The sequence below is a fragment of the Gavia stellata genome, chromosome 4 (genome assembly GCF_030936135.1).
Source record: "Gavia stellata isolate bGavSte3 chromosome 4, bGavSte3.hap2, whole genome shotgun sequence".
Taxonomy (NCBI): domain Eukaryota; kingdom Metazoa; phylum Chordata; class Aves; order Gaviiformes; family Gaviidae; genus Gavia; species Gavia stellata.
Window position 1 is genome coordinate 84,733,143 of NC_082597.1, and position 54,386 is coordinate 84,787,528.

General features: G+C 48.5%; 3 protein-coding genes across 3 annotated transcripts; 2 read left to right on the forward strand and 1 right to left on the reverse strand.

The window, feature by feature from the left end:
- The first annotated feature begins 4,227 nt into the window (after window positions 1-4,227).
- On the forward strand, window positions 4,228-12,761 carry LOC132316956 (C-type lectin domain family 4 member D-like). The gene is made up of 6 exons (XM_059817077.1): window positions 4,228-4,352; window positions 7,789-7,905; window positions 10,739-10,831; window positions 11,365-11,516; window positions 11,739-11,857; window positions 12,581-12,761. The coding sequence occupies exons 1-6, from the start codon at window positions 4,286-4,288 to the stop codon at window positions 12,720-12,722; spliced, it is 690 nt and encodes a 229-aa protein (XP_059673060.1). The 5' UTR covers window positions 4,228-4,285; the 3' UTR covers window positions 12,723-12,761.
- Window positions 12,762-20,085: 7,324 nt separating this feature from the next.
- LOC104261607 (C-type lectin domain family 4 member E-like) lies at window positions 20,086-26,458 on the forward strand. The gene is made up of 6 exons (XM_059817275.1): window positions 20,086-20,122; window positions 21,071-21,166; window positions 22,222-22,314; window positions 25,503-25,654; window positions 25,871-26,001; window positions 26,299-26,458. The coding sequence occupies exons 1-6, from the start codon at window positions 20,086-20,088 to the stop codon at window positions 26,456-26,458; spliced, it is 669 nt and encodes a 222-aa protein (XP_059673258.1).
- Window positions 26,459-47,953: 21,495 nt separating this feature from the next.
- Window positions 47,954-52,910, reverse strand: LOC104253590 (C-type lectin domain family 4 member D-like). The gene is made up of 5 exons (XM_059816733.1): window positions 52,871-52,910; window positions 49,924-50,016; window positions 49,169-49,320; window positions 48,819-48,937; window positions 47,954-48,095 (listed from the first exon to the last, which is right to left on the reverse strand). The coding sequence occupies exons 1-5, from the start codon at window positions 52,908-52,910 to the stop codon at window positions 47,954-47,956; spliced, it is 546 nt and encodes a 181-aa protein (XP_059672716.1).
- Between the last annotated feature and the right edge of the window lie 1,476 nt (window positions 52,911-54,386).

The following is a 54,386-nucleotide window of genomic DNA, read 5'->3' on the forward strand; positions in this document are numbered from 1 at the left end:
GCCATCCTGCGATTTGGTGATTAAGAGGCAGTTTAAGGCAAGAGGCCACCCACTGCTATTAGCAACTGTTTAATCTCGGAGTTTCTTGGGAACCCCTGGGACTATCTTGCCCAGACGTGCTAATTCCATACCTTTTGCACAATCATTTTTATTGTGCCCCAGTTTTTTGGTTTAGTCCCCCACAAAACAGGGTTCTTTTGTGATAATTTCTCCTGTTTCTTCCACTGTCACAAAGAATTAATTTAGCTTTGTTTCAATGTCCTTGTTCTCTCTGACTGCTTCTTTTATACCCGGCTTCTTTTATATACTGCTCTTCAGTTGTCCTCAAAGCTTGTGAAAAGGTTTCTGCTTTCAGTATCTATAGGAAAGGATTTATTACTAGTTCTGATGGCTTCTGCTAGTTGTTTTTCAGCCTCTTTCTTACCTTCGCTTTGTTGTGGTTTTACATTTAATTGAGGTCATGATCATTTCAATTCTCATTTGAATGCAAGGTCGGCTTGTTGAAGAATACATACTGATAATCCCTTTGGCTCCACATTTTAGCCACATCAGCTTCCTTTTGCGAAAGCTTCTACGAGGTGCCAGGTATCGGCTTTGGGCTGCCAGTGAGATGTCCCTGTGTAACCTCCATGTCACCTGTGATGACTGAATTCCTCAGCTGCCTCTCTCCATTCTGACTGGCCTGTAACAAGTGTCTCACTTTCCTGCAGCTTCCACCACAGCTATGCTCAACTTCAAAAGGGGATTTTTTTATTTTTTTTTTAATATGTGGGGTCTCAACTTTAGGATTCAAGTCCTTCTTTTTGCTTATGAATTAATTTTTAACTCAACTGGTTCAGCTTGATTTTCAAAAGAAGGCACGTGCAATGGTGCCGTCTCTTCTGCTGTTACATGGACCTGCTTGCTAAATTGGGTGAAACTGGCTGTGAGGTGAAAGGCTTGCAGACACTACGTTACTCAAACTTCATTGGCAGGTAGGGGAGAAAGAGCGTTAGTGCTTCTGCTGCCTTCTGTTTGGGTCACCTAGCCAAATGGTGCCTGCACAGCTTGCAGAGCAACCATCTAAAGGCAGCAACTGGAGCATGAGTAAGGAGGGAAAGCAGGACTGGTGTGGTGAGCAAACATATGAGTCCTAGGAGGGAGCCGGGGCTTCGAGGTACGTGGGAGTTAGGAGCGTGGGAGGTACCTGGCAGTGCTGAGTGGGGTTGAGATGAAAGATGTCTGTGGGGAAACACAGGTATTGTGGGAGGACTACAACTACCTGAAAGGGGGTTGTGGTGAGGTGGGTGTTGGTCTCTTCTCCCAAGTGACAAGCGACAGGACAAGAGGAAATGGCCTCAAGTTGCACCAGGGGAGGTTCAGACTGGATATTAGGAAAAATTTCTTTGCTGAGAGAGTGGTGAAGCATTGGAAGAGGCTGCCCGGGGAGGTGGTGGAGTCACCATCCCTGGAGTTGTTCAAGGAACGTGTGGACGTGGCACTGTGGGACATGGTTTAGTGGGCATGGTGGTGTTGGGTTGGTGGTTGGACTTGATGATCTTACAGGTTTTTTCCAACCTTAATGGTTCTGTGATTCTGTGTGACTAGGGTGTACTATGTGGAGGGGGAAGGGAGGAACTGAGGAACGACAGTGGGAACTCAAGGAAACAAAGAGTTTCGGAGTTTTTTTTTAAGCAAGGTTTTCTTTTTTTCTATTTTGAGCCCCGCAACTATCTGCTGGGCTCGATTCTCCCTATCTCCCACCCATCAGTGCATAGGAAATTCAAAGCACAAGGAATACCACCTCACTGTTGTTGCACAAGTGCCCAGCATTGTCTCCTATGGAAGTATGGTCAGGGTTGAATGTTGACAGCAAGCAACAACTCTGATGGCTGAGAAGGAAGAATTGAGCTGTCTCCTGATGTTTGAGTGCAATCTAGTGTATTCTAATAAAATCAGCAGCTAGATCCTGAATTTGCATTTGAAATGCCTCAGCTGTGTTTGGAGATGTGGTTCAACGGCAAAAAGCTCATGAAGCTACACTGTGACTTCCTTCTCTGTCTGCTGATTGTATTTCCCATTTCTTCATGGTGGAAAGTTTGAAACCCTGCCAGGAAGTAAGCCTTTCTTCCATGAGACTGTGAATCTGTTGTGGCTTGCTTGACGGGGGGCCGGGGGAAGCACGCAGAGGATTACTCTGACTGAAAACTCAGCATGAAATCTAAGGGCATAACTAGGTTTCAGCAAACACTTAGGGAGGCTTAATTCCAGTGAAAGGGCCAAACCTGAAGACAAAGGAAAACGCTGGAAGGATGTTGGAAAGAAAAGCAGGCAGCATGCATCTTCTCAAGGGACCAGGTTTCTGTCCTGCAGCTGCTTCTCTTCTTGTAAAAAAGTCGCCTTCTTTGCACACAATACAAAAAGGAGAAGTGAAGCCATCTCAGTGCACACGAGACATGAGGAGGCTCCTTGGTAAAGCAATCCAGCTACATATGCCCCATTCTGTTTAGGGGCAGTTCTCCATAACCTGTGTTCAAATGTCCACTACATCCCGCCCTTGCCCTTTACCTTCTGCCACATTGTTCTCTGTTGTCTGATGCATGTTCTTCCTTGCACTGTCCTATCTTGCCTCCAACTCTGCTCTGTGTACCCCCCGTACTAGCTCCCTGGATGTCCTGCTAGCGTGTCGTTCTGGTCTGCCTTGAGGACATCCCAGCCAGCCAAACTAACCAAGCAAATCTTCCTTTCTTCCTTCTGGTTGTTTTGGAGACCTTATTGCGGCCTTTCAATATATAAAGGGGGCTTATAAGAAAGATGGAGACTTTTTGCCAGCACCTGTAGTGACAGGACAAGGGGCAAAGGTTTTGAACTGAAAGAAGCTAGATCTGGATTAGAGATAAGGAAGAAATTCTTCACCATGAGGGAGATGAGACACTGGAACAGGTTGCCCAGAGAAGTTGTGGATGCCCCATCACTGGAAGTGTTCAAGGCCAGATTGGATGGGGCTTTGAGCAACCTGATCTAGTGAAAGATGTCCCTGGCCATGGCAGGGGGGTTGGACTAGATGATCTTTGAAGGTGCCTTCCAACCCAAACCATTCTGTGATTCCTGAGTCCTATCTGCTGACTGAACCTGTCTCACCCTTTTTCTCCAGGTTATCCTGGCTCATTGGCATTTCTTCTCAGAATTCTTTCTGATTCAGCATGTATCTCAGCAGCTGTTTCCCTTAATTGTTTCTTTTCAACATCTGCCCCAGCTTGAAATCAGACTGAACAGTAGTCTGACATTTTCCCCAAGGTAATATCAGAGGTCTTTACCAGAAAGCAGAAAAGGGAGACAAATGACAGTGTTGGAGCAAAAAATATAAATCAGACCTTTGCAGCCTCAGAAATGGAGCCTGACTCCCTGAAGCAAACACTGCTCTGAACATCCACAGGCTGTAAATCAGGTTGTGATAGAGACGTCTCTATGTGTGCTCTTCCCAATAACCTCTCAAACCATCAGTGTAATTTTTTTTTTTTTTTATTCCACTTTGCTTGCTCTCCTCCCCGACCCTGGCCTCATCCTTCTCTGTTTCTTATTGGTTATATCAAACTCCTGATTATTTCTATTCCTCTGTTGAAGGCTGCAACTCCCTAGTCTCACTTCTACAGGAACAGTTCCTTGTATAAGATTTGTTCTAGTGCTAGCTGCCAACTGGAGCTGACTTCTCAGGATGAGACATAGCATGCAGTATTTGATGTAGCAAATGCAGCTTAACCACAGGAGACAAGTGAGGGCAGAATGCATTTTGTATTGGGCTGTGCTACAGGTTAAACTGGGCTAAGACCTATGATAAGCTGCAAACCTAAGAGCAATGGCAGAATTGCTCACAGACAAAGAAAGGCATGAAGATAAAGGAAGGAGAGAGAGTAAAAAAAGAAGGGTGGAAAAATTAAAAACCAAGAGATCTTAAAAAGGAAACCTATCAGCTGAGAATCTGCTATGGGGAAGGAGGAGTGCAATTTCCTTTTCAGTTGTTAGGTTCTCATTTTTCTTCTCTCTCTCAGAAGTTTCCATAGTGCTGAGGCTGATTTCCTGGGCTAAGAAACTGAAGATCTGTTGAGAGCATTTCTGAGCTCCCAGGAATTCTCAGGTTATCGCCAGTGCTTCCAGTGTTCAGCACAGGCTTTTTTGACAGACGGAAGGTGAATGAGGAGATGGGAAAGGCTCAGTAACTTCTTGGTGTCTCCTTCTGGAACCAGGGACCAAAAAAGCCCACCTTAGCAAAACTAAGGATAGGGATCAGTGATCACGCTGTGATTAAATGGCATCAGAAATCACCTACGCTGAAGTGAAGTTCCCGAATGCATCACCAGCTGCAGCGGCTGAAGGTAAGGAATGGGTGGGTTATTCAGGGGAAGGGGACCTGGAGGGAGAGGGGCTGAGGAACAGGGAGTGGAGACTTTTCCTTCTGTGACTCTGGTTCCTACCTGGTCTTGACAAATTGGTGAGAAAAAGGAGTTGTCTACCACTACATTGGCAGGAGACTGGAGGAGTTTTGAAGTAAGAGGGTCAAGGAATGTTTACAAGAGGAGAGGTGGGAATCTTTAGGTGGTTGGAGTTGCAACATGAGCAAAGATGACTACTGGGAGCACAAATGGCAGGTTTCAAGTGAACATTCAGTAAAGAACGTATTTAGGCTCCCTTAGTCCCCTGGTTGCAACACCAGCAGTGGTGAACGGTAGAAGGTCCAGGATGAATGCTTAGCCCTGGTATGATGCAGGCAGTAGCTGCCTCTCTATATGTGATCTGGTCTTGGATGAGAGAGTCAGTTTTGGACAAATACTGAGTACCAACAATAGAGACTACGGTTTATTACAAACAACCTGATCTGTCACAAAGGTGGAGGGGCTCCCAGGGCAGCAAATGGCAGCAAATAAGCCCAAGCCCTGGCTGCTACTGCTCTTGCCTCCGAGAGAGTGAGGCTACAGATTCCTGCTTACGGAGAGAGCCGGAGTATAGAACCAACATCCCTCCTTACAGTAGAGCAGTCAATTGCCCTCTGTAGCTTCATGAGAGGTGGCACTGGCTGCAGAAACTTATAGCCCCATTGTCCTTGGTTGATTGAGAAATGGTCCTTGGAGAAGAGAGACCCAAAAGTTAAAAGGAATAATGGGCTTGAACAAAACACCCTAAAATACACAGAGGGAGAATTATCTAAGAGCTGGAGGAAGATCCAATTCTGTGATTGATGTCTACCACTCCTGAAAAATAATTAGCACACCAAACAAACCAATTTTTATTGCTATTAAAAATCACAGTTGGAAAATGGTGCCTTTACTAGGCTTTGTGCAAATTTAAGACATGTTCTGACCAGTGTGTATTCTGTAGTTATTATGCCACAAGTAGGAACACATAGAGATGTTTCATGTATGGCTCATTCCTTCCACCCTTAGATACAGGACCCTACACAACAGAAGGTTCCAGAGGGGTGAAAGTATGTGCGCGTAAATAAATTAATAAATAAATAAATTATTATTGCTGCTAAGGATATTAACTTGCCTATTTACTGCTTTACCTCAGTTTTACAATCCCAAACAGTGCAGGCATCAGCTCCAGGTTATTCCTTGCCTGCTCTGAGCCATGAGTCATGGAAATAAAGAATGTACATACTCCTGACTGACTTGAAAACTCACTGTTTTCAATGCACCAAGATTAGCTGGTTCTGGTTACAGCTAACACTTCCATCATGGTGAGGCAGGGGTGGTGGAAGTTCCCTGTTGTGTTCCCAGTGACCTATTCCAAAGACACCTGATCCAGCCGTGTTTGCTTGAGCTGCTGATGGCAGGCTTATACTGTAGGCTTGGCTGTGTGCTCAGGGTCTGTCTTTGAGTGCGCCTGTCCAAGTGATCACACATTTAGCTTATACTTTGAGTTCAGAGAAATGTCCAGTAGTACCATTGCACACAGTGCTAATGGCTCTCACAGCCTCATGGTATGCTCATAGGACGAGCGTTATGATTGAAAATTATTAAAAGATTGAGGGAGTCTTGCTGCTCTGTTGTCCTTCTGAGTGGTTACTCTGGTCACGCAGACTCCATGTTCGTAATGGCCAAGCTCACCTGGGTTTTCCCATTCTGTAGCCTCTTCTAGTTGGGCTCTAGAGATAACAAAATTGTCAGTCATTGGAAGATAGAGAGGAGAAGGCAGCAGCTAATCAAACAACATATAATCTGTGGCAGAGACTACAGGGGTGGGTTTCACACCACAGTGCAGTTAGGGTTCCGGCATTTCCAACCAGGATCTCCCAGGTAGAAACATAGGCATCTGTGCTGCACAGCACTTGTTGCAAGTACCTAGGAGATGTTGGATTTACATGCTGCATAACCAGCATATGCTCATCAGGTCTGTTGTGTTGTGATCATGTTGGACATGTTGCAAGCATGCAGACTGACTGTAGGAAGCATTTTGTGGGGAGATTAGCCCACTGAGTATGCACAAAATCTACTGCACTTCAGTTGCGTTGGTGAGGTGCATGCGTACTGGCAGCGCTCTCTGTGTCACCTGGGTCAATCTGTGGACATGCAGCACATCAAAAAATCATTTGGACTGGTCAGATCTGTTGTCTGAAATAGGTGTCCGGACTCCAGATCATGATCCAGGTCCTTGTTTTCACTACAGACAAAAGCTCTGGCTAGAAAACCAGGATTTGGCCAGGGAAATGTCTAGGAATGTTTTCTCTTCTCACAATGAAAGATGATGCTTTTTGCCCTGATGTAACAGCCTCCCCCAAGCTTTTGGGAAGTAGTCAGAGGGCTTCCCCAAACTGCAAGTCTCTGGAAGTCTCGCTCACTAGGCATGGCTGGCAGGCACACGTGGCTGGCTGGCAGACTTGGGAGTTCCAGGCTGAACAATGAATGAGGTCTCTCTAAAGCTTATAGTTAATATCAGTCTCTCTCAAAACTTCTTTTCTCCTGTCCTGCAGTGAGTGCTGCTGTCTCTTTACCCTCCTGTTTGCCCTGGCTATGTACCTGCCACAACCTCGAACAGTCTCCTAACAAGCGTTTGCTTCTCCTTCCCTGCGACCCGTTCTCCTGCCTGCTCCCAAACCTCCTCAGTACTGGCAGTATCCCTCTAGACAAAATTCAGGCCCTGGCAAGTCTGAATCTGAGTGGGACACTTTACTCAGGCTGCTGGACACAGCCCTCTGTTCTCCTCAGGCATCCAGCCTAGTTTTACTACAGCAAATCTCTGAACCCTGGCTTGGAAAGCAGAGATGGAAGGGAAAAAAAATAAATTCTCTTCCAGTGATTCTGTGCCATCATCGCTTTGCACATTTTTTGTTTCCTGCCCTCATTCAGGTTACACCAACCTTCTTCTACACAGAAAGTCCAAAAAGCTAAGAAGAACTGAAGCAGGCATAAAAAGTTTTCTGGGGAGAAGTCAACATGAAATCTTCATGTGAATGTCTCAATTATCAGATTATACAATTCTCTGGGCTCAATCTAGAAAGACATGGTTTCAGTCCAGATCTTGAGGCCTTGTGAAGGCCTTACCCCCAAACACCAGCCATTAGCATTCCTAGCTCACCAACGGGGCTGGGGCTGTGAACAGAGTCACTGAACCCGACCTTGTCCAGAAAACACAGAGGTCCCCTGCTCTGTCCCAGCCTGCCCCTCTTCCAAGTTGTGTAGCTTCCACATCAGAAATGAAACTGCATTTTTTTTTTTGAGCAGCTCTCCCTTGAGTTGAACGCCCTTGGTGTGCGGGCTGACTGAAGCACTGTTGACTGTGGTGTTGTGTTTGGTGTGTTCCTTCGCTTTTTAGTACCTCCCAAGACGAAGAAGCAGGAGCACCATCCCCAGAAATATCCGCCTTGGCTCCCGTGGCTGATCTCACTGCTGCTCCTCTTGGTGTGCATTGCCCTCATTATTGCTTTCCTTGGTGAGTATCTGCAGGCTGCTTACAGAAGAGAGGTCTGGGGGAAATGCTGGGAGAAAAGCAGAGAAATCAGAGCTCAGAGGGGAACATCTTCCAACCAGGACGGAGCTTTTACTCAGGAACTGTTTTGTCATGAGAAAGGATGCAAGTGCCAACATTTGGGCTCAGAAAACCTGAATGTTGAATATTTGAAAGGTATGTTTAGGAGCAAGATCTTTCCTGGTTACTTAAACATTCGGGATTTAAGGGTACGGTTGCGACACGACACAAACTTCTCTCTTGCAGGCCAGCCAAACCAGAGGTTTTGGCCAACTGGTATGTGGGTGCTAGGACTACCACAGCATTATGCCAGATGGCTCTGTTGTACACATCCTCTTTTTTACAGTGACGGAAAGAGTTAGGTGGGAAGGGACTTCTGGAGGTCTCTAGTCTAATGCTCTACTTGAAGCCTGGCCATCTTCAGAATTTCAGGGTTGCTTGGGCTTTCTGTAAGGTCTCAGGCTTTTCTGCTCTGAGTTTGTACATGTCTGCATACCTCCCCCAAATCTTCCATTGTTTACCCTGAGGCCTTTTCAGGGTTCCCAGATTGTATATCCCCACCTTGCACGGCCTCTTTGGAACTGTGGAACAATTTTCTACCTGCATATCACATGAAAAGAATTTAATTATATTCAGCAGAGGGGAATAAGCCTGGAGATGGCAGCACAAGTGTCAATACAGGCAGCTGGACCTGCACTTGAGCTCTCTAAGGTGCTTTTTCTGTGTCCTAATGGAAAAAACAGCTTTTCACAGTTGGTCCTGGCATCTCCAGGATTAACTGCACAGTGCAAACTCTCTCACAGTGAGAGTTTTAGCGTTAACAGCATTCTACTAGAATAATTTATTAAAAGTGATTCTTGCACATGCCGTTTGTGGAGATTGTGATCACTGTTTCATTCTCATTTTCTGCTAAGGATCATTCATGACATGTTTGCACAACTTGTCAATAAAGACGATGGATTCTGGAAGAAAGCATGTTGTCAGGCTAAATTGCTGCCCTTCCTTTTGCTGTCATTAGTTCCCAAGTCCCAGAATTTTGTATTGCTTTGTTCCCAAATGTATAACTTCACAATACTCTGTTAAATGGTTGGGGAGGATTAGGGTAGGCTATTAGAGTCTAATACTCTAATGTCTGGCCAGGTTCTTTTAGATATTCCACACATGGAAGGTTTAATCTTTAATGGCAAATTTACTTATCCAACTTAATTGATGTTACATAGGATTTTGATTTAGAAGCGTGATACAGCAATGCATTTAACTAAAACCACAAGTACAAATTGCACTTAGCAGAGGGTAGCAATTGCAATGCACAGTTGAATCACAATACAAATGTGATTCTCATTACCAGTCTCTGCAATATGCTCAACATCAGGACACTGGGTCTCCCCAGTGACCAAGAAGGAATATGTGGGTTAAAGCCAGCTCAGGCCCATTGCTTTCTTCAGGCATGTTTTTGTTAGTCATTCAGTTTTTTACACTATTTTGGGCTGAGCCACGTATACACTCGCCCCATGCTGGTCTGGCTAACTTAGGAAGACATTGCCCACTTTTTCATCTTCAGAGGGATGAACAGTTACACAGCTGGTCCATTCACTCAGCTGATACCACTGGTTGATTCACTCAACTGAACTAGAACAAAGGCCCTTTGTGTTGAGATAAGGTCACCTTTCTTTGCAACAGGTGTGGTCAGCCACGCAGCGCCCTTGCCCAGCTCCTCTGAGCCTTCTTCCATTATAGGAATTCACCCATCAGGCACAGAGGCCACTACGATCACTCTGCCCTCCTCACTAGTAACAGTATTTCTAAATGAAATGGTTGATAAAAAGAGGCATCTCTATCACTTAGCACACCCTGATCAGCTTCCAATCAATATCCCTGAGGGTTTGAGTTAGCGACAACTCTACAGTCTTTGAGGTTGTGGACGTGGCCTGCTGACAGCTGTCACCAACACTGCGTTATTCCCCGTGAACTGGCTGGTAAGTCCTAGGAGCTCACCTTCCACCCCGGATTCAGCAGCTCTAGCTGTATGTGATTACTTTCACCTGGACTGTCTTTGCTGCTGCTGAAATAGGCCCATCTGATGCGTTACTCATCCAAACTACTGTTGATGTCTGTCTTGGGAAGAGAGAAACTGTGCGACTGAAGTGCTTCTTTTAATTCACTGATTGTAAAGAGATTTGGAGAGGCAGCTTGGCTGTAGCTATCTACATGGTAAATGCCTGTGGTTGGGTGGAATCGATCCCACGCTGTCCGGCATGTCCTCAGTGCAGTGTCCTCCCAGTGGTCCTTCTGCTCTCTGATGTGGAAGATTGTCTCTTTCTGCCTGGGAAGGCAGCCACGCCACTTCTTCGGGCTAGTTTTCTCAGAGCCGTGGACCAGGGATCCACTAGCCCCACACCTTCAGCTCCACAGCCCCCGAGGGGGCCCGACGTCAGCTGCCCGGTGCTGGGACGGACTCTGTCGACGGACCGCAGGCTGCCTATGGCCACCAGGCACTGCTCGGGTGGGTCGCAGGCTTCGCCAGCTTTGTTGGCCAGTCCCCCTGGCTAGGTCTTGTCGGTCAGTGGGCAGAGGAGTCCTTGCGGGCAGCTGTGGGGTGCTGGGAGCAGCAATGCCTGTTCCCTTTGCCCAGAGGCCGGCAGCTACCGCTTGTGAAATGGGAAGAGGCAGCCCGAGGAGAGGCGATGCTGAGGCAGTGCTTGGTGGGGAAATGGGGAAACAGGAGTGAAGCCCAGAGATGGTGTGTGAGGAGCCGGGAGGAAGGGGTAATCCTGCCGCCTTCCCTCTCCCTTTCCAGTCGTGCCCCTCTCCCCCAGCGATGAGGAGCCCACAGCCCTGCAGCAGAAATTCACGGAGTGGCAGTGCGACTCGGCGGTGCCGCAAGGCAAAGGTCAGTAGTGCTGTGGGGTGCAGGAGGTCTTTGGGAGAGGGACAATGAATGCTGGGGTCTGCTCTGACAGCAAGCCTCCGCGGGAGCCGAGTCTGGAGGGGGCACTCCAGAGGAGAGAGGTGGGGGAAAAGGATTTCCTGCTGACAGCTTAGGCGGAGGAGAGGGCCGTGTTAATGGTGTCCTGGAGGGCAGGGTGGCTGTTAAAACTGCAAAATAAAAGGGACAGCATGAGGCGGCACAGGGAAGGTTAACAGTGGAGCAATAATAAGAGTGCAGCTGCAGTCAGGGAAAGACACAACACTCCCTGTTCCCTGGGCCTAGAGGGACCTGAGATGATGTTACAAGGATTGCCAGGGATTTGTGTGCTTTGGGTCATGCCCCAAAGCAATTGGAAGAAATACCTGTACCAGCCTTGATTTTTCAAGCCCTTTCTGTCAGGAAAAGTGCTCTAAGGAGAACATGGAGAAGAGGGATCCTGCAGTCACCATCTCTCTTCTTATTAGTGTTCATCTCTGCGATATCTCCCCGCACAGGGCGAGGCTGGACGTGCTGCCCAAAGGGCTGGAAACGCTTTCAAAAAAGTTGCTACTACCTGTCGGATGATAGGATGCGCTGGGCTGAGAGTGAGCAGAACTGCACTGGGATGGGCTCCCACCTGGTGGTGATCAACACCGAAGCAGAGCAGGTAGGTGCAGGGCTGAGAGAGGGACACAGCAGCCCGAGAGGCAGTGCCAGGCCCTGGAGGGGGCTCAGCCCCTCCTTGTCCCTGCAGGGGAGGGGGGGTGTCCTTTCTGCATCCCTTCCGCACCCGCTCCCCTCTGCCAGCAGCCCCACCCCACAGGGACGCCTGCCCCCTCCCTCTGCTCCCTCCTGCACTCATGGACATTGCACTCTCCCTGCTTTCCAGGCTTTCCTCACTAAAGAGCTACTAGATGCATTAGGAAGAAATTACTACATCGGTCTGAGAGCACGGCAGGTGGGCCAGTGGCAGTGGGTGGACCAGACTCCATTTAATGCGACGGCAGCGTGAGTATCTCCGATGGAGAGTATTTGGTGCAGCTCCTGGTAGTCCAAGAGAGTAGGTGAGGGTGTCTGTTGGTGCATGAGAGCGAGGTGAGACAACTCCCCGTGAGAGGACAATGATGGAGCAGGCGAGGGCTGTGTCGGACACCAGGTTCACGCGGCCCCATCCGTGCCGGTTAAGTGGTTGTTAGTTAAGTACCTGTGTCGTGGCCAACAATGCTGTAGGCACAGAAAAAGCTGTGTCTGGCCAGCAGGAAGAACCCTGCAGAGATGACCAGCCTTGCCTGACCTCCGTACTGCCCCCACCACGCACATGCGCATGTATACGCACGGGCATGGCCAGCGCTGTGATGCTGTGGGAGAGATGGGGCACAGGGCGCAGTGACCAGGGCTGTCCTCGCTGCGCCTTCTTCTGGAGGACAAACTTGCCCTGGGGGCAGACACGTGCCTCTGCTGGGTGGGACGAGCACGGGGTGAGCGGGGTGAGCAGCTCCCCCCACCAGCACCGAGCAGGGCCCTGTTGTGGTGGCTGTGGGAAGAAGGCAGGTTTCCACATGAGACTGGTGCCAGTGGGATAGCAGAGCGGGAGGAAGGGTACTGCTTCTGTCCATGAATCAGCATCTGGAATTTTTCTGTCTCCCCTCCAAGCCTTGCGTCCTGCTGTGGCCTGTTCCAGCAGTGCTCTACGGGGTACGCTGGGGAGTAACATGTCTGTCTCTACCTCAGGTTCTGGCGGAAAGGGGAACCAAGTAATGTGGTTGCTGAGCCGTGCGTTGCAATCCATACCAGTTCAGAAATAGACAACTGGAATGATAGCCGATGCGAGAGCCATTATCGAATTTGTGAAGCTGCAGCAGTAACTGTGTGATGGAGCGACCCTCATCTTGAGAAAAACCGAGGGATGAGCAGTGAGCTGGGAACAGCCTAGGGGTGTGTTGGGAGGGATGGGGGCCCTGGATCCTGCATCTTCAGTCTGCTGGGTAGGACCATGTGAGAGGAAGTGATATTACCCTGCGTCCAGCATCCCCAGTGCACGTATCAGCTCAGGGAACACATGAAGGCTCAGGGTCATCAAATCAAGTCCTGGGCTCTTGTGTCCTCTTCCCTCTGAGTGGGTCCAATAGCTGCTGGTTTGGGTTCTCCAGAAAGAAGATGCAGGAATTGAAGACAAATGCTCAGAGCTGCAATTTCCTTTGTCTCCTTGAGCAGAGGTGTCTGTTTTTTCTTGGGGCACACAGAGAATGTCCTCTTCTTGCATTGGTTTTGCTGAACAAATACTGATTTCCTGTACAAGACAAAATACAAGATTAGACCAATGAAAAAGGCTCTGTGCTCTGCATGTGTGTGTCTGTCTTTCTCTCTGTCTCTTTCCCTCTCTAAGCTGCACGTGTTTTGTATAAGCGGGATCAAAACATGTTGCTGTGCCAGGATAGAGCCTTATGCAACTACTGCAGCAGAAGTTGCATCCACCCAGGGAGAGTAAACCCCTCAGAGACAAGCTGGCTACACAGTCCCGTTGCACCCAGCCAACACTCCGGAGGGGACTGGGCACAGGAAACCAGCTCTAGGGATGTTATGAGTATTTGTTTCCATTGCTGAAAGTCTTGCCCGGGAGAGTAACAGGAGCTTGTGCCAGGAGTCTGACCTGCACATGGTTGACTAAGTATGAGGAGAATCCCCTCTGTGTGTCCCAAAGAGAGGGGAGAATTTCTACTAGAGACAAGGTGACCAGGAGATTTGCCTTCCTACACTAATCAATGGGTGAACATGAATGGCAGTGGCTGGTGGCAGGAGCTGCTGAATCCTGTAGCCCAGCAGAGGCAAGGCTACTGCAGGTCCATGTCCCCAGCTCCAGATGGTAGTGAGACTGAGCGTGTATGTACATAAACAGATACAGATACATAAAGAAGAAAAAGTATAGGTACACATAAGCAGCCACACAGGTCAACACAGACAGAAAGTACTGACGTAAAGACAAATGCGTGTTGTCATCCACCGGAAGGCAGAAGGACACAAGAGCTGGCACAATATTCCATATAAATGAGAGACATTGTCTCCAAATTTCTGAAGCTGTAGCATCAACTGTCTGAAGGAGGAAACCTCATCCTGAGTAAAATTGAGAGACCAGAAGTGAGCTGACAAGAACACAGAGGATTTTTTGGAATGGGTGTGAATGCTGGAGCCTGCATCTTCATTCTGCAGGGTGGGGATATGTGAGCCGAAGTGATATGTTCAGGCAGTTGGTGAGCACCAACCTTCTCTTCTCCAGGCTGAACTGTTATAACTCTCTCAGCCTCTCCTCATAGGAAAAATGCTCCAAAAAATGTTCCATTTCCCTTTTCAAGACATAGGAAACTTCCCCCAATTACTGCAGCCTGTCAAAGACACTGGCTTTGCAATGAGATTGGCCTGTTCCTGTAGCTTAGTTGGACACATGGTTAGTGGTATGGTCAGCAGTGTGAGTAAAAACCTGCAGAGAACAATCCAGCATTATCCTCATAACTTTGGTGACTCTCCAGACAACAGGCCATATTCCCTCTCTGTCCTCATTCACTCTGTGGCCTGCTATCATTACTCAATGCAAGGCTGGATGTGCTGCACGATGGGCTGGAGATGCTTTCAAAAGTGCTGCTACTACAAGTTGGCTGAACAGATGTCCTGGAATGAAAGCAAGGACACCAGAACAGGGTTGGTGCCCCACATGGTAGTGACTGATACAGAAGAAATCAGGTAAGCGGCACTCTTCCCATGGGAGTCTTCCAAGGAGATCCTCAAATAGTCCAGTGTCTGCTCTCCTGAAGTCTCTGGTTGTGATCCTGGGTTTTGTCCGGCTCCCTCCTCACAAGATCCTGAACTCCAACATCTCATAGTCAACACAGCCAACCCTGCCCCCAGCTTTTACATCCCAAAACAGTTCTTTCTCATTTGTAAGTGTGGGATCCAGCAGAGCACATTGTCGCAAATGAGTGGTTTAGGCCCCTTAAAGAATCACCGTCAAGGATATTGACAAAAGCTATTTTGATAGAAGTTTATAAAAATGCGACTTAAGAGAATTTGATGGCAAGGTTCACTCTATTACTTACTAAAACATACAGAGGAAAATCAAATTAGGATTGAATCAGAATGGTTTATACAGAGAGACCAGAGAAAGAAAAGGGTAAAGAGGACCCTCCCGTTGAGTCACGCGGTTCAGAGAAGACCAGCTGGGTCTGCTCCTAGTCCCAGACTTGGAGAACGGTTTATGTCTAGTGGAAGAAATATAAAGAGTAGGGAAAATCCTCCCGTTGACTCATGAGGTTCAGAATGGACCCCCTTGCATTCTAAACTTCTCAGAGAGAGGTTTAGGTGCGGCTGAATCCAGACTTAGTCTCAGACTTGGTCAAAGGTTTATGTCTAAAGGAAAGGAAGGGTACAAGGGACAAAGATACCCTCCTGTTGAGTCGCGAGGTTCAGAATAGACCCCCTTGCTTTCTAAACTCCTTCTCAGAGAGGAGTCTAGGTGAGGCTAGGTCTAATCCTAGTCTCAGACTTGGTCAGTGGTTTATATCTAAGGAATTATATGTATTTTAGCAGCAATCTAAAGTTTATTCACAGTTTAAGGTCAGTCACAAAATCTTAGCAGCACTTAATCATGGATTAGTTTAACATTTGTAAAGTGAGTTGATAGAATTGACTATAATCATAACAGTGGTTTGATTACAGATGTGGAATGATAGTATTATACTTGTTATTGAGTACATAAACTGATTCACACATGCACACGTAAATTGATTCACACATACACACAGGCACAAAGATATATATATAAAAATATATATAGAGAGAGATATATAGAGAAAAATGTATAAGGTATACCTGTTAAAAAATCCCCTCAAGTTCCGTGAAATATTCACTTCAAATGTTTCAGCATTTCTCAATGGGCGACGGTTCAGCCTCCAGGAGGAGAGGGTTTCAGCCCAGGTCCCATCGCCAGCTTTTGGCGGCGGTCCTCCAAATTTCACAAACTGGAGAGTGTGTGAGACTCTGAGAGGTGTCCCACTCAGAGGGAGATGCTGGTCACAGCCCGCTGTGGTCCAGGAGAGCTCAAAGGGTCTCACTTGGGACTGCTGTTTATAGGTTCGTAAGATGATTGGCTTTAGTTGCCAGAAAGTTACCAGAAAGTTACTGGAATTCCAGTAACACTGGTGCCGTTCCACTCGGGCTACGGTCCGGGTAAGGGATGTTCCAAGGCTGTCGGGGGATGACTGATTATTCCCGCTCTCGTTATCCACCTTGAGCTGGGTAACAGGAATGCCTGATACAGTCAGTGCTACTCCCCACCTTAGCCATGCAAGTGTTCCTGGTATGGTCAAGGGATGCTTAACCGCCCAATTCATTGCGCAAAGGCCGAGGCCCAGCTGGAATTCCTGACAGCGGCCCAGGAAAAAAAGCCGGGGGGAGGAAGGAATGCACCACCACACACATCTCCTCATCAGGTCCTCCATAACCTGTGTCAGAAAGTTATCATCAGGGCACTCCAGAAACCTCCTGGGCTGCTTGTACTTTGCTGCTCAAAACAAAGCATGGAAACTGCTGCACAAACTACTAAGCCCGCCGGCTGCCGCCGTTAGCTGCACTTTCATACATACTGCTGGGGCTCAGGACCGTGGAGCTGGTCTTCAGTCCTTGAAAGTGCAACGCAAACAGGCACACTGGGAAGAACTTCCTGTGGGATTAAGTCTCTCTTCCCATATTGTCATGGCTGGTAGCACTTCCTCTGTGTTTTCTGCCTTTCACTTTGTCAGTATTCCCTTCTAGACGTCTTGCCTTTATTTGACTGTCGCAGATAAGGCTTTCCCTTCAAATCATTCTGAATACAAGAAAACTGGAAAGCAGGACTCCCCAGGGGATTCAAGGTGATGGTGAAACTGCCATCAACCCCTGAGAATGAGTTAACTAGATCCAACAAGTTCATTTCTGAACGTGAGCACACTTGCTGTTCTTTGTTGGTGCTTGAACCCTCTCATGCAGTCTCCAACCTGCTTCAGGTGGCTCGTTGCTTCTAAAACCAGGCACCATCAGTGCTCCTGACATGTGGTTCACTGTGTTTCCACCTCTTAAATAGGCACTGCAACAATTTCTTGTGCGGTATAATTTTGCAGAAAAGCTGATGAAGTTTTATCTTCCAGCTTCTGGCTTTCAGCTTCTCAGATCCTGAGTACCTCTGAGGAAAGTTGCATTCTTTGTCGTCTTCTGCAACCTTGAGTCCTGCAAGACACCTGTAACTGCAATATTTTCCTTAGTTCATATCCCATTGATCTTGTCTGTATCCATGCCATCCCTGTTGGCTCTTGTCTATACTGCAAGGGTCTGTGAAAGTTGGTTCAAGGTTCTCCAGTACCTCTTCTAGGAGAGCACTTCTTATAACCATGTCTTCAGTGGTTCAGGGGCAGGAGTCCCTGGCAATTCTGCACTGCCTGGTGCCACCCTGTTGTCCCAGCACACTGATCTGACACATATATTTGTGAAGCGAAATAACCAAGGGTCACTCGTGATGCTCTTCATGACTGGAGCAGGTAGAAAACAGCTGACAATCTTTACCTACAGAACTGTGGACATACAGGAAGACTGAGCTCATTGATACATGCTCTCCCCAAGCATGCTGCTGGTGTTTATGGAAAGAGAACTAAGTTCCTGCCATTTTGGAAATATAAGGTATTTGCAATGGTTCCAGAGCCTTCCACTGAGGTGGTAACCTCTCCCATCACTGGTTCCAGCTGCCTGGCACCAGGACTACTAGGGAGTTTCTGTGCAGGCCAGTGAGGAGTTTGGCTACCGTCACCACTTTGAGACTCTTTATCCCGGAGTTGGACAGAGATGTTAGTCACCTGAATGTTGTGAGGTCAGCTTGGTTTGTGATGCTGAAAAGAAAGTCGTTTGCTGTCTCTTTGCTTTAGACCCTGTGCACATACCAAAGTGCTTTCACCTGAGAGTGCTTGCACAGACCTTCCTCTTGGTCAAATAGCCTGGAGAGCAACAACTGATAAAACAGGAATGTGAACGTAAACAGCTGTGTGAGTTGAATACCTGAAACTATCTGAGAGGGCATTCGCCCCAAACCCACTATTATTAAAGAAGAACATGACTATATCAACTGGCTTAACAGTAACCAGAGAATCAGCGAAAGGCTTTTGAGACAGAGAAGAATCAGTCTGAAAAAAAAGTTTAGAATAAGCAAGAACATTTTTAACAGAGAGAAGAGAGAGAAGTGGGAAGGAAGTGGCAGTCAAAATCTGGTTTGACATTTGCCCTGCAACTTCTCAACCTCTGTCTGTAACAGAGCATCCTCCCTGTTGGATGCCGTGGGTAGCCTGCCTTCCTGGCAGTAAGGGGTGCAACATGTCCAGACCCACAACTTCAGTGTGCATATGTGACCTGGTGCTTTCTCACTGGCCTGTGGGTTAGCAGACTGTAGAAAGCGGCGTGGATACACGAGCCCTACCTCTCCAGCAGGACATGCATGAGAATAGGGGAACCCCTGCTCCCAGAAAAGGGGATGTGTTTTTGCAGCCTGCACTTCCTGTGGCATGGGTGGGAGACGGGAGGTTGCACAAGTAGTCATGTGAATGTGTGTGTACGTGGAGGTTAGAGCTTATGGGGATTAGTTACATCAAGACGCTTAGAAATTTGTAGGTGTTTATTAATATTTTGTGTCTGGTATTGTGCTTTATCTGTTGGATTGCTGACACTGATCCTGAATATACAGGTCATGGTTTGTCAGTTAATTGCATGTCATGAATAAATCGTTAAACCACTTAGATCCATCCTGATTAGATTTAAACCACATGAACTGAGCACATTTTCCTTCGGAAAGTTTTGCACCCTCTGCATCCTCCATACTGATCAGCCGAAGTCAGCTCCCTGCCCGAATGTACAAAAGCAAGTATATTTTAGAGCAATAACAAATACAATGCATTCTCATTTTTGGGCATCTGTGGTGCAATTCAATTCTGTTCTCCAGCATGACGGCTGAGAACTTTTTAAAATGTCACTTGAGATCTCTCACTGCGCTGTGAATCTAGTAGCTGGTGCCTTCTAGTAGCTCATACCTTCTACGACAATACCAGCAAGTGCATGTATGGACCATCTTTCCAATGCAACAGAGCTGTTGGATGGTTCGACCCTGCCTGCAGCATGTTGTGCATGAAAAAACATACTCAGAGGATATTTTCTACATACAATTGTAATCAGTTTTGTGCCCTGCTCTTTTGAGACTTCAACTGATATGTTTGTGCTATTGCATTAGCTATCCTATTCCTTCCTCAAAGCATCCATGCATATCTCTTCACAGGCAGAAACTAGCTAATGCAACATGGAAGAGCAAAGGCTGCGTACCCACCTCAGTCCATTCAGAGTACAATGAGATCCAATACGGATTCTTTATCCTTAGGGGTATCCTTATGGACACTTCATCCTGCTGGGTTTTGAATCAAGTTGCCTTGAGCAGTGCTAGAACCACCACGTATGGCTGTGCCTTTTGCAGTCATGACCAAGTAAAACTTCATGATCTGTAATGCACAGGGATTCTGGCACCGTCTAGTGATCCCCTCTGACCTCCAGCTCCATAATGACAGGCCATATGCAATCCCTCCACTCAAAGCTCCATCCTCTTTTCATGAGCAATTAGTTAAAAACAGTGTTGGCAAGGTCTTTGTTGTGCTCTGGGTCACCGGGCTCAAGCTTCACATAGGGACTTGCTCAGACTGAGTCACAGATATGCTTTTCTGGTATGTTTTGACTCCCTTTTTCTGGACATTGTGAGTGGGTTTAGCTCTTTGCTAGCAAATACCAACAGTGTAGGCATTTTCACACACATACTCACCAGGGAAGAACAAACACCAAAGAGGTAAGGCCACTAATATGTCCTGTGAAACTGCTTGAATATGTGGAAAAGGAGGTTGGTTGAGCTGGACTGATACTACTCTTAATCTGTTTTCATTTGCCTCTGTGTTGCAATGAGCATCTGGTGAAATGTCCTGGCAGAGAAATTATGAAAATTCCCCCATCTGCAAGTGCTGTGGGGAACACCCAAGATACGTCTTTTTCTGCACACTGAATTAGAGACTGTGAAGACACCTCACGGGTGTGGGAGATGCCCTAGTGCAGTCTTCTGTGCAGGAGGAAGGCTGTATTTGTGGCCAGGTTGGTAACGTGGACTCTTGGTGGAGAAGAGTGATGCTGTGGTAGAGATAATGAATCGCCAAGAAAGAGTCAGTCCTGGAACTGCAGGTAATCACAAAGCTTTCCTTTCTGTCCTTCTCTAGAAGGAGGAGGAGGTGGGGGAAAATACAGAGCTGGGATAGGTAATGGGCATAGTACAGTGGCTGGCCTCATATCAGGAGAAGGGGCCTAGGACAAGAGCAAACCAACAGATGAGGGAATTGGGGAGTGCCTGGGCTGGGAGAATAACCTTTTTGCCAGAGCCAGGGAGAATGAAAGCCTAGGCAGACTATGGTCTGCCATCCACTTCAGTGGTTTTTCTGTAAACGATGGGACTGAAGAGTGCTATCCTACTATCATTATCCAGGTAAAACTATCTGCATCAAGCTAAGCACAAGTCACTGCTCCCATCTCTGGTGTCTCTAAGGAGAACCAAGCAAGGGCTCTCCCAAGAGCTTCAAAGTGCTCATTCTCCCTGTGGAAAAAATCACCTCTTCTGTGTGTCCTCCTCTGCAAACACTGAGCTGGACAGTCACTCCTCTGAGTGACTATACGCTATTGCATAAAAGGGCTTGGGGGATAGAGCCAAAATAAAGGTGGCTGAGAGAAAGAAGCTCTAATGAGAGGTGAAGAGGAGGGAGGTACGGGAAGAGCATTCAGTGAATGACAGGGGTAACGGAGGGCAACAAGGAAGATGTGTTGAGGAGAAAGGAGGTTTGACAGGACAAAGAAAAGAGGAGTGCAGTTTGGGAAGAGTACAGGCAGGGCTTGTGACAAAAAGTGAAATAAAAGAGCAGCTTCAGGGCAGTCCCTGTGTTGCCCTACTCTGTCGGTCTGACCCACTGCTAATGACAGGCAGCAGGTCCTGGTTACAGCAGAACCTGGTTACAGCACCTGTGGGGCTCCCCAGTCCTTGGAACAAGGGTACCAGCAGGTCGTTGGGGTACGGAGCCACCCAGGTTATCCTGCCCCCATTTCTGGGCTGGGGGATTCCTACTCTTGCCTTGTGTTTTTCAGCCCCAGCAGAAGAGAGAAGCTGCTCCTGGCTGAACACTTGGATCTTCCTTGTTTCTGTCCTTGCCATCAAAACTGCCTTTGTAACCGTCTGCCTTGGTGGGTTCCAGGATCTCTTAATCCCCCTGGGATGAAGGGAGCAGTTGACTGCCTTTTGCCAGATGGAAAAATAATATCCTAGTCTCTCTGCCAGCAGGCAAATGACCTTCACCAAAACAGCCTGTTCTGATGCCCCTCTCCCGCCTCTGCCCTCTTAGTCAGGGAGTAGGTCCCTTCCACAGTTAAGGTTCATTCCCTGGCAGGGCCTTCCTTCCCACTGCTCCACTCACTATCCCACCTGCCTGAATAAAGCCAGTCCTGGATGAAACCAGCCAATTGCTCCCCTCCCACCAAGAGCTGAGAAGTCTCTTTAGTGTCAGAGGACATCTGAGTAGGTTCCCGAAGGCTGGCTGTTGGATGTTGGTTCTCCTAACCTGGTCTCAGAGCTCTCCGTGACAATGTTGCAGCCAAGGACACAGTGTGATCTCCTTGGAAATACTGGTACCAGGCTGCCCATATTTTAGCAGGGTGGGGGTGAATCTATCAAAATGCTCCAGTCGCATCCCACCCACACTGCCTGGACTGACCAAAAGGGAAATCCTTTCCTTGTACTGTCCGGGAGTATCATATTGCTCTGTGATGCCTCTTCTGTGCTTCTTCTTAACTCCATTGGGTAAGGCCTCAACAGTTCTACCCTTTCTTGATAAGGGTAAAAGTGGTCCTCTAAAGCTGCAATGCCCGGGACGATTAAGAGGGAATGTATATTAATATTCCACCTTTATTAAGCTTATCCCATGACTTCTTTGGCCCTTTCTTGACCCCATCCTCAAAGGACGTCTAAACTGGTTTTGTTGGCTGGGAAAATGAGTCTCTCAGGCAGCAGAGGTGAGAGGAGCTCATCCTATTAATGCCTGTTCAAAGGAGGGAGTGACCAGTAGCGGGGGAAACAGCCTGCTGTTTCTCATCTCCTTGTTCAATACAGATGTCAGAGCTTGTTAAGGTAACAGAGTCTCTGTGGGGGCTCTAAGCCAGAAGGTGGAGGATAGGACAGGTTGCTGATGAATGAGGAGGAAAGGATGACAGTAGCACTTTCCTTCTCTTTCCTCTCTTCCCAGTTGTTTTCCTTCACGGAAGCCATAGCCAGCACAAGACTCTGCTCCAGAACGCTACAGAGTGGCACTGCATCCCCAACGTATCTGCAAACAAAAGTGAGTGACGCTAAAAGCCTCATACGCAACACTAAGAACCTCACCAAAATTTGCTCTGGTGTCAGTCAGCCTTTGAGGTTGGGAATGTGTCAGCCAGAGCTGGATTGTTTTAAGGAAGGAAGCTGGAGAATTGTGGAAAGAAGATGCTGTATTGCACAATTTTACTTAGGATGCTATGAAAACATGTTCTGGGCCAGTGGAAGAGGGTGGGTTGGTCCAGACCTACCTTTGACCGCCCTTCCTGCTCTTCCCCTCTCATTGGCCCTCACACAACCCCTCAACTGCTAGTCCAGTTCACTAATCTAGCTGAAAGTGACTCATCCTTTTCACAGAATCACAGAATCACTAAGGTTGGAAAAGACCTGTAAGATCAAGTCCAACCATTAACCCAACCCCACCATGCCCACTAAACCATGTCCCGCAGTGCCACGTCCACACGTTCCTTGAACACCTCCAGGGATGGTGACTCCACCACCTCCCTGGGCAGCCTGGTCCAATGCTTCACCGCTCTCTCCATAAAGACATTTTTCCTAATGTCCAGTCTGAACCTCCCCTGGTGCAACTTGAGGCCGTTTCCTCTTGTCCTGTCACTCATCACTTGGGAGCAAAGACCAACACCCACCTCACCACAGCCCCTTTTTAGGTAGTTGTAGAGAGCGATGAGGTCTCCCCTCAGCCTCCTCTTCTCCAGACTGAACAACCCCAGCTCCCTCAGCTGCTCCTCAGAAGACTTGTGCTCCAGACCAGCTCCGTCGCCCTTCTCTGGACACGCTCCAGCACCTCAATGTCCTTCTTGTAGTGAGGGGCCCAAAACTGAACACAGCATTCGAGGTGCGGCCTCACCACTGCCGAGTACAGGGGCACGATCACCTCCCTACTCCTGCTGCCCACACTGTTTCTGATACAGCCCCTTTTCTAAGGGCTGGTTCAGCCCAGCTCCTCTCCCTGTGCTGGCTCACTGCCTGTTCAGACAAGCATCATGGTCATTGTGAAGGACAGAGGTAGTAGTGGTAGGAGGATGTTGTTATGCAGTTTAGAGTAGCTGGAGAGCTGGGCTGCAATCACACGTGAAGTGATGGCAATGACAAGTGCCAGAATTCCTGCGGTACAAATTCCCAAACTCAGTTCAGAGATCTGTTCTCACTTGTGCACTGCATTCAGAAACAGTTTGCAGTTTGCACAGGGGCTAACCCCTACACGTTGAGTACATCTGAGCTAGCTCTTCAGACTCCCGTTACAGTCCATGATAAAAAGGTGTTTGCAGGTATAAAATAAGTATGGTCCACCTATTCCTATGGTGGACGTCTATGGAAGGCCAGACAAGCTGTGTTCTACACATGCTCAATTTGCTGTTCCCTGCAAAAAACCCTGCCTATCTCCATGAGGCACAAGCATGTCCATCGAACAGCAGACAGACTCTCCCAACCCACACACTTCAGAATTCAGAAGAAATTGTCCAGCATTGCTTAGTCATGTGGGAAAACTTAAGCCTTCATTGTGGAATTAGGAACGGATAGAAATGTTTTGCAGAGTACATGATGGCTACAGGCCATCCTCCAGCAGTTCAGTGAAAGATCAGGGTGGGCAGCACAGAGACAGAGAGCTCCAAGTCCCTTAGACTGCTTGAACTTGATTTTGCGTATTTTCTGATGCTCTATAGTGCCACAGTCTCTCTTTCTACAAAGGTACATAATGGAGCACCTTGAGTGGATCTAATACATAAGAGCATAGGTAGGTTAACAAAAGTTTTGCTAGCTGTTCCACTCACTGGACTCTACTCCCTCCATTTGGTGCCAAGAATGGGATACGTGAGATTCTGTGCTGTGAAGACAAGTCTTGAAGGGCACGGGGTTATCTGGCTCAACTTTGTAGTAAGAGTTTTGGGCCCCTCACTACATGAAGGACATTGAGGTGCTGGAGCGTGTCCAGAGAAGGGCAACGGAGCTGGTGAGGGGTCTGGAGCACAAGTCCTGTGAGGAGCAGCTGAGGGAGCTGGGGTTGTTCAGTCTGGAGAAGAAGAGGCTGAGGGGAGACCTCATCGTTCTCTACAACTACCTGAAAGGGGGCTGTGGTGAGGTGGGTGTTGGTCTCTTCTCCCAAGTGATGAGTGACAGGACAAGAGGAAATGGCCTCAAGTTGCACCAGGGGAGGTTCAGGCTGGATATTAGGAAAAATGTCTTTACAGAGAGAGTGGTGAAGCACTGGAACAGGCTGCCCAGGGAGGTGGTGGAGTCACCATCCCTGGAGGTGTTCAAGGAACGTGTGGACGTGGCACTGTGGGACATGGTTTAATGGGCATGGTGGTGTTGGTTGATGGTTGGACTTGATGATCTTACAGGTCTTTTCCAACCTTAGTGATTCTGTGATTCTGAGATTCTGTGAAGAATATGATGTGCTTGCTTGCTGTGAGTGGGCTGGCTCATTGGCTTGACCAGGGCATTGTCACTGCATGCGACCCCCTGAAGAGCTGCTGACTGGGAAACCCAAGGCGAGAGTTCATCTGAGGTCTGAGATTCAGAGCAAGTGTCTAAGGTAGCACACACAAGGGTGGATTTGTTGACTTTACTCAATGAACTTTTCAGCCTGATATTCTATACAGATGTATATTCAGAGTATAATATACACAGCTCATAGATATAGATAAATAGCCTCAAGGCGTGTAGCCTCATGCTTTGAGATAATATATCTGTGGTTTTTTAGTCCTTCATGTGACTTTCTGGCTATAAGGCAGATCTCTAGGAAAACCTGGCTGGTGTAAGGAGCTGCCTGTGGTGGTAACAAGGCTGTCAGAGAAGTGTACTGTACATGTCTGTCAGTCTGCATGAGTTGAGAGAGCTGGACAACACTTCTCTGATGGCAGTGTTCCCAGAGGAGCACTGGCCAACTACTTCCCATCTCGCTTCCTCAGGAATGGTAAAGCAGCAACTCTGTTTCTCACCAAACAGGGGTTGCATGGACATGGCAGAACAGATAGAGAAAGGGAAAGCCACTTCAGGCAGGGGCCTTGTGACAGGAGCCTGTCAGGCTGTTGACAGCTTTACTTGTGGAGCATGGAAGAGAGCATTTACCTCCATCCAGATTAAAAGTGTGGTTCAAACCCCTCCCCTAATACTGGAACCCTACACTGAGCTCACTAAGATGAAGGACAGCACATCTTGTTCAAAAGCAGGATATTTTTTCCCCCACAGAGGAGGGCTGGACGTGCTGCCCAAAGGGCTGGAAACGCTTTCAAAAAAGCTGCTACTACCTGTCGGATGATAGGATGCCCTGGGATAAGAGTGAGCAGAACTGCACTGGGATGGGCTCCCACCTGGTGGTGATCAACACCGAAGCAGAGCAGGTACGTGCAGGGCTGAGAGAGGGACACAGCAGCCCGAGAGGCAGTGCCAGGCCCTGGAGGGGGCTCAGCCCCTCCTTGTCCCTGCAGGGGAGGGGGGGTGTCCTTTCTGCATCCCTTCCGCACCCGCTCCCCTCCGCCACCAGCCCCACCCCACAGGGACTCCTGCCCCCTCCCTCTGCTCCCTCCTGCACCTCATGGGGATTGTGCTTTTTCCAGGAGTTCCTCTTCAACTTGGCGAAAGGAGTATTTACTAACGCTTATGAAACAAAATACTACATAGGCTTAACTGCTTACAAAAATGGGCAATGGCAGTGGGTGGATCAGACTCCATACAGGAAGGCAGACACGTGAGTATCCGGGGGGGAGTGAGGAAGGTCCTGTGGTTCACACCCCTCAGTCCAAACGACCGATACACTGTGAAAGGCAGGTATGTGCCAGAGAGGGGTCTCTGTCCCTAACTGCACTATAAGTCAGAAAACTTGACTAGTTTTCTAGTCAAAAACATGACTAGTTTTTGCCTTGCCAGAGCTTCTGATCTCTGTTACAGTAATCTTCCCCTTTCTCTTCTACAAGCGTTTGAGGTGACTTCGCTCCCACCATCATGCATGCCAGTGCATTCCCAGTAGAGGAACTTTCTTTTACAGGTTCTGGAAACCCGGGGAACCCAATTTAGTCTTTGCAGAAAAATGTGCTGCAATTCACATCAAGGGAAACGCAGACTCCAGCACTTACAGTAACTGGAATAACATCCTTTGCTTCACAAGTTGCTATAGAATTTGTGAACTGGCAGTCAAATTTGTCTGAGGAAGGAAACCCCACTTTGAATGAAGGACCTGAAGGAATATCCTTGAGAAAGGGCAGCTCATGAAAGAGCTGATGAAAAGCTGGTCTGAATCCACACAAATGCTTTATCTTGCAATGTAGGCTGAGTAAGTCTGCCACAGAATCCCAGCTGTAAAGGACCTCGGTTCCCCGCCTGTACCTCTGCATCTCTTTTCAAGCCGAAGACCAGTCCTGGGTGAAATCGCTCAGGCTGATGTCAAGGACCTACTGTGCCCCTTTTCACTCTCCTCCTTCATAGGTGGGTGCCCTGATCCTCCAGTACTTTCCTTGACTCCTTGTCCAGTTGATATCTCAATGATGTGGAAAAGGCTCTCTCTCTGTTTCATGAAAGCATACTGGTCCTACAAATCACTCGAGCAGAATTTGAAAGAAGACCATTCAGTGAAGTGTGCTTGGCCCACCCTGAAGGGAACAATTATTCATGGCTTATCTTTAATGTTTCCTTCTTCCTTCAGCATATTCTGTGTTGATAAGTTAAAAAAAAGTTATCATTAAATGTTAATTCTGCTCTTTGCATGAGGCTGTCTTCTGAGTGACAAGTCCCAGCCCCTCGCCAACCCAGCCTCTCTGCATGGCGGATTTAACTTTTCAGTGTGTTTGGTACCCGCAGGTGAGAATATTACTGTGAGCATGCTGGACTGGCCAGGAACAGGAACAAGCTAGTGTTCACCTGCAGAGCATCTCCAGACATGAGAAAGTCTATGAACCCTTTTGGAGAATCATGTGTGAGGCAAACAACAGAGCAGGCTGTGTAGTAGTCAATGCCAACAATTATTTGCCCAGGATGTAGCAGAAGGGAGATGGATTTTGGAGATCCTGCTGAGACATGTGGCAGGGTTAAGCATGGCAATGAAGGGGAGAGAAAGCAATCGAATATCACATGAAGGAGAAAAGCCAGGGTCTCCCCAGGAGGGACTTCTAATGTGAGAAAAGGGTAGAAGACCCCTGTCAGAGGCATCACTGCAAATCAGACACACAGAAGTCTTGAACAAGTGCTCTGCTTCCCCCAAATTCCCCAAACCTCTGTCTGTATATTCCTCCCCTTTCATCAATGATATCCATATCCCTGAAGAGCTGGAAGCTTCCAGTTTGGGACTAAAAATACACCCTGAAAATTCAATTCTGGGTGATTTTTTAAATCTGAGCACAATTTTGTGTCATTTCCACATAAAGCAATGCATTTGCCAGGTTTCTGTTTCAGCCATTGGACCAAAAGCTTGGCTATTGCAAGGTCTTGGTCTCCTATTTTCTAGAGTCGCCAGAATCTTTTCACAATAGAGAAAACTTTGTTGTGCTGTCCAACAAGACAGCAAAAAAAGCATTGCAATGGACTTCTCTTTTGAGTTTCCCCCAACTCAGTTCTGGAAACCACAGCAGCAGTGTTTTGAGGAAGAAAACGGGGCAGATAATATGCACAGAGAGTGAGCAATGTTTTACAGGAGGTTTTAAGAGGCAGCTGCGGTTCTGGCTGGAGGTGATATGGGACAGAGCAAAACTTGCACCAGAAGACTGGTTTGCAGGAAAATGTAAATTGCTAGAAACAGTCTCCATGCCCCAAATTTGGAATGCAAAGTTTTTCTTGAGATGTCCTGACAAAAGAGGGATCTCAGGAGATGATACTGGGTTTGCCTGCAGAAGTGCCGAAGGGAAGTTCCTGATCACATCTCCCTGCAAACACACACACACATATACATGCATGCGCAAGTACAAACCCATTCTTTTATATTAGCTGTACAATGCAGCAAATGAAGGTAGACGGAAAAATTGGTGCCTGTCCCTGCTTTGTGCAGCCACTGTTGAAGGGTAAGTGGTACAACTCTGAGCAAGAGTTTCAGCCGTGTCTCTGAGTAAAGCCAAGGCCCTTGACTAGTCCACCCTAACAGCAGCACTCCGGGTTTAGGTAGGGATGGACTCTGTACACAGTAGGTGTTTGCACAGATGCAAAATGCAATTTATTGCAAAAGCCTTCCTCTTAACATATTCCTCTTTACATATTCCTCTTTGATACAGATTTATCTGAAAGAGGTAAAACTTTCTCCAGCATATGAGAAACAGGCATTATGCCTCAAGTCTGTCTTGGATCAGGAGGCAGCAGATGTTATAGCAAGAGGCAGAGGTAAAGACATACAGTCAGGTATAGCACTTTTAGAAAGGTTCAGAAGGACAATCCCTGCATATTGAACTAGGAAGTTGGGTGGAAAGGGCAAAAAGTTTAACAGATTAGCATACTTCATGATGGCATCTGTAGTCCTTGTTATCAGGTGGGCATCCTGGCCACATCCCAGGATGTCAGAACAAGACCTGGATGCCCACCACTCCTTGGCACATTAACTTTGGGAAAGGAACTCAGGTCTGAGGATAGGGAAGGCGCCACTGTGACACTCAACCAAAAACTTTATTCTGCAGTGATTTGCTTTGATGGTACATGGGATTTAACTATTTTGTCTTTTCTCCAGTCTACTCCTATAGCTCTTAGAGGCCTGGGTAGGTCCCCACAGAATCAGTTACTGGCTATACCCTTAGCAGAAGTCAGACTGCAGTTCCTGCCCCAAAGAGCTCGCGGTCTAAATGCAACAGAAAAAGTAAAGATGATGAAAAATAACAGACAATGGAACTGAAACTGCTATTTCTGAGCTGTAAGTTAGAGAGCGGCATAAGGGAACCACTCTCCTGCGAAAGGGCCTGCGTTAGGTAGGCTGAGCTTCCTACTGAACTGGAGTTGCAGCACCAGGAATCATGATTCGTACCATGCTGCAGCATGCTACTGAAAGTAACCATCACTCTGATAACTCACCCTCCTGAGCCACTGACACCTTCTGAGCAAGGCAGAGATCAGGGAGCAGGATCTCCACACAGTGGTGGGCAGCCGTGCCCAGCAGCAGGTCTGTCTCTTTTGACCCCCTTTGTGTTAGTCTGGTTTTGTTGTGTGAAAGAGTTCTGACTGTGCATCCGTGAGCAGAGCATCCCTGCTGTGTCCCTTTCTTGGTAGCTTGAATTGAGTAGTGAGTTGATTTGGAACCTTCTGTTGGCTGTAAAATCCTCCTTGTACAGTAGATGTGTGAGGTCATGTGTGGCAGGCTGGCCATGTTTGCTGTGCAACTTCTTAATGCCGAACTGTTGTCCAGTTAAAGTCAGGATTGGATAAGCTAATATGGATATTATCACGACAGCAGCCTGGCCACACTGGCCGGGAGTTGCTGGGGATTTCTGCTGCATGGGATGTTTGCGTACATTCCTTACCTTGAAAGGTTCATCATCTGGTACGAAGTAGAAGGACTAGACTAGTAAAAGCTTTAAGTCCCAGTGTTTGCATTGCAACCAAAGAAGTCAGTGGAGGAGAGAGCCAAGGGTCAGTATACTGCTGATGCACTTGCAACTTCTTGCAGGAGCATTGTTATAACTCTGGTTGTGACACTGGTTTAGGAATTTCCCATTTCCACCCTGGCATCTCATTCCCACCTCTGTTCTGTGGTTAGCTGCCCCATCCCTGATGCTGATACAAGTGTCTACTGTGCTGTGTTGGGTTGTGCTGGATAAACAAACAAACAAAAAATAATCTGCGTCCAAGACCACTGCTCTTTTTTCTTTCTTTTTCTTTTTTTTTTTAATGGAGAAGAAAAATAAACCACATTCTTCACGCAAATCACTTTCATGAAACACTAAAATCAGTATCACCACCACACAATGAACTGGTGGGAGAGGGAGCAACCAGTTGGTGAGAATAATGGGAAGAAGTTTCCTCTCTTAAGCACTCTCTGCTCGAGCAGGAAATTATCCTGTAGCATTGCTGCTGATCTGCTGAAAGGAGCACAGACAGGGCTAAAAAGGCCTGGCCACGGTTTTGCAGAATAAAAGAAACTAGGAGAAAGGCACTCATGAGGTGCTGAGGCCAACATAAACAGGTCAATCAGCAGGGGAAGAGTTAATGCTTTCATAGCTGCAAATGGTGTTTGTTTCCAGTTTCTGCCAGTGTTATCTCAGGATCTGACCTTCCTCTTTAGATTGCAAGCTTGAGACATATTTGGTCCCAGAGACTATATTCAAGAGACTGTCAATTAATCAACACACTACTAAGAATTTAATAAATCAATTAAATGACCAAGAAATTAATTAACACCTCTGTTATCAATTTACAGCTCTATGATTTCTCACAGCTACTTGCAATTATGCAGTTTATCCCTGATACACACAACTAATACTGAGTTGCAGTTCTACTGCCCCTTTCTCTATCATTCCACATCACTTAGTTTTAGGATGGAATCCTATCCCACCTTGCTCCACCCTCCCACATCTAGTCTTTGAGACATAGACCTGGTGGAAAGGTCAGTGGGTTGTCAAAGGGGGATCCCTCCAATGTTCTGCTGGATTTGGATCCTTGGGGCAGGTTCGGTACAAGCTGAGGGGTCCATATTCCTGCCATTGGAACACCAGCCCTCCTTTGTTCTTTGACTGATTTTATACTTTGTTCTCCTTTTTTTCCATTTTTGGAAAAGGGAAGGGAGGCAGGGGTGGAGGCAGCTGGCCAGGATCTGCAGGGAGGAAAGGGCCCCCTTCGTGGAGGAAACACGTCCTCCTCCTGCCAGAGGAGAGAGACAAGGACTTCTGTCCGTTCCCTCCACCCCTCCTCAGCTACCAGGGAAAGTACCAACCAGCCCTGGGCCATAAGCCTGTGCCACAAGAGCGTAAAGGGCCGGTCATGGCGGGCTGCTGGCGCAGCTCGGGCGGTTGCTGGGAGTGCTGGGCAGTTGTGCTGCATGGGGAACCGCTGCAAGCTTGTGACACCGGAGCTGCGAGGCAGGAAACTTCTCCCACAGCTCACGGCCCTGAGGAGATGGCTTTTCAAAGCTGCAGCAGCAAAACACTGCTGCTTCACATCACCAGCTTACCCCAAAGCAGTCTCACCTGCTCAGCAGAAATGTTATTCTCCTGCCCGGAAAGGTGCACCTATCCCAAACAGAAATATGCACAGCAATCACAAGTTTTCACGGTCAGGTCCTGCATGACTACAGCTGTAGGAGACACGTTTGCCTCAGAGGATTTCTGCCCCGGTGTGTGCAGTGCCCGTGGATCAGCTGCCCACAGGGTTAGGCTGGCTGAGAGACACTGTGAGGCCTTTTGCATGTGACAAACTGAGACAGAATTTCAGCTGGCCTAGAGGAAGGCAGGCTGGACAAAGTTCCTGAGTAGAGGCTATGAGGCAGGCCTTTGCTTCCCTGTTGACGTTTTTCAGATTCGTTATAAGATATTAGAAACTACTGCTGTCCCCAGCTGGAAACGTACATCTCCACTGGGGCCAAAGCAACAAACAGAATTTTGGCCCTTCATTGCCCAAAAGCCGAATCTTTGCTTTCACAGAAGGTTTGCAGACAAGAGGAGCAACTCCCTCATTCCTATTTGGACAAACCTGTTGGATTCACAGCATTCACACAGAAGCTGCAAAGTTTAGCAGTACTGGTCTCATTTGGGCTCTATCACTTTTCAAGAAAACCTGTGTCCACGCAACTTCTTCCAGAACATGTTTGGATACTCGTAAGAAGTCTCTACATGGTAGGTTGGCCACCCTACACTGCCACATCTTAAATGTTTGAAATTTACTTAAAGAATAATACTTGTTTCTTGATTTCAAGATGGTGAACAGGTCACCTCAGCCTCTCCTCTTTTGGCATAATAAAAGCCAGGATTCAGGGTTCCCCCAAGTCCTCTCTCATCAGATTCCCTCAAGAGAGCCAGGGTGGTCTCTCTTGCTGTAGCCCCACATCGAGGAGACCCAGCGAATCCTTCACAAATGTTTTCCTGGAGTGTCACAAATGTGACAGGCTCTCAAGGAAAAGCAGGCAATTCCTGTTTCCATTCTGATATGTTATTCCTTTCACAAACACAAGAAATCCTCCCCGTCTGTATGATTAAGTACCTCTAGGTACCAGCTTCTGCAAGAGGGAAATGTCCTTGCATCAGAAGGGAATTATTACACTTATCTTCTCCCTACCTGTCAGTCACATCATTGCCAATTCCCAAGCCATTGGGTAGCTCCAGCCCATACAGCATAGGAATCAGTATAGACTGTGTTAGCTCTGACTTTAAAAGCTCATGTAACAGCTCGTTGGGCAGAACCTTTTATTTCCTTACTTAACTCTGCTTTCCCATCTGCTGAAACAGCTGCAGCTTTACCAAACCAAACACGCTCTTAGTCATATGGTTTATTTTTAGGTAGTCCTGTGAGTAGCAGGGAGTTGGGACTCAATGATCCTTATGGGTCCCTTCCAACTTGAGTTATTCTATGATCCTGATACTGCAAAGCTATAGCTGTAACTGGAGGGGCGGGAAGAGTCTCAGAATCAAGCAGAAAGGTTTCTCTTCTTTGCCCTGAGAGGAGCTGATAGTTTCTCCCAATACAGTCTTCGCTGTGACAGCAGAAAGACTGCATTCCAAGTAAGGAGAATGATCTCTTTCACACATGCATCAGCATCCAGCTGTACATATATGCCCAACATCATCCTCAGCCCAGCTTATCGCTGGTGTGCTCTGCCAAATGGTTTCCATCGTAGAGTGTGCACACATTGCAACGTGGCATGCTCAGTGGCTTTAGTCTTCTGCCTTTTCCACACCCAGAAATTTACTTCTTTGCTGCCTGTGACAAGTACTTAGAGCCAAACAGAAAAGGAAACCTTGCTAAAACATAAAATTAATTCTTCAGTAGATGCAGGGCTTGAGCAGCCAAGAGACTCTGTGGGTTGACCGTGGGACTGAGGGTGGAGGCAGCCCAAACAGAGAGGGTCCAACTCGGGAGCAAGGTGGGAGGTGCAGGATCCCACCACAATTGCTGAGCTCTGTAGTTACCTTCTCAGCACCTGCACAGATTGGGTGGGAGCCCATCCCATTGCAGTTCTTATTCCCATTGCTGGGATGTTATATCAGACAATATGTAGGACCAGCTGACTTGAAGACCTCTCCAGCCTGTTGGACAGCAGATCCTGTCTCATGCTGTGTGTGGAGGACAAGCACAGAGCAAACACTAATGATTTCCATGGGATATCCCATAGTCCCTGGGAACAACACAGGATAATTTTCTCCCTATGTCTAAGGATTTGCCACGTTGTGTTTCGGCCTTTGCCGAGATCGGGATAAAATACGGGTTATGAGAAGATCTTCCTAATATGTTTAGCAGCTCTAGCTACACTAAAAAGCTGATTATTGTGGATTTAACCATTCATGGAAATCTGTGCCTGGAGAAAACCGGTAGTATCTTAGTGTAATCAGACTCACCCCTGTCACTGTTTCTCCACTCCCTGACTTGAAATGCAATCTGTTGCTTTCCTTTGTCCCTATGTCCTACCTCATAGTTGACTCTCCCTCTGTTTTTAAGAACAACAGTTTTGAATGGGGACATGTGGGAGCAAGTTAGCCACCTGACTAACATAGAAGGTGTTAAGAAGAGGCAATCTACATCATTCCTGGTGAGCAACTTTTGCCACAGTCCTCCATTCTAAGGTACTGCAGCAAAGCTTTGTGCTCTTTGCAGCTTTGATGTCCATCCAAAAGATATGGAAGAGGGCAAGAAGAGTTAAACCAAAAGGGAAGAAAACCTTTTTTTGTTAACTTCTGTAGTTAACCCAATGTCCTCTGGCTATGTTACTTGAAAAAAGCACCATGGGTCACTTCCCTCAGGAGGACCCTTGTGTGGTTCATCTTTCCTTCTTTCCGTGCTGGCTGTTGGGAAGCCATTCTACTGCGTGATACTGTTCACCCTGTCAAAGAGGGATGGGAAACTGAGGGTAGTATGGGGCAGGTTGGGATGAGCGTGCTGTGGGACAGATTAATGTTGTCCTTTCCCCCTGCCTGAAGAGTGGCTGTTGTGGGGGCCATACAGTGTGGCTGCACCTCAGAGCCAAAGCATTATGAATCATTTCCAAAATTGTAAGACTGTTTTGCAGTTCTGAAAAGCAAGAAGTGGTGGCTTCCTCTTTCCAGAGCACTGTGGGTTTTGCTCCTGGAGTTCAAGTGGAGGTTTCCGTCCATCCCTCCACAGCTACTGAACTCACCAAAGAGTTATTAAAGCAAATGAAAGCAGCGGATGAAAACTGTGCAAGTAACAAACACTATCACACTGTTAATGGGAGAGTATCTCCCCTGCTCTGGGTAGTTCCAAACAATGGACGTACTGATGACTTTGTATCCACATGAGAACAAGCATCTGTGCTTCTGCACAAACATTCAAGCACCATACAACAAAACAAACATAACTCCACGAGGGAGGCTCTGCTTTTGCCAAAACAGTGCCTGTACTGCAGTTGCAACCCCATTCTGTCCAAATGCCAGCTCATGTCAGTGAACTAGGCTAGCAGTTCGGGCAGTTCTGGCAGGAAGAAGGCAGAGGGACACAGTATATATATTGCTTCAACAAGGCAGCCTGTGCAGTTCTAGCTCTCCTGCAACTGATAGGTAGCAAGGCAACCACAGAGCTGCCATTGCCATTTATTTTTCTTCTGGCACAGCCATATGGGCAGGACAATATCGCATATTTCTGCTAGGCGTGTGGGTTGAGTGGTGGTAGAAAACTGCTGGCTCCATGAAGGTGCAACAGTGCATGTTGTAGAGCAGAGGGGAGCTAGATCTTCAGGCATCCTGGTGGTGTCCCAGGACAGCTGCACTGTTAATGCCCATTTACCAAAGTAGTACAGAGCTGAGGTGCTAACCTGCTGCTGTGCTTCCCTTTTGGATCTCCTAGACAGACTCAAGGGAAGTGGAAAGTTTTCTTGAAAGCGGTCTCTGGATCAGAAGTTGTTGGATCCTCTCTGTTGGGGCCACCTCTGCCCCAGTGGACAATTCACTACTCCAGGGAACAGAGGCTCCCATCTGCCCACCTGATACATCATCTAGGCAGGTTTGCGGTTTGCCCGGGGCTTGCGTTTGTGACGTTGTGGAAATATTGTCAATACTTGTCCAGCCCTCAGACTATTACTCCCTACTGCTCTTCCACGTGGGCAACAATGATACTGCTGGGGGACACCTGGAGCATATCAAGCAAGACTATATGCCGTGGGGGGCAAGGGTCAAGGGCATGATGTTCCCCTCAATCCTGCCAGTGAGGGGAAGGGCCTGAGGAGGAGTGGATGGATTCTGTGGGTCAACAACTAGTTGTGCAGCTGGTGTTAGCGTTTTTCACCAAGAAGTGCTGTTTTGTTATGATCCCAGTAAGAAAGGCACTCAGAGTCTGTAAAGTACCAGTTAAAATGCTATTTATCAGAAATAACACTGTAAAGAAAGATTGGATAGTACAGATACTTTTACGTCCCTTCGGATGCTGGGAACCCTGCATTGTGCAGCACTGAATGGGCCTCTGATCAGGTCACAGGACGCCGAGCAGATCCCATCTTTGCAAGGGTTACCCCATTTTGCTCCTCTGAGCTCTTATAATATTTTATTACAAGCAAAACAATTCTATTCATCATTTCTTCCATCCAACGAAAGGATGTTCACATGGGTACTTCTTGCTGCAACCTTAGATAAAGGTAAGTGCACACAGTTGGTGTAATCACTGGTACTGAGTGGGAGCTGCCTGCAGGCTCCTGTTGCAATCAGCCAGCTAAGTTTATCCTGTGGACAAGAGATATGGGCAGCACAACACAGCCTGAAGGCCACACTGTACACACATCACTGAGCAGCACAGCACAGGTTAACTGTTAACAGGTTAACCGACTCAGGTTAACTGTTATGTGGATCACTAACTCCTCAATGGTCTTCTGATCAATATGGCAAACAACAGGGTTTTGGTTGCTATGACCATGGGACCCTCTTTGAGGATTGACAGCTGCTTGGAAGAGATGCCTGGAAGAGATGGCATCTACCTGACTAAGTGGGGCAAATAATCTTTGCCAACAGGCTGGCCAAGCGGGTAAGAAGAGGGTGGTGATCAGTGGGCCCAGAGGGTGGTGATCAGTGGCGCAAAATCTAGTTTGAGGCTAGCAAATAGTGATGTACCCCAGGAGGTCTAAACTAGATCCAGTCCCGTTTAACAACTTCATTAATGACCTGGATGATGGGGCAGAGTGTACCCTCAGCAAACTTGCTGATGACACAAGACTGGGAGGAGTTACTCCTCCTCCCTCCTCCAGAGGGTCATGCTGCCATCCAGAAGGACCTTGACAGGCTGGAGAAATGAGCTGACAGGAACCTTGTGAAGTTCAACAAGGGGAAGAGCAAAGCCCTGTACCTGGGGAGGAACAACCATATGCAACAGTACATGCTGGGGGCCACCCAGCTGGCAAGCAGCTTGGCAGAAAAGGGCCTGGGGTCCTAGTGGACACTAACTTGAACATGAGCCAACAAGGTACTCTTGCTGCAAAGAAGGCGAATGGTATCCTGGGCTGCATTAGGAGGAGTGTTTCCAGCAGGTCAGGGGAGGTGATTCTTCCCCTCTACTCAGCACTGGTGAGGCCACACCTGGAGTATCGTGTCCAGTTCTGGGCTCCCCAGTACAAGAGAGACATGGACATAGTGGATAGTGTCCAACAAAGGGCCATGAATATGATGAAGGCACTGGAGCAACTCTCCTATGCAGAGAGGCTGAGAGAGCTGGGGCTGTTCGTTCTGGAGAAGAGAAGGCCTGGGGGGATCTTACAAATGTATAAAAATACCTGAAGGGAGGGTGCAAGAACGACAGAGCCAAGCTCTTTTAAGTGGTGCTCAGTAACAAGACCAGAAGCAATGGGCACAAACTGAAACACAGAGTTTCCTCTGAACATCAGGAAACACCTTTTTACTATGAGGGTGACCAAGCAGTGGCACAGGTTGCCCAGAGGGTTTGTGGAGTCTCCATCCTTGGAGATATATAAAAACCATCTGGACATGATCCCGTGCAACTGGCTCTAGGTGGCCCTGCTTGAGCAGGGAGTTGGACCAGATGACCTCCAGAGATCCCTTCCAACCTCAACCATTCTGTGATTATGTGATTCTGTGAAGAGCTTTAAACCAGGGATTACAGTGGAGGGACAGGATGACCAGCAGTCATGTTAGATTAGGAAGTGGTTTGTTAAGCAAAGGTTTTGGGGGAATGTGAACAGAAATAATGAACATAATCATAATCAACCAAACAAGGCCAAAGTGACATCCCCACAAGCACGTGCACGTAAATACAGAAGTGCCCAAGAGATACATTAACGGAGAAGGCTTTCGTACCCTTTCTGGGAAATCAGCACGCTGCGGTGCCTCTCTGATGTGGCAGTACACCAATGCATGCAGCACAGGGAACAAACAGGAGGAATTAGAAGTCTGTGTGCAGTTACGGTCTCATTGGGGTCACAGAGACCTGGTGGGATAGCTCACACAACTGAAATGCTGAAATGAGCAGCTACAGACTCTTTAGGAAGGACAAGCCGGGAAGGCAAGGAGAGTGAAGAGCACCTTTATGGGGAGAGCATCAGGGTTGCAAGGAGCTCTGCCTGGCAAGAGGAGATGAGCCAACTGAGAGCTTACGGGTCAGAATTTGGGGGCAGACCACCATGAGTGATGGTGTAGTGAGTGTCTGCCTAGACTGCCTGATCAGGAAGAAGTAGACGAGACCTTCTACAGACAACTGGCAGAAGCCTCGTGTTCATAGGCCCTATCCTTGTGGGAGAGTTGAACCACAATGATATTTGCAGGAGGGATGGCGCAGCAGGTACAAGCAATCCAGGAGTTTTCTGGAGTGCCTTGATGGTAACTTCCTGAGACAGGTTATTGAGGAGCTGACAAGGGGAGGTGCTCTGCTGGATCTCACACTTACAAATGATGAAGAACTGGTCAGGGATGTGACAGTGGGCTCAGGATCCTGTGAGGAGGGAGCATGGCGAGAAGCAGGATCACCAGAGACTTCAGGAGAACAGACTTTTGCTTATTCAGGGATCTGCTTGGAAGGATCCTGGGAGCTTGGAAGAATCCAAAGAGTTTGGATATGGCCATGGAGACAATACGGGTTCAAAGAAGCTGGTTGATATTCAGGGATCATCTCCTCCAAGCTCAAGAGCAGTCCATTCCAATGAGCAAGAAAAGGTTATCAAGAAAAGGCAGGAGGCCTGCATGGATGAACAAGAGTTCCTGACAAAACTCAGGTAGAAAAAGGGAGCATACAAGAGGTGGGGGTAGGGCAGGTGACCCAGGAGGAATATAGAGACACAGTCCAGGTGTGCAGGGATGGGGTTAGGAAAGAAAAAGCCTACCATCTGGAGTTGAATATGGCAAGGAATGTGAAAGGCAACAAGAAAATCTTCTACATGTTTATCAGTAGCAAAAGGAAAACTGAGGGAAATGTGGGCCTGCTGCTGACTGGGGCAGGGGATGTGATAACAAGGGATACAGAAAAAGCCGAGGTACTTAATGCCCTCTTCACTGCAGTCTTTACCGTTAAGCCTTTACCAGGCTTCAGGAATCACAGGCCCCTCATATGAGAGGGAAAATCTGGAGCAATACAGATTTAGCCTTGGGAGGTGGGGGATTTGGTTAGAGAACATATAAACAAACTGGTCTATGGAGCCTTGTGGGATGCATCCACAAGCGCTGAGGGACCAGACAGATGTCATTGTGAAGCCACCCCCAATCATCTTTGAAATGTCCTGGCCATTTGGAGACATTCCTGAGGCCTGGAAGAAAGCAAATGTTACTCCTGTCTTCAAGAAGGGCGAGAAAGAGTATCTGGAGCACAACAGGCCTGTCAGGCTGAGCTCTGTCCCTGGAAAGGTGGTGGAGCAACTAACCCTTGAAACCATTTCCAGACACATGAAGGACAAGAAGGTGATTAGGTGTGGTCTGCATGGATTTGCGAAGAGGACATCATGTCTGACCAACCTGATAGCCTTATACAGTGAGATGACTTGTTCCATGGATGAGGAGAGCAGTGCGTGTTGTTTATCTTGACTTTAGCAAGGCTTTTGACACTGTCTCCCATAATATCCTCACAGACCAGCTGGTGAGGTGTGGGTATGAAGTGGAGAGTGAGGTGAATTAAAAAGTGGCTGAATTGCTGGGCTGAAAGTATTGTGATCAGCGGCATGAAGCCCAGCTGGGGGCCAGTCACTACTGGTGTCCCACAGGGGTTGGATGCTGCATCCAGTACTGTTTAACATCTCCATTAATGACCTGGATGATAGGTCAGAGCGCATCCTCAGCAAATTTGCAGATGATACAGAATTAGGGGAAGTGACTGATGCACCAGGTGGTTGTGCTGCCACTCAGACAGTGCTTGACAGACTGGAGAGATGTGCAGAGAGGAATCTCATGAAGTTCCACAAAGGGAAATGCGAAGTCCTGCACTTTGTGAGGAATAACCCCACGCACCAGTACGCACTGGGGGCCAACTGGCTGGAAAGCAGCTTTGCAGAGAAGGACTTGGAGTTCCTGGTTGACAGCAAGCTGTCCCCACGAGGAAGGCCAGCAGCATCCTGGACTACATTAGGAAGAGCATTGCCAGTAGGTCGAGCTACTCAGCATTGGTGAGGCCACATCTGGAGTGCTGGGTCCGTGTCTGGGTTCCCCAGTACAAGATATGGACTTACTGGAGCAAGTCCAGTGAAAGGCCATGAAGATGCTTAAGGTACTGCAGCACTTCAAATATGAGCAGAGACTGAGAGAGCTGGCATTGTTTAGCCTGGAAAAGAAAAAGCTTGGGTGGATTTTATCCAATACGTGGGGGATGTAAAGAAGATGGAACCAAGCTCTTTTCAGTGGTGCCCAATGACCTGACAAGGGGCGATGGGCACAAACTGAAACACAGGAAATCATCTCCTAATTCCACAAACTTCTTCCAGCAAGTTAGGAATGCAGAGAGAGAGCACACAATTTTCTTTCCCTTCTTTCTCTTCATCTTCTTTCTACTGCCTCTGGAATTCATTTTACTGATGAAACGCAACTACAAACATCTAGTCAATGAAGTGAGACAACATAACAACTTAGATGCAATGTGTGTTGTGGCAGATGTTGTAGCTCCTGGCCAAGCAGTACTAGACCTTGCCTTTCAGGTGAGTTTCAATGTCAGAGAATGAATTAGTAAGGCAGCATGTGGGCCTCCACTTTTGCACCTTGCCTTTGTGCTCCAGTATACTGCTGCGTACAATCCCTTCCATAAGGACTCGTGAGACAGCCATCACCCCCAATTTCTAGGTACCTACTCAGATTCAATCACTGGCTCTACCTAGAAAGAATCAGTGTGGCTGCAGTGACCCCAGTAATTCTGCTGCAGAAATGGCAGCAATGCAGAATATATCCCATAAGCAAGGGAACGTAGAACACTGAGGAGGTCAGTGTTTGTGCCTGTACTGTGAGGCTAAAGAGAGATCTAGCTGTACAAACACCATCGCTACTTCTCACAGCCTAAGCACATAAACCTTTGGTGGAGGTAGCAGGGGTGCACAGGAGAGAATTAACACTATTAGGGTAATATGCCAGGCAGAGCACGAGCACTGAAAAATGTAAACTCCACTTCCAAGTCTTTTGAGCATAGAAGATGTGTAAAGAAATAATTTTTCAGCAACTCCTATTTAATCTCTAGCAGCTGGGTAGTAAGCTAGAGGAAGAGCGGGTTACTTGGAGTTACTGAGCATCTTCCTCCCAACCTCCACAGGAGCATTGCAGAGTGTTTTGTATGTTTAAAGAGAATAAAAGTAGTCGTGCTCTGTATTAGGGACCCCATTTCCTGTTCTGTAGTTATGCATCACACCAGCCAGGAGGCAGACCTGAACTTTGCAGAGATCAGTGCTGAAAGGAGGTTGTAACAAGGTGGGTGTCATTCTCTAGCAAGTGATAGGACCACAGGAAACAGCCTCAAGTCGCACCAGGGCAGGTTTAGATTGGACACTAGGAAAAATTTCTTCACTGACAGGGTTATCAAGCACTGGAACAGGCTGCCCAAGGAAGTGATTGAGTCACAATCACTGGAGGTATTTAAAAGATGTGTGGATGAGGCCCTTAGAGACATGGTTTAGTGGTGGACTTGGCAGTGTTAGGTTAGTGGTTGGACTCAATGATCTTAAGGGTCTTTTCCAACCTAAGTAATTCTATGATTCTATGATTTAGGCCACTCTGCCAAGGTGTGGGTGGTGACAGGCACTGTGACATGCTGTGCTGGTTTTGGCTGGGATAGAGTTAATTTTCTTCATAGTAGCTAGTATGGGGCTGAGTTTCGGATTTGTGCTGAAAACAGTGTTGATAATACAGAAATGTTTTAGTTACTGCTGAGCAGTGCTTGCACAGTGTCAAGGCCTTTTCTGCTTCTCACACCACCCCACCAGCGAGTGGGCTGGGGGTGCATGGGAAGTTGGGAGGGGACACAGCCGGGACAGCTGACCCCAACTGACCAAAGGGATATCCCATACCATATGACATCATGCTCAGTATATAAACTAGGGGGGGAAAGATGGCCAGGGGACCCGTGCCTGGGGATGGGCTGGGCATCGGTCGGAGGGTGGTGAGCAATTGTTTTCATTTGCATCACTTGTCTTTCTTGTTTGTTTTGTTTTTGTTGTTGTTGTTGTTATTTTCCTTTTCATTACAATTTTTATTATTATTATCTTTATTATTATTTTATTTCATTTCATTTCATTTATTAAATTGTTCTTATCTCAACCCATGAGCTTTCTCACTTTTCCTTTTCCGATTCTCTCCCCATCCCGCTGGGGCGGGGGGGAGTGAGCGAGTGGTTGTGTGGTGCTTAGTTGCCAGCTGGGGTTAAACTATGACACATGCCATAACGCCAAAGCAAAGGACATAGGAAGCTAGTTCTTTGTTTTTTTGCTGGTGGAGAGTGCTTTGAAAATGGAAGTTCAAGGAACCACAATTTGGAACTCATCAGAAAGGTCTGCAAAAACTATAGTTGGTGCAGAAGACTCCAGTGAGGATGTGGTAGCTCTAATTCAGACCTCAGTCAGACAGACAAAGGTGAATTGAAGCTGTTACAGAAATCACGAGGGTGTCTTAACTCCTCTGGGAGTGCTGTACACAAAGAGCTCTGAGTTTCCATGGACCATGCCTGCTGCATCTTGGACTTCTAGGACTGACAGTCCCTCACCTTGGCTTCACGTCTAAGAGGGTTGTAGGGAAAACATTCATAAATAAGAATAGAGGTCTCTGTCCATCCAGGATTTCAAAGTCTTCGACACTAGGACAAACACAAGAAATACTGAATGTCATGTTAAAGTTGTGAAGCTAAAAGAGCAAAAACCTCAGATGAAAAAGGAGCAGAAGTTGCTGTGATGGCCCTCAAGGCCAATTGTTGGTCCTTGAGAGGCTGACAAGGCTAATGTGAGGTGGGGTCAGCTCCAACTCTGAGAAAGCAGCAGCACAGCAACCTGTGGCTCACAGCAGAGACCAGAGCAGAGCCAGCCTGGCTGCACTTTCCCCAGGGACAGACTGTGTTTCTCAGGGAAACTGCACTGAATTACTCAATGAGGCAAGTAAGTGACCAAAGCCTGCTAACCCCTTCAGGTGGAACCTGTTGGGAGTTGCCAAATCCAATAGCCTGAGAGACGTGAGGCTGCCACAGCTCTGTTTCTCCTGCTCCAGCCAGTAATGAGGTTGACCATTTATTTCCAGTAAGCAAACACACAAACACACATATACAATACACACTCACAGGCAGACTTGGCCAGCCACACAGTCATAATAGACAGCATACAAATAGATGCACAGACAGAAACACTCAGCACTCATGCAAACACAAAGAGCACCAGAGGCCTCATCATGTTATCAATCAACTCTTTGGCTGATCAAGATGAAGGTCCATTGGTGTGTAGCTACACAATGGGGATCCCCCCAGTAACTGGCCTTAGATGCTCAGTCTACCCAGTAGCTGTCCCTGGGATCCTATTGTCTTCAGCTGCCTCATGCACAGACACACACATGCAAATGGATCTTTCAGTCAACCCCAAGACCTTACAAGGAGTTGACATAGACCTCCTGGTCCCTCCAGTAGTCAAATCAAAGACCCTCAAGTCTCCCCAGTAGCTGGTCCAAACTTACTGCTGCCTTGATTCCAGACTGCCAAGTGGCTTACCCTACTCACCAGCTGATCCAGCTTGATATTAGCTAGGGATCACGCTCTGACGTACGTACCCACACAACGCATACCTGTTTCGGTCTCCAGTTGGTAGTACCCCAGACATACAAGTGCCTATAATTCTTGGTCTCCACTCCAGTTGCTGGCCCTGAGACCCTTGTTGTAGGGTACTGCACCTGGGGAGGAATAACCCCCTGCATCAGTCCAGGTGAGGGGCTGACCTGCTGGAGAGCAGCTCTGTGGAAAAGGGACCTGGGAGTCCTGGGGGACAACAGGATGGCCATGAGCCAGCAATGTGCCCTTGGGGCCAAGAAGGCCAATGGCATCCTGGGGTGCATCAGGGAGGGTGTGGCTAGCAGGGTGAGGGAGGTTATCCTCCCCCTCTACTCTGCCCTGGTGAGGCCGCGTCTGGAGTGCTGTGTCCAGTTCTGGGCTCCCCGGTTCAAGAAGGATGGGGACCTGCTAGAGAGGGTACAGCAAAAGGCTACAAAGCTGATTAGGGGACTGGAACATCTTTCTTATGAGGAAAGGCTGAGGGACTTGGGTCTTTTTAGTCTGGAGAAGAGAAGACCAAGGGGGGATCTTATCAATGCTTGTAAATACTGAAGGGGTGGATGCCAGGAGGATGGGGCCAGTCTTTTTTCAGTGGCACCCAGTGACAGGATGAGAGGTAATGGGCACAGACTTGGTCATAGAAGTTCCATCTAAACATGAGGAGGAACTTCTTTCCTTTGAGGGTGGCAGAGCACTGGAACAGGCTGCCCAGAGAGCTTGTGGAGTCTCCTTCTCTGGAGATACTCAAAACTCACCTGGATGCATTCCTGTGCAACCTGCTCTGGGTGACCCTGCTCTGGTGGGGGGGTTGGACGAGATGATCTCCAGAGGTCCCTTCCAACCCCTGTCATTCTGTGAGTCTGTGATTCTCTCACTCCCATTGTTTGTACCAAAGATGCATGGACACCTATGAACCATAGTTAGACCACAGCCCCTAGGACATCAACTTACCCGCTTCCTTCCCTCCAGTTACTGGCACCACACATATGTGGACCCCTATGACCCCTGGTCCCACTTGTCATTGGCACTTAGACCAAGACAGAGTCCTGTCACCCACGAAAACAGTCAGAAATGAAGTTAGATAAGAGGACAGGACAGACTGCAGTGATCAGGCACAGGATGTGGCTGGACAAGTGTACTGACCAGCAACCTGTTTATATGGGACTCATCAGTCTTATCCCTTTTTCCGTCTCTTTTCCCACACTTCTTCCTCCCCAAAACACCTTGATGCTTCCCTTCCCCCACCTTTGGTTCCTCACCTCAACATCCCATAAAAAGTCTCACACAATCCCAAAATGTCCTTCCCAACATCCCATCGTGTGGCATATATCCCTGTATGCAGTAAAGCCCCTCAGTCTGCCAGGTGGTCTGGGGACCCTCTCCCATTGAGTCACCCTGATGGGTTTCACACCCGGTCCGTGGGCTGATCATTGTCCTGTGACAGCCTTAGGAGGAGCCAGACCAGCGTACTCTGTCTCTCTGGTTAGGTTACTGCGGTTCCCCTACCTGCCATCATTCCTCTGTGCTCCTCTGTGTTTGGGGAGAAGTTCCGCTAATCACATAACCAAACTGAATCCTCAGATGTGGTGGATTCAAAGCTCTCTAATTTTAGGCACGGTTACCAAAGTGCATTTGGAAGCAGGAAGCTACCAGTCAGAAAGGCATTTTCCTTATACTTGCTAGACATCTTTAACAGGAGCCACAGATGAAATCACGTTATACCAGGGGAGCTGGCAGCTGGTGCAAGAGTTAGGACATTGGTGAGCAGGCCAATAAGTGAGAAAGCTGCAACCTGCCGATGTTTGCGAACTACAGGATCTCAAGCGCACAGCAGCCAGCGTGATAATCACCACCGCTCAGGAGCGGATACTGCTGGTGTCTGTTATCCTCAGGTGAATTAAGCAAAGAACAGACTCAGGAAAAAACCCTGGGAGAAGTGACTACAACGCTGCTTTGTGAGAGTGAGCTTGGTCCTCATAAATCTCCCTAAAGAGAGGAGGAAACTCCTTGTCCACCAGCAGGTCTCCAGGGGAGGCATATTAACTTTAGGGCTAGATGTATGACATAGGGGGAAAGAGGTAAATTGTGCTGTTCTGCTCATAGGTAGAGCATTGGCCTTACCCAGAGTCAGAGAGGAATGGAAGGAGTCCGAGGCAAAGTAAGAAAAATGGTGACAAGAAGTCTGTTAAGTAGGACCTGTGAGGAAAGATGAGGCCCGGCACTGGGAAAAAGCGGTTGGAAGAGGGGAGGAGAGAAGCATCTTAGGCACAAAGAGGCTATGAAGAACACAGTGGTCATGTTCTCAGCAGAGGACACTGGAGGACATTAACTCAAGTGGCAGCAGAGAAGGATTTTGTTCTACATGAGATACACCACCATCCTGTGAAGCTGGAGAGGACTGGAGCACCAGGAAGGGGAAGGGAGGCAATTTCCAGCACAGCACTTCTCCAGTTCCCTCATACCACCACGAGTCTCTGCTGACCACCACTTTTTGACAGCTGTCTGTGACACTGCTTCATGTTGGCTTGTGTTATGGACAGTATCCTGGGGAATTAAGTCAAATCCCTACAAGTGTCGATACTACACTGGTGGAAATATCCCTGTCAACCAGTTGGGGTGGCTCGTTTCCAGAAAAGGACTCCTGAATCTTCCCACCTGTCAGATTATGTGGTTGAACAACATCAGGCAGTTATGAACCCCAGGAACCTCATCACTGAAAACGGATCAGGGGTCCACGTGTCCAAGCCAGCTCCCATAGAGAAGACCAGAAGTCTTGACCAGCTATGGGAGAGACCTTTTTCCCTTTGTCTCTGGCATGAGACAGAGTATAGGGAAGACCAGGGGATTTTGGGGCCAGCTATGTGTGGACTGAATGACTAAGCCTCGCTACTGGAGGGGTCCATATTGCATATGTGTAAACACATATTTTTTCTGCTAGCAGGCTTTCATCCTGCTGGCAACTAGAGAGGGGAACAAGGTCAGGCTGCTCATGCTGTTTGTGTTTGCATCAGTGCTTTTGGTCTGTGTTAACCTGTGTGGCTGCTTATATGTACATATTCTTTTTCTTCCATATGTATCTATATATGTATATATTGTACATACACGCTCAGTCTCACTACTGGCTGCAGCTGGGGACATGGAGCTGCAGCGGCCTTGCTTCTGCTGGGCTACAGGATTCAGCAGGTCCTACCACCACCCTCTGCCATTCACAGAACTACTCCCACTGAATTAGATTAGGAAGGGAAATCTCCTGGTCACCTTGTCTCCAGTACAAATTCTCTCCTCTCTGGGACACAGAGAGAGGATTCACTTTCATAGGTAGGATGGAGTCGCGCAGCCAGGAGATGCACACCAGTGCCCTGTGGGGAGCTGGCACTGTTTGGTCGGGAAAGGTTAGGCAGATGATGTTTCCTGAGGCAAACAAAAGTGGGAGCACAGGGGCCAGGAAGTAGGAATGGGTGGAGAAAAGGTGGGATCTGTGGTGGCATATGGTCTGCAGCAGGACATGAAGGCAATTTGGTAGGCAATGCACTTCTGGAAGGGTCCTCATGTGCAGCAGCAGCCCTGCTCCTTCCTGCCTCTTCTGCAGCACGGTCTGGCCTGGGCAGGTATGCCCTTACAGGGACCACTGCGGTGTCGGCCTCCCAGGAAGGCTGCTGCATCAGGGGAATCTGGAATCAGCTCTGAGTTGGAAAGAGGACTTCTTCCTAGAGGTGGCACTGGATGACTGGTGACCCCAGTTATTTTGCTGCTGGAGACATCTCCTCATACTTAGTCAACCATGTGCAGGTCAGACTCCTGGCACAAGCTCCTGTTACTCTCCCGGGCAAGACTTTCAGCAATGGAAACAAATACTCGTAACATCCCTAGAGCTGGTTTCCTGTGCCCAGTCCCCTCCGGAGCGTTGGCTGGGTGCAACGGGACTGTGTAGCCAGCTTGTCTCTGAGGGGTTTACTCTCCCTGGGTGGATGCAACTTCTGCTGCAGTAGTTGCGTAAGGCTCTATCCTGGCACAGCAACATGTTTTGATCCTGCTTATACAAAACACGTGCAGCTTAGAGAGGGAAAGAGACAGAGAGGAAGACGCACACACAGAGAGCACAGAGCCTTTTTCATTGGTCTAATCTTGTATTTTGTCTTGTACAGGAAATCAGTATTTGTTCAGCAAAACCAATGCAAGAAGAGGACATTCTCTGCGCCCCAAGAAAAAGCAGACACCTCTGCTCAAGGAGACAAAGGAAATTGCAGCTCTGAGCATTTGTCTTCAATTCCTGCGTCTTCTTTTTGGAGACCTCAACCTCTTTTTAGCCAGTGGCTGCTGGACACACTCAGGGAGAAGAGGACTCAAGAGCCCAGGATTCACTCAGGATGATGGTTGCTCCATCACACAGTTACTGCTGCAGCTTCACAAATTCGATAAAGGTCCTCGCATCGGCTATCATTCCAGTTGTGTATTTCTGAACTGGTATGGATTATAACGCACATCTCAGCAGCCACATTACTTGGTTCCCCTTTCCGCCAGAACCTGAGATAGAGGCAGACATGTTACTCCCCAGCGTACCCCGTAGAGCACTGCTGGAACAGGCCACAGCAGGACGCAAGGCTTGGAGGGGAGAGAGAAAAATTCCAGACGCTGATTCACGGACAGAAGCAGTACCCTTCCTCCCGCTCTGCTATCCCACTGGCACCAGTCTCATGTGGAAACCTGCCTTCTTCCCACAGCCACCACAACAGGGCCCTGCTCGGTGCTGGTGGGGGGAGCTGCTCACCCCGCTCACCCCGTGCTCGTCCCACCCAGCAGAGGCACGTGTCTGCCCCCAGGGCAAGTTTGTCCTCCAGAACAAGGCGCAGCGAGGACAGCCCTGGTCACTGCGCCCTGTGCCCCATCTCTCCCACAGCATCACAGCGCTGGCCATGCCCGTGCGTATCCGTGCGCATGTGCGTGGTGGGGGCAGTATGGAGGTCAGGCAAGGCTGGTCATCTCTGCAGGGTTCTTCCTGCTGGCCAGACACAGCTTTTTCTGTGCCTACAGCATTGTTGGCCATGACACAGGTACTTAACTAACAACCACTTAACCGGCACGGATGGGGCCGCGTGAACCTGGTGTCCGACACAGCCCTCGCCTGCTCCATCATTGTCCTCTCACGGGGAGTTGTCTCACCTCGCTCTCATGCACCAACAGACACCCTCACCTACTCTCTTGGACTACCAGGAGCTGCACCAAATACTCTCCATCGGAGATACTCACGCTGCCGTTGCATTAAATGGAGTCTGGTCCACCCACTGCCACTGGCCCACCTGCCGTGCTCTCAGACCGATGTAGTAATTTCTTCCTAATGGACCTGGGAGCTCTTTAGTGAGGAAAGCCTGGAAAGCAGGGAGAGTGCAATGTCCAATCCCCATGAGGTGCAGGAGGGAGCAGAGGGAGGGGGCAGGCGTCCCTGTGGGGTGGGGCTGGTGGCAGAGGGGAGCGGGTGCGGAAGGGATGTAGAAAGGACACCCCCCCCACCCCTGCAGGGACAAGGAGGGGCTGAGCCCCCTCCAGGGTCTGGCACTGCCTCTCGGGCTGCTGTGCCCCTCTCTCAGCCCTGCACGTACCTGCTCTGCTTCGGTGTTGATCACCACCAGGTGGGAGCCCATCCCAGTGCAGTTCTGCTCACTCTTGTCCCAGCGCATCCTATCATCTGACATGTAATAGCAGCTTTTTTGAAAGCGTTTCCAGCCCTTTGGGCAGCACGTCCAGCCTCGCCCTGTGCGGGGAGACATCGCAGAGATGAACGCTAATAAGAAGAGAGATGGTGACTGCAGGATCCCTCTTCTCCATGTTCTCCTTAGAGCACTTTTCCTGACAGAAAGGGCTTGAAAAATCAAGGCTGGTACAGGTATTTCTTCCAATTGCTTTGGGGCATGACCAGTGAGCTTTGTGCACACAAATCCCTGGCAATCCTTGTAACATCATCTCAGGTCTTGACAAAGACAAAGTGATTTTGGTGATCTGGTTTGACTTCTCGTTGTAGAGTCCCTTTAGGCCTCTAGGCCCAGGGAAGAGGGAATGTTGTGTCTTTCCCTGACTGCAGCCGCACTCTTATTATTGCTCCACTGTTAACCTTCCCTGTGCCGCCTCATGCTGTCCCTTTTATTTTGCAGTTTTAACAGCCACCCTGCCCTCCAGGACACCATTAACACGGCCCTCTCCTCCCCCTAAGCTGTCAGCAGGAAATCCTTTTCCCCCACCTCTCTCCTCTGGAGTGCCCCCTCCAGACTCGGCTCCCGCGGAGGCTTGCTGTCAGAGCAGACCCCAGCATTCATTGTCCCTCTCCCAAAGACCTCCTGCACCCCACAGCACTACTGACCTTTGCCTTGCGGCACCGCCGAGTCGCACTGCCACTCCGTGAATTTCTGCTGCAGGGCTGTGGGCTCCTCATCGCTGGGGGAGAGGGGCACGACTGGAAAGGGAGAGGGAAGGCGGCAGGATTACCCCTTCCTCCCGGCTCCTCACACACCATCTCTGGGCTTCACTCCTGTTTCCCCATTTCCCCACCAAGCACTGCCTCAGCATCGCCTCTCCTCGGGCTGCCTCTTCCCATTTCACAAGCGGTAGCTGCCGGCCTCTGGGCAAAGGGAACAGGCATTGCTGCTCCCAGCACCCCACAGCTGCCCGCAAGGACTCCTCTGCCCACTGACCGACAAGACCTAGCCAGGGGGACTGGCCAACAAAGCTAGCGAAGCCTGCGACCCACCCGAGCAGTGCCTGGTGGCCATAGGCAGCCTGCGGTCCGTCGACAGAGTCCGTCCCAGCACCGGGCAGCTGACGTCGGGCCCCCTCGGGGGCTGTGGAGCTGAAGGTGTGGGGCTAGTGGATCCCTGGTCCACGGCTCTGAGAAAACTAGCCCGAAGAAGTGGCGTGGCTGCCTTCCCAGGCAGAAAGAGACAATCTTCCACGTCAGAGAGCAGAAGGACCACTGGGAGGACACTGCACTGAGGACATGCCGGACAGCGTGGGATCGATTCCACCCAACCACAGGCATTTACCATGTAGATAGCTACAGCCAAGCTGCCTCTCCAAATCTCTTTACAATCAGTGAATTAAAAGAAGCACTTCAGTCGCACAGTTTCTCTCTTCCCAAGACAGACATCAACAGTAGTTTGGATGAGTAACGCATCAGATGGGCCTATTTCAGCAGCAGCAAAGACAGCAGTCCAGGTGAAAGTAATCACATACAGCTAGAGCTGCTGAATCCGGGGTGGAAGGTGGGCTCCTAGGACGTACCAGCCAGTTCACGGGGAATAACGCAGTGTTGGTGACAGCTGTCAGCAGGCCACGTCCACAACCTCAAAGACTGTAGAGTTGTCGCTAACTCAAACCCTCAGCGATATTGATTGGAAGCTGATCAGGGTGTGCTAAGTGATAGAGATGCCTCTTTTTATCAACCATTTCATTTAGAAATATTGTTACTAGTGAGGAGGGCAGAGTGATCGTAGTGGCCTCTGTGCCTGATGGGTGAATTCCTATAATGGAAGAAGGCTCAGAGGAGCTGGGCAAGGGCGCTGCGTGGCTGACCACACCTGTTGCAAAGAAAGGTGACCTTATCTCAACACAAAGGGCCTTTGTTCTAGTTCAGTTGAGTGAATCAACCAGTTGTATCAGCTGAGTGAATGGACCAGCTGTGTAACTGTTCATCCCTCTGAAGATGAAAAAGAGGGCAATGTCTTCCTAAGTTAGCCAGACCAGCATGGGGCGAGTGTATACGTGGCTCAGCCCAAAATAGTGTAAAAAACTGAATGACTAACAAAAACATGTCTGAAGAAAGCAATGGGCCTGAGCTGGCTTTAACCCACATATTCCTTCTTGGTCACTGGGGACACCCAGTGTCCTGATGTTGAGCATATTGCAGAGACTGGTAATGAGAATCACATTTGTATTGTGATACAACTGTGCATTGCAATTGCTACCCTCAACCCAGGACACCTCATCATATGACAGGTAATAGCAGCTTCTTTGAAAGCACCTCCAGCCATTCAGGCAGCATGTTCAGCCTTGCTCTTTGAGGGGAGAGACCACAGACATGAATGCTAATAACAAGGGAGATGGTGACTGCAAGGATCCCTGTTCTCCAGCAACAGTGCTCAACTGTTCTCCCCAGTTCACTGTGCAGGGTATTGACCTCCTCTACAGTTTGGCTCCTGCCCCAGCAAGGACAGAAAAGTGAGATGTTACTGGAAATCATGCTCAGTAACTCCCACAATGTTTCAGGGGCTGCTGACCTGTTCTAGTCACGCATCTTGATGCCCATCATTAAGCAAAGCCCATCTCCTGAAGTAGTCTCAACCCTTCACCTGGAACAAGCCTGTGGTAGTCCAGTTGGCCTCAGCCACAAGGATCGTTTCCTCACCAGCAACCTGAAAATGTCCTCTTTCATACCTTATTGCTAACACCCTGTGCTCCTCTTCCCCTGTGATGTTCGTACCTACGCTACCCTGACAGGACTCCACCTCTGTCTTCTCCTTAGTCACTGCATAAAGGCTCCAGTTTTCCTCTGCTCTCCTCAGGAGTCCCACCCAGCCCTGTCCATCTGCTTAACCTTTAGCCAGACCTTTGAAGGGCCCTTTCTCCAGGACCCAGACTCTCATGTCTGCTCATTCCTATCTCCCAGGCAGTGACCTTTGCCTTCAGTCATGCTCAGCGCTGTGATGGAGGTGGACAACTGCGAAGGGAGAGGAAGCGTTAGAGAGATGGTTTAGGTTGAAAGGGAGCTCTGGAGGTCATCTTGTCCAAACTCTTGCTCACCAGGAGCCAGTGGCCCAGGATCGTGTTGAGACAGCTTTCGAATATTTCCAAGGATGGAGACAGCATAACCTCTCTGGGCAACCTGTGCCACTGCTTGGTCACCCTCACAGTGAAAAGGTGTTTCCTGATGTTCAGGGGGAACCTCTTGTGTTTCAGTTTGTGCCCATTGCCTCTGGTCCTGGTCACTGGGCACCACTGAAAAGAGCTTGGCTCCACCTTCTTTGCACTGTCCCTTCAGTTGTCTACGCACGTTGATAAGATCCCCCCGAGTCTTCTCCAGGCTAAACAGTCCCAGCTCTCTCAGCCTTTCTTCATAGGAGAGATGCTCCAGTGCCTTCATCATCTTCGCGACCCTTTGTCAGACTCTCTCCACTAAGTCCATGTCTCTTTTGTACTGAGGAGCCCAGAACTGGACACAGTACTCCAGGTGTGGCTTCACCAGTGCTGAGTAGAGGGGAAGGATCAGCTCCATTGACCTGCTGGAAACACTCCTCTAATGCAGCCCGGGATACCATTCGCCTTCTTTGCAGCAAGAGCACACTGCTGGCTCATGTTCAATGTGGTGTCCACTAGAACCCCAGGCCCTTTTCTGCCAAGCTGCTCACCAGCTGGGTGGAGAGAGGTCACAGACCACAGGAGCAGGGGGAATCAGCTGCCTAACCTCCAACTTGCCTGCACTGTAACTGCTCCCTTCTGCCTGCCAGTTAACTTCTGCCACGTTATGGCTGGTCTAGAGTTAGCCATGTGGCCGTGCAACCAACGCACAGGGTTTTGAGCATGTGGAGATTCAAGCAGCACGGCAGGGCGAGGGGGAGCAATGAGGCTCTCTGTAATAAATTCTCCAGAGAATGGAAAAATCGAAGCTTCTGTAGTAGGTTGGACTTGATGATCTTACAGGTCTTTTCCAACCTTAGTGATTCTGTGATTCTGTGTGAGGCACTGCTAAATGAAGCCAGAGTGAATGGGACAAAGTAGTGCTCTGGGACCTGCGGGCCAGGCAGCCTGGCCTGCAGCTTTAAAACATTGCCATGCAGGAGCTTGGGATAGGACTCATGACTGGGATGTCTTGCGCATTCAGCAATGCTGTATGGCATCAGCAAAGTGTAGGTGATGTTTTTATTGAAAGGAACACTCTGCATGGAAAAGGGGGTAAAGCAAAATTGCAAAATTTGTGTGGCCCAGAAATCACAGGTTTGCACTAATGATTAGGGGACCATCTCGATTTGGACTTTTACCGTCAGTCTTTCTCCCACCATTAGGAGGACAGGAAACATATTATTTCAGTTTTGGGCCCCTCACTACAAGAAGGACATTGAGGTGCTGGAGCGTGTCCAGAGAAGGGCGACGAAGCTGGTGAGGGGTCTGGAGCACAAGTCTGATGAGGAGCGGCTGAGGGAGCTGGGGGTGTTCAGTCTGGAGAAGAGGAGGCTGAGGGGAGACCTCATCGCTCTCTACAACTACCTGAAAGGGGGTTGCGGAGAGGTGGGTGTTGGTCTCTTCTCCCAAGTGACGAGTGACAGGACAAGAGGAAATGGCCTCAAGTTGTGCCAGGGAAGGTTTAGGCTGGATACCAGGGCTGTTGTGGGGCAGAGATTCTTCCCATCCTAGTAGGGACCAGCTTACACCCGCAGGCACAAGGGTGCATTATTGCTTCTTAAGTTCCTCAGCCTAGCGACTATCATCACAGTGCAACATCATCAGACTGTGAGGATCCCTGCAGCAGGGAGGCATATTGGCCACATGCAGTTGCCACCACACTAACCAGGAGTGTTCGTACAGCTGCGAACTCTTTAAGCGGGAAAGAGCCGAATCAGCTGTCACATGGTGAAGACACTTTCCAAAAAGGCAATTGAAGCTTCTGTAATCACATTGTCTTCTCCCACTACTCCCCTCTCCCCCAGTCCCTTCCACCTCCAAGCAAAATAAATACATTCAAGAGCGCACCGAGATAGATGTGTATGAGACTTGCTTTGAGGACAATGGCAGAAATGAGCAGGACCCAAGAGCTAAGCAGTGGACAGCTTCTGT

Coding starts and splice junctions, on each gene's coding strand:
- LOC132316956 (XM_059817077.1), top strand. CDS start 4,286: ATGGCATCAGAAATCACCTACGCTGAAGTGAAGTTCCCGAATGCATCA. Junction 4,353..7,788: donor ACCAGCTGCAGCGGCTGAAG/GTAAGGAATGGG, acceptor TTCGCTTTTTAG/TACCTCCCAAGACGAAGAAG. Junction 11,858..12,580: donor CCATTTAATGCGACGGCAGC/GTGAGTATCTCC, acceptor TCTCTACCTCAG/GTTCTGGCGGAAAGGGGAAC.
- LOC104261607 (XM_059817275.1), top strand. CDS start 20,086: ATGAATCGCCAAGAAAGAGTCAGTCCTGGAACTGCAG. Junction 20,123..21,070: donor AGTCAGTCCTGGAACTGCAG/GTAATCACAAAG, acceptor TGTGTTTTTCAG/CCCCAGCAGAAGAGAGAAGC. Junction 22,315..25,502: donor CAACGTATCTGCAAACAAAA/GTGAGTGACGCT, acceptor TTTCCCCCACAG/AGGAGGGCTGGACGTGCTGC.
- LOC104253590 (XM_059816733.1), bottom strand. CDS start 52,910: ATGAGCCAGCAGTGTGCTCTTGCTGCAAAGAAGGCGAATG. Junction 49,321..49,923: donor GGCGGTGCCGCAAGGCAAAG/GTCAGTAGTGCT, acceptor CTCCCCGCACAG/GGCGAGGCTGGACGTGCTGC. Junction 48,938..49,168: donor TCAACACCGAAGCAGAGCAG/GTACGTGCAGGG, acceptor CCTGCTTTCCAG/GCTTTCCTCACTAAAGAGCT.